Here is a 72,089-nt window from a genome sequence, read left to right as displayed (position 1 = left end):
GGTAAACGGTCAACACACACTGTGCTTGTAAAATTACTAATTTTATATATACATTTTGTATTGTACCACTGAAAGCAAATGCAGTAAAAGTTTTGTTGTTTGGCTCATCACATGGTGTCTGTGTACTGAGGCTGAAATACAAAACCTTCCAAACAAGTTGCAAATAATTCCAAATTAAGCATCACAAACACACATGTATCCCATTTACAGTAAAAACTATCCCCACAGACAGTTCAAACAATCCTTAAACCATTTGTTGGGTGGGGTGTATACTTTCAAGTACTCCAAGTCAGGTTCAGTCAAAATAAACTAACAGACGAAAAGTAAACTGGTCAAATAGATTGTTTGAGGACATAAAATATATTTGTATTTGTCATGGTTTGATTGTCAATAAAACATTAAACCTACAACAAGAGGTATTGCAGTTCTTTAGCACCACAGCTAGCCTTAAATCAATTAATGGTTTGCTAGATAGCATGGAACCAAACTACAAAACAACAACTTTTTATCTGTCTCAGAGATACTGACTGTCATTAGATTTCTACAGTAAGGTCCATGGAGAATCATGTGTATTGTGCTTACAAGCATATACTCAGGATGGGGGTCAGCTTCTAGGGGTCACATTGGTGCATTTGAGTCATATTTTCCAAAGAAGGTCAAATTATTTACTGATTCACCACTACATGATGTGAATTTACTCTCCAGGAAATACAGTGTATCCACGTATGGATAGTGTAACATTATGAACGTTGTTAAAATAAATGCATAAGCATAGGCAAATAATGGAGGTAAAGGGCCTCAGTGAAATGTAGGTTGCAAATGACAACACCAAGAAAGCATGTTGAGGTTACCTCTTTGCCGGTTAATGACAGGGACAGTAGGATTTATTTTGCGCAAGAGGAACAGAAAGATAGACATGAGGTACATACACACAGGACTGGCAAATGGGCAAAATGCGGGATTGGAGTTTGCTGGCTGATTGCAACACAATGTTGTGACTGCTTTGAGACCAGACTTGCTATTTTATTCTAAATGTGAGTGCATTGTTTAGTTTAGTAAGATGCGACTGAGGAAGCATTTGAAAGGAAAAAGCCTAAGTATGCGTTACTGATAACTGGAGGGAACGAAGTTGGCAAGCACACACAAGATCAGTGAAGATAGGTGTTAGTGACTTTGTAGCTAAATCAACCAAACCTCAAATCATCAAACCTTGGTTTTCGATGACGGTTATTCAAAGAAGCTTTAAAGGAGTTGACTGAAGGCTGTTAAAAAAGCGAGCCAGTGGTTTTGGCTGAGGTGCTCACAAACTCCTTGTGGTCCTAACTCTGACCTGAACCTTAACTGAAACTGAAATACCTGAAATCTTGTTAAGATCTATCTTGAGATGTTTCTGTTTTTGTCTCTGGTAGTGGTAAGTATTCTAACTCATCATGAGTATGGAGGGAGTGGGTCTGGGACGCCACACACCACTGTGGAGGCTTCTGGAGGTGTCGTGGGCCTAAGGTAACGAAATACTGATGAAGGACGGTGCCTGCCTGAAAACCCAGTGAAATGCTCACAGTGGCAGCTTTGTTGCTGTTGTAATTGTATCCCCTTACTCAGGTTCTATGGTTGGGCAGTCATGTGTTGTACTGTGAAGGAGGGTCCTGTGTGTGTGTGTTTGAGTGTGCGTGTCTGTGTGTGCCGGTGTGTGTGTGTGTGTGTTTACAGGCTCTAGAAACAGATTACAGATGTTCTGTATCAAAAATCATACCAGAAGTGTAAATACACACAGACATGAACAAACACAGACACAAATGACATGCATAAAACCAACAAAGAAGTGCATCATCCATTTGGCATGTTTATTTATCGTTGATTTGAAAGTCCATATCACTTCAAGGTGTTCAAGGTGGTTTATCATTCCTTGGGGTGGTGAGGGTCTCTGCAGCCTCCGTGTCCTTGGAGAAGGCTGTTGTAATGTTCTGTTCTGTTCCATGGGAGGAGATTTGGGATGCGTCAGTCTTAGGCACAGCAGGGATAGGGAGTGTGGCTTGATTTTGGCTGTTTGAGGTACTCAAGAGCGCGTGGCTGATGTTTGCTGTAAGTAATCCAGACCCTCTACGGTTTGGGTGGAGTCCATCAGCTTGAAAACGGTCTGCCCAATTCCAATAAATCTCTGTTTGTGTGCAAGACAGCAGTGGCGGCTCCTGAAAAAATTCTCAGGGGGGGCAATTTTTTTGATAATGATTAAGGCGACCCATTCAGTAGGTACATTAAGTTAGCCGATTTACTCATACAGCAATACCTTTGTGTCTACTTTTGGCAGCAACCAACAGTACCTAGAGTAGAAAGTTACAGGTGGAACGCTATGGAAGAAAGTTACATTCAGGACCCTTCATAAGCAAACATGATGTGGCTCCACATTAAATTATCCCACTTTTTCAATATCCACACGTCTCAAATGTTGTATGATGTTACATAGATGAACAGGACACATGATATGTCCTCTAACAACATAAAGAAGGGGGCAACATACGTCAAAACCAACAGTATTTATTGACTGATCTTGTTAGTATTGGCTTACAAAAGCAAAATAAGTCATTACATAAAAAACTATTCATAGTTACTTCACACTGTGAAACCTATGAAAAGTGACAGTGGTATATAGAAATACAGACTGCGTTAGCCACTTCACGACCGCGATTTTCTTTCGTTCCAATTTCCCTCCCTTGGGGAGGCAACCTTCTCAATCAATTTTTCCAGCTGAAAATGTTGTCAATTATCCAGAAAAAGAGGAGAGACTGAATGAGACACCTTTTTGTGTTTGCCTGAGTAACCCTGACTCACACATCTCGCATTTCCTCTGATTACTTTTGTTAACACTAGTCAAGCTCTAGGTAACCTGTCTGTCATCTACATTGTTTAACATGAAAACGAGTTTATAATTAGAGGTGGCTAAACTTATAATTAATTCATATAAAAAAAATGTTAGACATATAACTATACTATTTGGAAGCTTTCATCCACATTACTTCATCAAATAATAAAAAATGAAAAATTACAATTTTCTTTTTTTTCCCATTCATTTTGTATTACCATATCAAACATATAATCAAACACAGCAGGACAATAATAAACAATTTTCAATTCAATTTTCATTCACAAAACAGCCAGCAGAGAGAGCCCTACATCACAAGTGTGTGTGGAGAGTCGACACATGATCCCTGCAATGAATTATTTCAAATACATGCAATTTGTTAAATGTGTACTGTATTTCCTGTTCTTTTAAAGTGTTTGGTTGACAAAACTGTTAGTTCGATCAGAGCTTTTTTCTCCAAAAAACAGGCTCGACTGCACCACATTGCCAGCAGAGGAACATGAAGAAAATAGGTCAAATCTCCATTTTATTCACCTGTCACATTGGGAAAAGCAGGTGGCCACTAAAGGTGTTAAAATTATTTCCATTATCAAATATCCATGCACCAGGATAGAGTTGTACAAAGACCACTTCTCCCACCTCTAGCAGCTGGGACACTCCCAGCTGTTTGGTGAACATAAGCAATGAGAACATGCTGTCCATTTCTCTGTAGTCTCACTCCTGATGGGTTGGAGCTGCTACCAGGACCATACACCTTGAAGTCGAACTGATAGACTCCTCTTACTGGTGCTGTGAAGATGCCTGAATACCAGGAGAAAAAAACAGACGTGATTGAAACCTATACATGAATAAGATCAAGATAATGTGCTCAAATGTAGAGCTCTATGAACAACTTGAGTGTCTACCTGTGCTTAGGTTGTAAGCATTGCCAATGTTTGTAAAGACATGTCTATAAACCAAAGTGACTCCAGTGTTAAAGGGTCCCGTGCCCGACTCCAAACTGGCAGCTGAAAAAGCCACCTTCCTCCCTGTGAATCATGCAGAGTGAACATAAATCATAACTTTGTCAAAAGAATAATAACATCTATGGCATTACTCATTAGGTTCTTCATGAAAGCATGCAATAATAGAGGATGGTAGAGGTATGTTTAATTTTCCAAGGGGGAAACTGTTAAAGTTTGTATGGGCTTAATATAATTCACAGCAAATTATATTTACATCCAAATATATCTGAAAAGTACGGAGCCCCTAAAGGGACATGAAAAAAAAAAACTTTCTCGTGCCCACCAGAAAGTTTCTCGACGAGAGACCCGTGCTATCAGAAAGGAATAGAATAATAAACCGATTTTCCCCAATCCACTCCTTTTTCCACCGTCACATTATACCATGCCTAGGAAACTAGGACAGCAGTGAGGATGAATTTAAATAAATAAAAGCCGTGTTTTGGCTTGGCTATTCTGGGTAGGCCTATATGGCCTATGTGGTTAAATTATGGGTAATTCTGGGTCAATTCTGGTTAAGCTTTGGCTGGTATGGGATATTATGGCTTTCTTATGGCATTTCTATTTTTATTTGGCATAGATAGTGTTTGGCCCAATTGAGGGCCATGCCGTCCCTAAAGTTTCTGGTGCGCACGAGAAAGTTTCTGGTGCGCACAAGAAAGTTTCTGGTGCGCACGAGATAGTTTCTGGTGCGCACGAGAAAGTTTCTGGTGCGCATGAGATAGTTTCTGGTGCGCACAAGAAAGTTTCTGGTGCGCACAAGAAAGTTTCTGGTGGGCACGAGATAGTTTCTGGTGCGCACGAGAAAGGTTTTTTTTTTTTCATGTCCCTTTAGGGGCTCCGTAGAAAAGGTCATGAAGACCATGAACTTTCCGAACAAATGTAAACAGGCAAATATTAATATGGTTAATAACAACAAAACACTCCAGCACATCAACATTCATTGCATAATAAAACTGTGGTCTATGCTTTGTTGCAACATTTTTTTTGTGCCCTTAATACCTGATGAAGTGATCATATAGTGTTAATAAAGTGCTTGTGAGGAAGACACATACATTTTCAATCACAGTTTTGGAAGGCGTGTTACCTTGATTCTCTCTCTCCAGTCCTGTGACTTTCATCTCAGTGGTGTTGAGCTGAGCAGCTTGTTCTAAAATTGCAATCGGGTCATAAATCACAGATCAATGAGAGGAATACCATGCTATCATTTTACCTTTATTTTTCTCGTTTCAGTTCTCCCACAGCTGCATTTAGATGTGTGGACTGAGCTGAAAGGAAATCAGGCTGAAGTTTAAAAAAAGAAAAATCAATTTAGCAATTTTTACAATGAAGAGCAAACCACGTGAAGAAACCTTGCAGATTAATTTAATATTTGTTGTGAATCACAGAACAACTGTATTGATGTTGACCATGTTTTTCTTTAGGACTATAATTTCACACAGATGTTTACCTGTATTTTCTTGTTTCAGTTATTCCATAGCTGCATTTAGATGGATAGACTGAGCTGAAAAGGAAATTAGGTTGAATAAAAAAAAATTAAAAACTATTTTGCATTTTGCAATTTTTGGTGCAATGAAGAGCAATCCCTTATACCCTCATATGTTGTCCTCAGCTTCTCGAGGTCTCTCATTGTGTTCCTGAGATCAACCCTCTGTTCACCCAGCACTGCACTCATCTCCCTCAACACGGCATGGATGTCAGGTTGGCAGATACATTTGGTAGTGGATGATGGTGTTGCCTCCTTTAATCTGTTTTCCTGGGTCTGGTTCCCTGTGCTGTAATTTCTGTTGTGCAGACCTTAATGATTAACGTCATTCTCACTTAGATTGTTGTCTCCGTTGATTCCAGATGAACCACAGCACATCAAAAACAAAACAGCAACAATCTTCATTCTGTGTTTGTGTATTCACATGACAAGTAACAACTCAGAGAAATTGGCATCCTTAAGTATGGTGTCTAGGTTAAAGGCACCCAGTGCAACTTTCGAGGCTTAAAAATAAACATTCAATTTCTAGTCTTTTTTACACGTAGTAAGTTTCAATAACTCCATACCATTACATATCGACATTCAAGGAGCAAAGATGAGACGTCGTTGTGTGGTGAGAACTGATAGAAAATCGTAAAGAACAACAATCGCCGCCATTTTTCCCCCAAATCTTTATTTATTGGTGCCACCAATAAATAAAGCAGGATTCCAGTCAATGGAAAAATGGCCTCTCCCCACCGGCGATTGTTGTTGTTTACGATTTTATATCAGTTCTCACCACTCAACGACGTCTCATCTTTGCTCCTTGAATGCCGATATGTAATGGTATGGAGTTATTGAAACTTACTACGTGTAAAAAAGACTAGAATTGAATGTTTATTTTTCGAGTCTCAAGCCTATAAAGTTGCACTGGGTGCCTTTAATGATTGCAAGAAATTGCTACCTGGAGATAATATGATACAGTGATGTGCTGTTAAACCTCATGATTTCACTGGTGAAAGGTACAAGGACACTGGCAATATTCATCATTCATTAACTTCTTTGTTACCTGCTTTATCAGTTTAATTTACCTTACGGTGGAAATAACAGCACAACATGGTAATGAATGTCCCTCTATGTTTGAGTGCCTCGGCCTGATGCTCTGACATCTTATTTGCTTTGTGCAGAATACCCTGTCATTGTCCTTATTAGACTAGAAAATCACAGTATCAACATGTACACATGTAAAACTAAAGCAAAGCATAATTGGTGTGTTGATGTCAATTTGCTATGAGAAAGATCACATGACCTTGTTCCCAGTTCCTCATTCCTGTAAGCACGTGCATTTTACCTATAAGCACGTGCAACTCCATGGTAAAAATATTACAATGGCTCAATCAATGCCTCTCAAAAAGCTGTTCACTACTTATGTAAAGACATGAATGTAAGCATGTCCTTACTATCACGTTTTGGTGCCATGTTTTTATCCTTCAGTGTTTGGGTGGACAAGATGTTTTCTTTGGAGTTCTAAACATGTCTTCTTGTAGAGCACTCTGCACTTCCAGTTAATCCTTGAGCAGTGTTATGCCAGCTTATAATCACACACACACACACACACACACACACACACACACACACACACACACACACACACACACACACACACACACACACACACACACACACACACACACACACACACACACACACACACATTAAGTTAATTAGTTAGTACACAGTAGAGAACTACATTTAAAGTATCCAGTCGGACATACATTTTACATTTGCTAATAATCCTCATTAAAAAAATAAGGCTTTATTTACTGTTAGGGTTGAGAAATTAGTATTTATTCAGTTAGTATTATCCACTTGTCTTTTGAACAGTGTGTTTTAATAAAATGTTCTTTGTGTTGTATGTACATTCACAAATATGAGGTATTTCCAACTGTGCTACTTATTTACCACCACTTATCTTATATTTGTGTTGTGAACTTTTTTGACAAATGTGACCTTTCTCAGTGCTGCCACTGCCATTTACCCACACGGTGGTCTTTTGTCGTGCCAGGACAATAATAGTTATGACATACAAACACAACCTCTTTGTTGTCAATGCAGTGCCTTCACTTCATCGTGGCCTTAGACTGGAGTACATTGGAAGTTTCTATAGTAACACCAGATAGGTCTTATGGAGTGGTGTAGTGGCACAAGAGAATGTGGAGATTTTTCTCTAATTCATTTTAAAGCCAAAGCAGACGTATAGAAACACTGATGACTGTGGAATTACCGAGCGTGGATAATAAGCAGGGGTTATATCTTTAGACTGGTTTATTAAGGATAAGCATCAAATCATATAAGAGCACCAACTTGCGGCTTGTTCATTAACTTGTCAACTCATCAACTGACGTAGGTCACACATACTACGTTATCAGTATTCATCAATGTATCAATGCGCGCTGCACGCCGCACATCAACTAGTGCCATTACATTACATCTCCCTTTCTTTGAGTCTGTTAAGACATGCAGAACATTAATGATTCTAAAACAGTTTAAATTCAACCTGGTCAGTATTCTTACTCTACTGTAACATATTACTTTAAACATGGAATTCATAACATTTCTATTCTAATAGCACACACTGCATATTCAATATCACATATGGTATTTTACTCCATAAAACATTTTTGCATTGTCAATCTCATAACACTTGCAACAAAACACTTTTAATGATGATATTGTAGAATACTACACATATTCCCCGTATCTGTCTGGCGGTTTCACCGCTCTGCCACTGCTTCTCTGAGTCTGTGGAAACATGGGTGCAGTGAGACTGGGAGTGACTGGACCTTGATCCCCGTGGGTAGGTGTCTGTGTGTCATTCTCCTTGTTTGTGTTGTGTATGTGTTCTTGTTGAGGAGTCTGTGGAGCTCCCAGGATGGGTCTGAGGTGGTGCCTGTTTCTCTGCAACTGTCCTTGCTCGGTCTGTATGATGTAAGACCGTGGAGTGTGGCTCTTCTGCACCACTGTAGCAGATTTTGTCCATCCCCTCTCGTTGTCCAGCTTTACTGAAACAAGGGTTCCAGGCTGAAGTTCAGGTAACGGTCTGGCCTTGTACCTGGAGTTGTAGTTGTGACTGTAGCGCAGCTTGGCGCGACCATAGATATCTTAGATAAAGGCTAGATGGATTATGACAGACTCTTGAATGTCCCCCCAGGAGGCCATTTTAATGACGGTATAGCTTCCGGGAGGGATCAGTGGTACGTTAGGTAACGTCAGTGATCTTCACAATCGTTTACACTCTTATCTCAGATCTACAAATGACTTGATTTACAATCGTCATTACCTTGGTAATAATTCTGGATGCTTGAACATGTTGAAATGTGCAGCTTAATTGTGTATCAAGGCTATTGTGTATCAGTCATTTTACATCAATTGGCGAGGCATTATTATTTTTTTTTCTTACATTATGATTTCGACAGGAAATTGCTGACTTTATTGCCAATGAAGATGCCAGAATTTTGTGCAGTCTGCTCTATTGAACGTTCCCTTGAAACGAGACCCCGTGCTTTTATAAAGGTGAAAGTAATAGTATTTATCTCCTGTTGCCATTATGTATGCTGAGTTTTAGTAGCCTATTGATTTTACATACATAGCTTGTGCATGTGTATTTATGGCACCTATCTGTTTTGTTCAATGTTATTTTCATATGAAAACCCATGTTTATAATTCTTCATAAGTATGCAGTGCCATACGAAATATCTTTTATAACAAAACAACCCGTTTGAAAATCGGTTGAAAATTGATCACGTTCTGGTTATTTAAAAAGTAGCCTACCACTCCCAACACAATGTTAAGGGGGGGCGACAAAGACATAGAAAAATAATAAGAATCTATTCTTATGTCTATGGTGAGCGAGCTATACTGTCCTCAAAATGGCCGAAATGTGCGGACATTCGACTCTGTCGGCCAGAAACGCAGACAGGCTATCTAGCCTTTATCTAAGATATCTATGTGCGCGACCGTCATTCTGCTGCACTGCAGATCTGGCCAAGCAGGCTGCAAGTTCGCCTCCAAGGTAGGAAGTGTAGTGCGAATTTGTCTGCCCAGCATCAGCTGTGCAGGGCTTGCTCCTGTTGCCTGCAGTGGCGTGGCTCTGTAGGATAACAAAGCTAAGGCCGGGTCAGCTTGTCCAAGGATCTGCTTGGCTGTCTGCACAGCCCTTTCTGCTTCCCCGTTGGCCTGTGCATAGTGAGGGCTTGAAGTTGTGTGCCTGAAATCAAACATTTTGGCAAACTCTGCAAAAACAGTCCCTGTGAATTGTCAGTAATCAGTTCATTTGGACAGCCCCACCTGGCAAACATGTTCTTCAGGATGGCAATGGTTGTAACGGCAGACATGTTAGTAAGGTGAGCAATTTCAATGTACCTTGCAAAGTAATCTACCACTACCAGAAAGTTCTCCTTTTTCCACTGGCAGATGTCTGCTGCCACCTTCTCCCATGGTCGGCTCAGAGTGGCGTGCAGATGAGAGGCTCTCTCCTCTGAGTAGGTTTGATCTCCTGACATACACGGCAGGTGCTGACTGCCTCTTGGATGCGTTTGCTTATGCCAGGCCACCACACACTACATTTAGCTCGCTTACAGCACTTCACAATGCCTTGGTGGCCATCGTGTATGCGTTGCAGTATCTCGGCTCTCATGTCCTGGGGTATCACTATTCTGTTGTTGTACAACACTAGCCCTTGTGTGAGAGTCAGATGGTCACGGTGTGCATAGAAATCTTTTACCTTTAGTGGCACGTCTGCTGAATACTGCGGCCACCTACCAAGCACGTAGCTTTTCACTAGCTGCAGCTCTTCATCCTGGAGAGTGTGCTGTGTGACAATTTCAAGTTTGCTGGGAGAGATAGGCCATGACTCTCGAACAGCCTCTTCGTACATCTCCAGCTCACTGGTCAGCTCGGCGATGTCCTGCGTCATCTCTGGTTGAGGATGTCTGGAAAGGGTGTCTGCTACAAGCAACTGCTTCCCTGGAACATACTCAGCTGTTGGGTTATACCGCATCATGCGCATCAACAGTCTCTGACATCTCATAGGCACTGTGTCTAGGTCTTTACAATTAATCAGTGGAACTAGTGGTTTGTGGTCACTCTGCAAAGTGAATGTGTTCAGGCCATACAAGTACCTTGTACATTTCTCACATGTCCAAAACTGCAGCAAGGCATTCTTTTTCAATTTGCGCATAGCACTTTAATTGGTGTGATAACAATATGGTGAGTGGAGATGGGACTACCTAAAGCACGACTACACCACCCTGGGAATTTCGCCCAGGGAAATAGCTAAACTAAACTAGCACACTAGAGGCACACAGGTTCGTCAACTGAGGAAGCTGGAGACATGTTTCCATAAATAATAAATATGTTTTATTTAATAACAACAATAAAAACACAGTAGGGGACAAAGCACAACGCATATACAACAGATAAATGGACACAACACAGACACTGGACTGAGGCTTACCAGTCAGGCAGGGGTATTTAAATAGCAGGGAATTACCTCCAGGAGGTCACAGCAAACGTGCACTGCTCACACCAAATGCACACACAAACCTAGTGAAAGGCAAATACACATCAAAAATGTTCTCAAAGCATCCACACAAAGAGATAGTAACACCACTAGGGGAGGTTAGGATGGACTATTAGCCTTGGGCACCTAGCACAGCCAACAGAACATTGAACACAAAACAAACAGAACCAAAACACAAACAGACACGAACACGCGCGCAGCAGCTGCTTTTAAGAACAAGACGTGAAGCACGAGGACGAACAGCAAACAGTACTCTAAGCAAACAACAGAAAACAACAAACTTAAATCCTATCTGCTAATGAAAATAATCAAAGCACTGGTTATGTTTTCTGACCTAGGCTGACCTAATAAGGTGTCTAATGAAAAAACCTTATTCACTTTCTCCACTTCCCTCTTTACTTTTTCTCTTTGTCTGGAACATTTTGAACACCATAAAAGAACATGTTCAACATCTTCTGTGACTGCACAAAACTCACATTTTCCGGGTGGATGTTTATGTATTGTCTGCAAGTTGCTATTTAAACCAGTATGGCCTATTCTCATCCTTGTAAACCAAACCTCCTCCTGTCTGTTCGAGTAGCTGGATTTACTATTTGAAATAACTTTTTGAATTTTGTACAGGTGTCTACCCTTTACCTCCTTATCCCATTCTGTTTGCCATATGATTTTAATTTTGTGTTGAATGAGTACCTTGATTTCTGACTTACTGAGTGGAATATTAAACTGAATAACCTCTTCTTTTGTTGCCTCTTTTGCCAGCTTATCGGCTTTCTCGTTTCCATCTATTCCTTTATGGGCAGGGACCCACACAAACTGAATTGATATTCCCTGTTCATTGGTTTTAAAAATTATGTTGTTTATTTAATTTAATAAGTCCTGTCTGCATGATGATTCTCCACTTTGAATGGATGTGAGAGATGATAGAGAGTCAGAACAAACAACTGCCTTAGGGGGCCTGATTTCTTCTATCCACTGTAATGCAATTATAATTGCCATCATTTCAGCTGCAACTATGGACAAGTGATCTGATGTTCTATTTTTTATACAAATTTCATGATCAGGGATTTATACTCCTATACCCGTTTTACCTTCTGAATCTTTAGATGCATCTGTATAAATCTGTGTCACGTCATTGTATCTCCTTTCCAGATATTGCTCTACATTCTGGTACACTCCTCCAGATTTAGCTATTTCTTTAGTTTCCATGTCTACCATAGGGGAGCAAAACAACCCAGGTGGAATTGTTACCAGGGGCAAAGTCTTGCTACAGCCAATTTCACTAATTTCCAAATCATTTGCTATTTTGTTGCCATCCCAACCAAAGCTACACTTCTGGAATATTCCATACTCCCATCAATCATTTAGAATATTCTTGGTAGGGTGTGACATATCATGCCCTTTTAAATTAACCCAGTAAGCCATACTCAACTTGATGCGTCTTAGACTTAATGGCATTTCTCCTGACTCTATTTGTAAAGCTGGTATGGGAGAAGTTCTAAATGCCCCACAACATATCCTCAGACCTTTTGCCTGCACTCTATTGAGCTCATTAAGCAATGTTTTAGATGCTGAACGGTACACTATACACCCATAATCTAAAACTTATAGGGGCTGGGCAGACTGACAGAGTGCCACCTAATTACATGAAATTAGACGGACGGGGAGAAGTCAGACGGTGCAGTGACGTCAGCTATTATCCGTCCTGCTACATCAGCATCAGTCATTGTTCTTGAGCAGTAAGCTACTGGCTTTAATTGTCCATCATGTGACTCCAATAGGACCCCACCCAGCCCATAACTGCTTGCATCTGCACTGACTACAGTCTCTTTTCTAACATCAAAGAATGCTAGAACAGGGGCCTCTGTAACTAGCTGTTTCACTCTCCTAAAGGCCTCCGCTTGTGCAGCACCCCAGCCCCACATTACCTCAGTCTTGAGCAGGTCTGTTAGTGGCTTGGTGACATTACAATGACTATTTCAAATGAACCCTTACAACCCTTTACAAACAAGGCTTTGAGCTGTTTTTGGTTGGTGACAATGTACACAAGTAGAAAATAAAGATGTCCTGCAAAAACCCTAATGAGCGAGTGGTGATCCCGCTGCTGCTTCCTCTACCGTGATTGCATCTGGTGCGTCAGTTGAAATTGGCCTTATGAAGTGTCACCCTAACCTCTCTCCGGAAAGTAATGTGTAGCGTCGTCTCGGACATGGCAAGGAATGAGAACAGTGCGTGTATACGTATGCAATGTAAAAGACAGGATCTGTAATAAGTTGGATACATATGCAATGTTTTCTACAATATTTTCTGTCATTTGTTTATACAACGTGATAAAGATGCGCAAGGTGTGCCTGTCGCACTATACAATGAAGCGTGCACGTGTTCTAAGTCTCGGGTGCCATTAAAGTAAATGCTTTCTGTGTCGCTGTAGGAGCAGGTGGAAAGTCTCTCGTTGACGACCTCGCCATCAAATATGCCGAAAAACCTTGGAAAGAAACATTTCAACTTGTCCGAACGTGCATGGTAACTATCCAGTAGAAATAACCAGTAGGCCTGCGTATAATTATTAGTTCCACGCCGGGAAAACGCCTTCCAAAACTGACAATGCCAGAAGGTGCTCACCACTGTCTTCCAACATATTTTCCTTTCCCAGGGTAGGAGCAACCCGGATCCCAAATCTTCCAAACTTCTCAGTGGTTGTCTCCAGAGACTGCAGAAGGCTCTGAATGGTAAGAAATGCACTTTTGTGTGTGCACAAGACATTAAGTTATAACAACTACAGGAAGAGCTTTGACTACATTTGTTTGCACCTTCTTTAACCTTCTTTTTTCATCATCTCAGTGTCTTCTCTGAGTACCATGGTGTCCAGGTTGGAAATAATTGCCAAACATAGAGGGTGGGTCCTGGATTTTGTTCAGTACTTTTTTCAGGTCTTTTCAATTTGAAAGTAGCTACGCTATAATCCCCATTCTTCGCTCCAGTAGCTGTATTAGTCCTGTTCCATTTCACATCTGCCCACGATATGGATTTATCAATTGGGTGGCCACCATCTACCTCTACGTGTCATGGCAGTTGCGGAGCTCATTTTGAAATGTTTTGTCAATTACCTTAGAATTGTCCATTATCATTTTAATTTTGCAGTACTGTCACTTGATATAAAAAAGAAGCTATACAATGTATGTTCTGGCCAAATGTCAACGTGTTCTGTAAACACCTCAGAGGGCACACCAGAGAATTTATTCTGTTTGACCTCCACAGACTGGGGTCACACCTGAGCCCCACAGAGACGGCCTGTTACCTCACAGCTGACCTGTTCTACCTGGAGGTGCTGCTCAAGCCTGACGGTGGTGTGGAGGACGTCAAAGTCGCCCTGCATGGTGAACCCCCGCTGGTGTGTTCCACTCTCTTGTGCTTTATGGTTACGCCTGCCCACCAAACAAATCAGTTGAGATGTGGGTTCATGTTTGCCTATTTATGCATCTTGTCTACATTCTGAGATTAGTGTTTGTTTTGTGCTGCAGTCCAGTGCGTTGTTTCTTCAGCTCTTGAGGTAAGTAAAACGCATCCATTTACTGTATATATGTGTAATATATATGCTGTGAAAGATGAGTGATTGTGTAATCTATGGCACTAGGTTTGACGGTTTGGCTTGGCATTTAACTGTTTACAGGCTACCTCATAACAATGCTCAAGTATAAGTTTTCCTATTGTGCTAAATATAGCATGACGTGTATCTGCTTGTCCAGACAGAAGAAGTTTGAGGACTTCTCCGCAAAGCTGAATGACCTGTCATCCCTTTATAATATCCCTGGTGACAAGTACAGCATCTTAACGGCCATTAACTAATAGAATGTAATCTGAATGTATCGATGCGTGGGTATAATCAATTTAAACATCTCTTGTAGTGATGCAAAGATTAAGGTATGTACTGCCCTACAGTTCATGGAGAAGGACTTGGTTACCATATCACATCTGCCCAGGTGGGGGAACACTTGAGTCAAATGGAATTTTAAGAGGATGAATGTCTAAATATCACATGTTCTCTTTTTAATCGGATGGCAGGTATTTATAATCTTGTGTTTTAGATCTTTAAGAGAAAATGATGTCTACATTGACACAGTTCTGAACGGGAGAGTTGGGAAAATCATGCCAAGTGGACCAGGTACCTTTTTAGTGGCCTCTTCTCATTGGTTTAGAGTTAAAGCAGCACTAAGGAGTTTTTGGCTTGGAGCTTCCCTAGCGGCGAAACCTGTTGGAATTTGCTTTCCTCGTTTATGACAAACTAGCGAGTCAACAACTTTGCTTACACAGTCAAACATCAAGCAAGTGCAAGACAAGACATATCAGGACAGCAAATAAACAATTTACTAATCCAGCAGAAAGATGGCTAGCTCTGAATCGAAATCGCTACCCAATCCTATTTGCGCGTGCTCAGACACAAAGGACCGGGAGTCTCCAGAAATCTTACATGCCACAGTATTTTCCCTACAGACCCCCAATTGCAATGACGGACAGGCCATACTCGATATTAAAAGTAATTGTAGCGGGACAATTTTTTTCAAGCTTTTATTTTAAGGTAAAATTGTTACATATTGTTACTTTAAGACTATTCATATTGAGCGCACAGGAGTTCAAACAGGCCCAGGAGGTTTAGAAGAGTGTCTCAGTATCTAAGTGTGGAAATATTCCATTTCTCTTTCTTGCTCATTTTTACAGGAACCCCTATGAAGATCCAGTATTCCATCAGTCCCTCTGACATGCTCTTACAGAGACATGGTGCGGGTATGTTGTGCTCATCTTTCTATGCTTAGACTGAACTGCCCTCCCAAGTTTATTCTCCATTGAGTGTGTGAAAAATATGTATAAGGTGTATCTTTAAGCCTGTGTGCTCGCAGGGCATGTTTACTTTCCCTGGTCTCTTGTCCTGTCACGTCACGTCAGATCTTTAAGATTGTGTGCTTGCAGTAGACAGCGTGTTTACTTTGAATAGGATCACCTGAAACTGTCCTTGTGCATGCAGATATGGATGGACTCACTCAGGATGCCTTTGTGATGCTGTGCTCAAGGGAGAGCACACATCGACTCCAGCTGGCCTCTCTTATTCCTTCTCCCCCACAGATTGATGCCCTGGGGTAAGTGGATGGGTCCGTCTCTGCCACGGTCACTCAAACCTGGAACAGTCATAGGGCCACATGTATCAACAGTACCTGCTGAGCACTCTTGCTGCTGAGCGCTCATCTACACATAAAGTGATATTTATGTATAGATACTTAGATCTAGTGTACTAGATATGAATAAAAACCTGCGTAATCCTGTGCATGGTCTACAGGTAGCGTACGCATTATATTTATAATTAAAGGTTGGCAACACTAAGAGGAACTAATCGTAATTTAAGTAGGCCTAGGCTAAATTATCTGCGTTTCACTAGTTTTAGCATTTCTTGTGCACATGGGCCTATTGTAAATGACCCGGTTGACCTTGAGCTATATTTATCAGTACGGAGGACTATATTTCAAATACTTTCTGCAGCAGGGTCAGGTTTTCACAATGTAATCTGCGTATTTCACTGTACTTGTATTGAAATGCAAACAATGTGAGGCGCGTTCGGCTGCACATGATTTGATTAATGTTCAGATTTATTAAGAGAATGGGCATATGTTGTGCACACGTTGTGTTTGATAACTCTGATTACAAGCCTCTGAACACAACTCATGGAAGTGTGCGTACACATGGTCCTAGAGCAATATGTACACAAAGGTTGATACATTTGGCCCATAGTCATATAATGCTCCGCTGTGCCTTATGGTTGATATCATTCACTTTAGTTTGCTTGTTTTAGCTTCCCACTGTTTAGTCCAATCACAGAAGTGGCCTCTGAGTCTCTGCAAGCCTGCTTCATACTCAAGCTGAAGCCCCCTTTAGCTCTCTGCTCATCGGTCATTCTCCACATGGAGCAAATCACAGGTAACCCCTGCTCTAGGAAAACACTTATAAGCAAGTCATTTGGTGCAAAGTATTGCATGACTCAGGAATATAGTTACGCTTTTCCAAGTTCAGGAGGTGTTTTTCTTTTGTGTTTTTTTTTTTTTTTTTTTTTTCCTTGTGCTTTGCATTGAAGATGTCAAACCTGAGGCTGATCAGCAGAGGGAGCCACTGTTGCAGCTGCTAATGAGAACTACATTAGGAAAGCAGGGCTTCCAGGAATCATGGAATCATGGCAAAGAGGCCAACTTTACAGTGGTTAGTGGATTGTTGACAAGTCTCAGTATTTTAGCATTACAGTTCATCCCATGTTGTGTATTCTGATTATCATTTTTTGGGGTCAAGTTTTCTCCCTTTGTACATACTGCTGTGGAAATACCTTAGTTTCATTGAATGTAATGGCACCTTTGAAGGCTCAAGTGGCCCTCTTAATCAATCCTACATCTCTCGCTTACAGGCTCTACCAGGTAATCAGGTACATGGGTATGTTCTGTCTGGACCTGCATGGAGTGGAAGATCATGGGAAGGGGCCCTTATTGACACCATTCCCTTCACTCATCCTGCTCATGTGCCTTCGCTCCTGGAGCTTCTTCGACATCAGTCAGCTCTCAATATCCTCTTGGCAAGCTGCATCACAGGTCCCAAACACTGCCCAGGTCGGTTGCATCACGCATGCACCTGCTCTTGACTGATTACATATAGCTGATCCTAGGAGTCACTGCTGCTGGCTCATCATTGTGTGCAAAAGTTGACTGAAGTTAAGTAGAGGAGTAAAGCTTTGTGTGCACAGAATTTCTCTCAGAAAAAACACTTTCGGATAGGCTGTCAGGTGTCCCAGTATTTTAATCTAATAAAAGATGGTGTTAATAGATCCACTTTAAAAATCTCTTCACCATTCAGTAAGCAGGATAGTGGTAACTACAGCAACAACTGGTGATGGGCAATTGATACTATGGCAAGGAACAGAACAGCGCATTTCCATAGAAATGAACACCCAACACAACGACAACGTAAATGATGGGGCTGGACTAGAATGAAGTTTTCTGTCTCTGCTGACATTATTTTCTGGACAACTCTGCTGCATGGTTATGAGTCATGAGTCTTTTGAAGGACATTGATTCTGTGGAACACAAGTGTTTCTGATTGGTCTACAGGAGCATCGTATGACCTGTACTGTGAGGTTCTCCCAGTCTCAGACTCCAGCGTCTCCGTAACCTTCTTCCTTCCTGGCACCAGCTCTCTGGCGGTTTGTAAGTATGGAACCAAATATACTGAAGTGGGGGCATGGAGCTATTTTTATGTACTGCAATGTGCATGTGTCTTTTGGTTATGTGTATGATAGGTGAAAAACTCACCCTAGTTACCTCAGGACTGCATGTAAGTATATTTATTAGACAAACAACAACAACAATTGCAATCGGGCTCCCCTCCCAGCACAAGGCTGAAAGTGAAGGCAAAGATAAACCTATCGCACAAGGTTTATATAGTCAGAAGTTTAGCTTTCAGCAGGGATTTCTCACGTCCGAAGCTCCCTGTCTTGCAAGGATGGCAGTTTTGCACAAGGTCGGAAGAAGCACAGTTCCCTTATCTCCTCTGGTCTAAACATGCTCTTGTACATATGCAGACTAAATGGCACCTGATATTCTAGTTACACACACAGAGAGAAAAGCCATGCTCCTGCTTTCATAAGTACATGATTCGTACAAGGAATATATTAATACAAGGCACTTTATTATTATATTCTTAAGTCATTAACAGTGTTTGGAAATAATCTCTATCAGTGTATATAAACAGAAGTCTTAATCTGTGAAATCCCTAATCTCTCAGTGCTAGTGACTGTGATGGACCTCTGCCAAGTGCGTTGCCAGCTGTTTGCACCTCTGCTAGTGGATGATGCCATGAATGACTACATCTCCAGGGTTACGACTAGGTACGATCATTTTTGTTTTACTTTTTTCATCAAATATATGCATTATCATCCAAGCATGAAAGAATCTATATAGTCAAGGGTCAAGATGGGTAGCACATTTTTCAATCTTTACTTGAATTTACCAAATCCATAATCAATGGCTTATGTAAAAAGTGTTCAAAATTGTCCTTTGCCATTAGAATTTATGGAATAAAATACAATACCACATGCACCGCACATTTGAGTGGGTGTGTTGCTATGGTACAATGCACTAAATGAATTTGGCTTGGCTTGTTTTGCAGATGCATGTCAATTCCTATAACCATGCGGGCAATATACAAGAGTTTAACCAATCCCATCTTCTCTGAGGCATCTGGCACCACAACTGCCCCAGAAGTCAGTACTTCTCCACATGAGGTTAACCCTGCAGTCTCTGCCATGGTAGACCAATCCTTACATCCAGCACCCGATCTTCATACTGGGTCATCGGAAATGGAGAGCCCAACAGGGGAGTTTCTGGGACCCTCACCCCAGAATTCAGACGAGGAGGAGGATTGTGCTATGTACACCTCTCCCAGTTGTTATGTCATGTCTGTATCTTCAACTCAAGAAGTGAGTGATGTGAATACAGAAGCTGCTGCTAACCATTATCCCTTGTCCTCTGTGTGTGTGTTTCCACACTGGCCAGCCAGTGGTCATCTAGCTGAGCCTGTCTAGCACAGGGCTGAGTGAGAGGAATTATCAGATGAGTGCAAAATTTCAGTGTAATAGATGTTTTAGAGAAAATCATTAATAAAGATAGCAGTTTGGTAATAAATTGGTGTACTATAGTATATTCCTAAAATAAGTGTCTTTGGTCTCTAAATGCATGCTTGAAAGAAAATGGTCAATGGCTTTGTATTTTATCTTTCATTTCTTCCTTTCCTTGAAGACAATAATCAAGGTTTGTAATGAGAAGGACAGACTGCATACACTGAGCCTCACATAAAGCCAAACTAAAATAGTATTGAGCACAAATTCTCATGGGAACCCTTTACTGGCAGAAAATATGGCTGTGGTGGTTAGCCGTCTTCTGGAGTCACTCTTTCAGGGTCTGTGTTTTGTTGCTGAAGAATCAGACATGTTGTGCTTGTGCACTGGCACAGCAAATGTTCTCAGTACATTCAGCTTTTAGAGCTACCTGTACACAAATATGGTGTCTATCGAAGTTAGTGTGGTCCAGTAAGTATAAATATAATTTTCCGTTAAAGGTTTGTATCCTCTTGTGATTTATCACTACTTGGACCAGTTTCTGATCGTCTCTTCTCCAAAAACCTGCATAGTCTGAGCTTTCGTGAATTTGTTTGTTTATTTACCTCTCTGAAGATTGCGTGCACATCAACATAAGTAGGGCTCTTTAAGGCGGGAAGTAAATTGCATTCTTGGTGCGTGCATACCACAGAGACAGAACACTTGGCTGTAAAAGGACTGTGGGGCTTGGCATTTGACCCCTCTGGAGACAGCCAGAAACGTCCACTGATTAGTACCATGCGAGCCAAATGAAGACTGTAAAAATCAGAGGCTGCTTCAACACATGCATATCTCCCAAGAAAATGTCCAATTCTGACATTAAACAGTTACACAAGCACTCCCTCAATAGAACTGGTGATTTAATTATTATTTTTTAAGCAAAACAACAAGGAGGAGGGAGGTGAAGGATTGGAGTGAGCAGGAAAAGAGAAAGGCCCAGCAGGAATATTCTGATTTATTGTAGTAGGAATGCCTATATCAGTAGGAATAGTGTGACCATCTGCCAGTATTATCCTGACACTGGCAGCACAACAAGTAATTCCATGAAATATGGCAAAGAAAAGAATGGAGATTTTGAACTGCCACTAGGCTGGTTAACTCTAATCAGATTTGGGGTAGAGAGTTTTCGGTTCGACCGTGTAAACAAGTCCGTGTCTCTCCTTTTTCTTGTGTCAAGACAAGCTGGGTAAGCACTGACACACCTTAGTCCATTGTGTGAGCTGCTTAAAGGCCACAGGATGTTACTGATATGAAGATCGGGGAAGTAATAGAACGATAAAAATATCTTGGCTATTTGTTTCACAGTTCCTGTTGTTTCAACATTTACAAGAGAATGTTTCCGTTAATAGTGTTCTGGGGCCACTTTATTTTATTATTTATTTTTTATTCTTGACTGGACAAACAACAGTGGTTTGGGACAAACAAGTTGAGCAGTCCACAAATATGCAAGCTGCCCAACGGTTACGCAGTCTGCTAATATAAGACATTCATTATGTCAGATCACCACACTAGGCTGATATATACTCTGGTTGAGAATGTTAATTGTTGTCCTCTTCCCCATAGACTAAATCAAGAAGTGTTTCCCCAAGGGTAGACTACCTCTGGAACATGGGAAAGAAATATAGAAGCATGTTTCTTCTGTTGTTAAGCAACTAAAGGCCAACCAATGAAAACCACAGGTCGTTCAGTTTCACAACCTGAACTCATTGACTCCTCCACAATTTGATTTTTTTTTTTTTTTTTTTTTTACAAAGATGTTAATTTAACTCTTTGTAATGACTAACTGCATATTCTAAATTGGCTAATGGACCTCGCTGAATGGAGCTCATCTATAGATTCTTTTTAAGTCTAATGTAGAAATGCTTTTGATGATAAGAATAGTAGATCTTCATTTACATGTCAATTAGGCATTTCATGGAAGCTCACATTTAGCAAATACTTCCAATAAAGGAACGTAGTTTGTATTGCTCACTGTTAGTGTAGAATAAAGATATGCGCGTTTATACACTTGGTATGCATTCGTTGTGGTTAAGGTAGGTCTGTTATGTATTTCTATCCTTGTGAAGGGATATCTGGAGGACGTTCGCGGTCTCTTTAAGTGTAGTCCTGCCCCTATCTTCTCGCAAATTGTCATCTCACTTGTGAAAAGCAGACTTCGGCAAAAGTTAGTCCACTTGCTCAGTTAACGGATGTGGTCAGTGCGCCGTATTTGCGTTGCCTATTACATTTCTTCCAGATATTCTTGGATTGTGCTTATTTTTCTCATCTGTACAGACCTACATTAAAAACAATTTGCATGACGATGTGCGTTTGTCCCTGCTAATCGGAGTATTCAGTGATATGCGCAATGTAACTGCGTCTCTCCTGTTATGTGCTTTTATGGACTTCAAACGAACGTCAAGTACGTTTCCTAATGGATGCATATGTTTTTGTATTGTTATTTTGACTGTGCCTATGTCGTTGGATGACCGCCTCATGGATACCCCTGAGTTTTAAGTGAAGTTTGGGCTATGTATTCATCAGGATGGGTGCGAACAATGGGAAGCACAGTGAGAGTGAGGGTAAGTATAGTTCTGTAAACCCTAAGGAATTGAATCCTTTGATTTCGCCAACCTGCCCTAAAGTGTTGATCACATTATTTGAACGGGAGTGAATTTGCTTGTCATGCAAGCTCAGCCAAAAGGATGTACCTGTCAAATCCATCGCAGTTTAAACTAAAGAATGGAAAGAAAGCCGTAGCAAAGCAACACTAATATGGGGTGCTTTTTCTGATATATGAATATGTTGAGACGTCTGTTTACTGCTATCACTTCCCCATTTGTCTTCAAATAAGAGACATAGCGAAACAATATCCCAGGTGCTTAAAATATTGTTTGCAAATGTTTGCACACCTTGTCTGTCCTACATGTTGCCAGAGGTTACTCAACAAAGCAGGTAAATGCTAGGGTCATTTTGTTCCCTTGAAAATTATAATTCAGTTTTCCTGCTGAAACATTGGAACCTTGTGTCAGTCACACTGAATTAATTTGTACCTTGATGCATACCTTAAAGGCGCAGTGTCTAGAGTTTAGTGGCACATAGTGGTTAGGTTGCAGATTGCAACAAGCTGTGCATACCTTCCCTTTCCAAGGTGTAGGAGAAGTTACGACGGTCGCCAGGCAGCAGGAAAATGTAGAAGGCCCTCTCTAGTGCCAGTGTTTTGGCAGTGTAATATATGGCTTCCTATGTAGATACAAAGGACTGGCAAGGCAAAGCAGCTCTTTTCTCACAAGATAAAAATTGATCCATTAGGCCTATACCTCTAAAATATGCTTCAAACAGCTAACTGAATGGACTCTAAAGCAAGTCTCTTAGCTAATGAGTCACCAAATTCACAAGGTGAAGCAGAAGCTAACCATTTGATTAACTGATAGGGGATCACAAGTGTTTCATGACCTTGAGGATAGCCATAATTTTCAATGATACCGAGATCACAAATTATAATAAAACAATAAATAACATAATACAATTATTTTGCGGCTCTGTAGGAGATAAACCAACCCACTTTATGACTTGAGGATTACCTGAGGATTTTATTGACTCAATCTAATGCAAAGTATAAATCAGACGTTTTAGGTGCAAGAGCTGTAACATTAAGTTTCATAACAGACCACATGTTGTAATGTAGTTTTTTTTTCTGATTTAGCATATTGGCATCTTTATTTTTACTAGACAAGACAAGTTGGCCACCTCATGATTGAGAGTTCCTTACCACGAGTAGAATAGTTGATAGATGATGGTGGTGTCTTACTTCATGTATGCCTAAATGTCTTTAACTAATTACCATCAGCAGAAAATGTGCCTGGCTGTCTATTTTGGGCAACAGGTTGGATCTAATAGAGTGGCCCATGATTTGATTGATTGTGCTGCGATGAATTACGGAAAGGCAGGATAAATGGAATAGCAATCTTAAGTTTTATTTCACAATCAATAGTGTTATTTGATTACCATGTCAATCTGACATGGGTAGGTTGTGTCTCCCTCCCTGTATGTGAGTGCATGAGTAGCACACCTGGATACCTCTGATTTGAATGCATGGTATTCCTGGTCCTTCACAGGCCACCAGTGACCCTGCACAAGTCCTCAGAGCGTTAGACTAGAAAATGACAGCTCCAACTCTGAGCTCAGTGGCCACACATCCATCTTTACCAAGGGAAAAATGACAGAAGTTCTCAAAGTATATTGGTGATTTGAGGGTAATCAAATAGGCTTAATACCAACACTTAAATGTGATTGTGCAGAGGTTTGAGCATAACAAGAGGGCAATATGGTCAGAAATTATATGAACACTCCACACAAGCCAAGGTTTATTTTATAGGTGGTCAGGGTCTTATTTCTCTTATTTAAGCCAGATTCTACAGATTTGACACCTGTTTCGCCAGGCCGAACATGCAGTTGGACACGATGGGTATGAAAATCATTGTTTCCTCAGAACCACCCCAACCTGAAAGACTACTACAGTTCCCCTTTGCCTCAAGACTCCCAGGCCCTGAGCGGAGCAGATCCTCCATATCTTCCTCAGCTCGTACAGTTCCAGCTGAATCCAAAGGCGGTCCTGCTGCTTTGGAAAACTCTACTATCAATCCCATCTCTGGATAAGGCGCAGAAAACAGGCCTTACATCACTGATCATAAGGGTCCTGAGGAAGCAGGCAAATGAAATTCTACAACTAGTACTGGCACTGGCCTGAAAAAAGTGGATTATGAATATTAAAAAAATATTGATTTTTTTATTTGAACCTTAGGTTGTTCTGTCACCATAACATCCAGTTAAATGGATTTCATTGATATCTGAAAAAACAAATGCATAAAAAACATTCACATTTCAGACTTTTATAACCTCATTTTAGCATCCAGCAGGACGGCGTTCAAAGATTGACCAGGGCTGCATTAGCTTTCCTTAGCAACGCAAAAAATAACAAAATGCTCCTCTCTGCCCCGAACTCTGGGTGTTTGGAGGACATTTGGGGTCCAGCGAAGTGGTGACTCACATACTGTGGAGTGGAGGCACAAGCATTAGCAGATGTTCTGCCTCAATGATGTCACCGCAACATGTCATCAGTATGGTGATACTGAGGAAGACTGAGACCATGTGTTATTCGGTTGCTCAAACTATGGCCTTTTGAGGAGGGCAGAAATGGGAACAAAACGACTGCTGTGGTAATCTGGGTTTGAGGAATTGTGGTTTTGAATGAGCCTATTGGTAGTGCATATCTGGTCCATCTTAGCACAGCAAGCTGAATAGCGGAAGATATCTAGTAGTGCCATCAAGTGCTTTGTACGGGATCTGAATAGTCATAAGTACGGTGTTTCAAAAGTGTTATCCTAAGTCTAGACCTGTTTGTGTGTGTGTGAGAGAGAGAGATAGAGAGAGAGAGAGAGAGAGAGAGAGAGAAAGAGAGAGGGAGGGAGGAAGTTAAAATGCATTTTCAGAGTAGTGTGCTCTTGACCTGACTAGAATAGACGAGCAATGGACTATATGCAGATACTTCTCTCAGATAAGACAACAACTATGTAAGTTACTTGTGTTCCTTTTTCCAGGAGTTTATCATGTAATTATGTCACAGTCCAGTTCGAAAATGGATTTGGGATGATCATGTGTTCGAAACAATCTCCCTAATCATCTGTAACTACTAATTATTTCCTCATTCCAAATTGTTTAATCACTGCACTCTTTGAGGAAGGAGGGACAGTGACTCAAGTTTGGGGAGTTTAAAGAAGAACGAACTTGGCAGTCTCACAGTAGCTGTACACGGCTCCTTGAGAAGGAGCGAGGTAGATGTTTTTACAACACCTGTTCAAATACTGTGTCTTGGCCAGCCCGCCCCGGATCGCTTAACCCTGATGTGTTGATGCAGGTGCAGGTTTCACTGTGATCCTTCAATGACTGCCACACTATGTTAGAAGTGATGTTGTTGCACCGATCATTTCTGTGGTCCTCTGAACGCGTCCCTCCGTCTCACAGGTAAGGGAAGTTCCAGCGTCTCCTCCGACGTGAGCTCAAGCACAGATCACACACCAACCAAACCTCCCAAGAATGCAGCTACCAGCGAAGGTAAGGCAGCATCTGCTCCTCATTATTGACAAACTGCCCACATTCCCCTCCCTGTCTCCTTTTTTTATGTAACACAGACTATTTTTGGAGGAACTTGTGTGTTCCTGGGATAACCATAAATTGAAAACAAACTCAACGCTCGCTCCCATCAGAAATAAACACCCGAAGGCTTTTCTTGTTGGACAAGAGAATATTAGCCCCCCCCCCCCGTGTTTGTCCAACATGGAGGGATCTCTGAGGCCAGAGAGTAGCTTGAGAGAGAGTCTGTGTCTAACTGTGTGTGGATGAAAGAGAGAGAGAGAGTCTGTGTCTTACTGTGTGTGGATGAAAGAGAGAGAGAGAGTCTGTGTCTAACTGTGTGTGACTGAGAGAGGGAGAGAGAGAGAGTCTGTGTCTAACTGTGTGTGGATGAAAGATGGAGAGAGAGAGTCTGTGTCTAACTGTGTGTGGCTGAGAGAGAGAGAGAGAGAGAGTCTGCGTCTTACTGTGTCTGGCTGAAAGAGGGAGAGAGAGAGAGTCTGTGTCTAACTGTGTGGCTGAGAGAGGGAGAGAGAGAGAGTCTGTGTCTTACTGTGTGTGGATGAAAGAGAGAGAGAGAGAGAGAGTCTGTGTCTTACTGTGTGTGGATGAAAGAGAGAGAGAGAGAGAGAGTCTGTGTCTTACTGTGTGTGGATGAAAGAGAGAGAGAGAGAGAGAGTCTGTGTCTTACTGTGTCTGGCTGAAAGAAGGAGAGAGAGATAGTCTGTGTCTATCTGTGTGTGGCTGAGAGAGGGTGAGAGAGAGAGAGTCTGTGTCTAACTGTGTGGCTGAGAGAGGGAGAGAGAGAGAGTCTGTGTCTTACTGTGTGTGGATGAAAGAGAGAGAGAGAGAGAGAGTCTGTGTCTTACTGTGTGTGGATGAAAGAGAGAGAGAGAGAGAGAGTCTGTGTCTTACTGTGTCTGGCTGAAAGAAGGAGAGAGAGATAGTCTGTGTCTATCTGTGTGTGGCTGAGAGAGGGTGAGAGAGAGAGAGTCTGTGTCTAACTGTGTGTGGCTGAGAGAGGGAGAGAGAGCAAGAGTCTGTGTCTAACTTTGTGTGGATGAAAGAGGGAGAGAGAGAGTCTGTGTCTAACTGTGTGGATGAAAGAGGGAGTGTAACTGCCCCTAAACTTTTCTCCTGGTTAAGATGAACCACGCGCCTCCAACTGATGGTTGATGAGTTTTTATTTGCTTTCATACTCTCTTTCATACTCCAAACCACCGTGAAAAACTGAAATCAAATGTATCACATTAACATCAGCATATATCACGTAAATTATTATGAATTAACTCCGAAATGATCTTTTAACACATTACTAATCAAATAAAACATACAAACATACCGTGTGCGCACTCCAACCAGAAAGTTAAGGTCAGCTAAATCTCTTGGTATTCACGCACGTCCTTCTTCGTGCATATCTTAGCTCCAAAAGAACGAAACTTACATTTTCCCTGCTATTAGTTGATAAGTGGATCACATGACTATGGTAGCCTATTTGACTCAATTAACGTACAGTACAGGTGTCCTTACGATGTAATATCAAAATTCCACATCAGCAAAATACAATTAAGTATGCACAAGCACACAAACAAATAAACAAACAAACATATTTTAATAAATAAATAAAGAAAATATGCATATATTTCAGCGACAGCTACAGGGAGAGAGATAGAGTCTGTGTCTTACTGTGTCTGGCTGAAAGAGGGAGAGAGAGAGAGTCTGTGTCTAACTGTGTCTGGCTGAAAGAGGGAGAGAGAGAGAGTCTGTGTCTTACTGTGTCTGGCTGAAAGAGGGAGAGAGAGAGAGTCTGTGTCTAACTGTGTCTGGCTGAAAGAGGGAGAGAGAGAGAGAGAGAGAGAGTCTGTGTCTTACTGTTTGTGGCTGAAAGAGGGAGAGAGAGAGAGTCTGTGTCTAACTGTGTGTGGATGAAAGAGGGAGCGAGAGAGAGAGAGAGTCTGTGTCTATCTGTGTGTGGCTGAAAGAGGGAGCGAGAGAGAGAGAGAGTCTGTGTCTATCTGTGTGTGGCTGAAAGAGGGAGAGAGAGTCTGTGTCTAACTGTGTGTGGATGAAAGAGGGAGAGAGAGAGAATGCCATGGTTTTTCTTTGCCTATTCTCTATGGAATTTGTTTTCATATCGTACGTAATAATAATAATTATTATTAATATAATGCTATATTTGACCGTTCCATTCCTTTACCATGGAGGAGATTTGTGAAAAATCTAGGTTTTCGTGTGTGTTATTTTAGCTTGATTTACCCTCAGCGTTGTTCTCAACGTGTGTCTTAATAAGTAGGGCATGATGGACCACACAAGACTGACAAGTTAAGCACATTCCATGTTCCTGTTTTCAACATAATAATTCCATGCTGTTTAAACATAATAGTTCTGTCTGCAAACCCATAAGCAGTGTTATCACAGAGGAGCAGTGATTTCCTGTCAGGGTGGGTGGGAAGTTTCTTTATCAGTCTTGTGTGTGGTACAATACGCTATGATTTTCACTCCAACAATAATATCTGGGTGGACCGTGATTCCAAAATAACAGTAAAATAACATTGCCACCCCCTGGCAGAGAAACAGATCATTCGCTTTGGCTTTGGCATCAATAACATATTTTAGACAACAAAATGACATTTTTTCACTGCTTAAGCAGTTGGTCAAGATATGTTCAACTTCTGGGAAATGTAATTTTATTCACCTTCTGAGAAACTGTGGATGTTAACAGGAATAAAATATCTGTCATTATCATCAGAATCAGAATCAGAATCAGAATCAGAATCAGAATCAGAATCAGAATCAGAATCAGAATCAGAAAGTTTTTTACTGCCAAGTAGGTTTTCACCTACCAGGAATTTTTTGTGGGACGTTGGTGCAAACAATAAACATACACAATAAACAATACACATATTAGTTATTACACATATTAAGTTATTAATCATAGGAAAAACTAAATATAAAATATATTTAAAAATGTACAGAATATATTAAATGGAAAATGCAGGACTAGTGTGCAATTAAGAGTTCAGGACTAGTCCGTGTTGGGGGGCTGGGGTCCAGGGCCTTGTTAATGAGGCCAGCCGCAGACGGGAAGAAGCTGCTCTGGTGGCGTGAGGTTTTGGTGTGCTTTTTTGGTGAGGGAGATGATGTTTAGCTCCCACTTGAGGTCCTGGGAGATGATGGTGCCCAGGAAGCGAATGGACTCAACACTGTCAACTGGCGCGTCTCTCAGGGTGATGGGGGTGGGTGAGGCTGGGTTCTTCCTGAAATCTACTATCATCTCCACTGTTTTCAGCGCATTGAGCTCCAGATTGTTCTGTCCACACCAGGTCACCAGATGGTCAATCTCCCACCTGTAGGCAGACTCAACCCCACCAGAGATGAGCCCAATGAGGGTGGTGTCGTCCGCGAACTTGAGGAGCTTGACGGACTGGTGACTGGAGGTGCAGCTGTTGGTGTACAGGGAGAAAAGTAGAGGGGAAAGAACGCAGCCTTGAGGGGAACCGGTGCTGATGGTTCAGGGGTCAGAGACATGTTTTCCCAGCCGCACGTGCTGCCTCCGGTCAGAGAGGAAGTCAGTAATCCACCTGCAGATGGAGTCAGGTACACTCAGCCGGAGAAGCTTGTCCTGTAGCAGAGCCGGGATGATGGTATTAAAGGCAGAGCTAAAGTCCACAAACAGGATCCTGGCATATGTTCCTGAGGTGTCCAGGTGCTGGAGGATGGAGTGAAGGGCCATATTTACTGCATCGTCTACAGACCTGCTAGCTCTGTAGGCAAACTGCAGGGGATCCAGTAGAGGGTCAGTGATGGTTTTGAGATGCCGCAACACAAGCCGCTCGAATCACAACAGAGGTCAGAGCTACGGGTCTGTAGTCATTAAGTCCTGTGACCTTTGTTTTTTTGGGGACAGGGATGATGGTTGAGGTCTTAAAACAGGCTGGTACGTAACATGACTTCAGTGAGGTGTTAAAAATGTCTGTAAACACCGGTGACAGCTGTTCAGCACAGTGCTTTAGGATAGATGGAGAGACAGAGGCTGGCCCGGTTGCTTTGCGGGGGTTCTGTCTCCTAAAGATTCTGGAGACGTCCCTTTCCATAATGGATAGAGTCTTCACCGTGGTGGGGGAGAAGGGGGGGTGCTCTGAGGCGGGCAGCTGTGGAGAGGAGCAGGCCTCTGCTGTGGTGGGGAAGGTGTGTCCCAGTGCAGCCCGGGGGACGGCATGATAGGCACTGCTAACTGTGGTGTAGCAGTGATCCAGAATGTTCTCCTCTCTGGTCGGGCATTTAATAAATTGTCTGTATTTGGGGAGTTCACGGGTGAGATTTCCTATGTTAAAGTCTCCGAGGACAATAACTAAGGAGTCCGGGTTAGTCCTCTCCACACACAGTATCTGATCGGCGAGCAGGCGCTGAGCAACCTGCACGTTGGCTTGTGGTGGAATGTAAACACCAACCAGAATGAATGAAACGAACTCACAGGGGGAGTAGAAGGGTTTACAATTTATAAAAAATGATTCAAGATCAGGTGAACAGAACTCTTGAATCACTGTCACATCCTTGCACCAGCCACTGTTAGTGTAGAAACAGATTCCCCCACCTTTCAACTTGACATAGTTCAACTTACACTGATATGGAGTGGGTATGTGCAAACACAATGCATTCTGTATACGCTGTGGACTGTAAAAGGTTGGTCTCTGTCTCCCTGTCTTGAAACAAATGTTCATTGTAGGGACTCTTGATGCCTTTTGGAAGTAGGTGTTGAACAGCCACAGTTACAAAGCGTCACCTGTTACCGTTATTGCATACTGGCAGATTTATGTGGAAACACACCATGTGGATGGTGCAAGGAGATATGTTTCAAAGCAGGCTTTATGGCACGCTTTTAAGGGCAGTGTGTGGTTTGAACCGTCTGTTTTGATTCTTTACCCTGCGGGCAGGCAGGCATTGTTTTCATTACGCCACAGCACTCGCCCTCACTCCCCCAGGCCACTGCCCAGACCCAGAGAGCTCGCCTGGGAAACATGCCAGCCTCACTAAAAATTAATTCATTTCATGTTTGAGTGTGTGTGTGTGCATGTGTGTGAGTGTGATCATGAGTGTGAGCATGTGTGTGCTCATATGAAGAGGAGAGAAAGAGGACGAGGCACCAGGCATATGGTGCTAGAAGTGCTCTGTGTGCCCTCTTCACTTTCAGTGCAACTCTACCACTTAATATGCCTGCAATTTTGGAAGTGCTTAGTAAGCCAATATTGGGGGATGGGGGGGACCGTTTTCACCGGCAATCAATGGTTGCTTGTTCGGTTCTCAAGCTGTGGCTAGCTCCAGTTAACGAAATGGTAGGATATTAAAACTTGACATTTATTTTCCTTGGAGGGCTGAATGTGAATGGATTGAATGCTGGAAATGTCAAGTAAGCAGTCTCTGGCTTCTGTCTTGGCAAAGAAGACTCCATAATGAATGCAAGGCATGAAATCAAAGTGCAAACAATGACAAAAGCAGTGAATACATGTCTGTACAGCTGTGCGAAGGACCTCATTTACATCAGTGAACACAGATACATCCAGATCAATATACGAGGATCTCAGCATTTTAGAGAAAATGATGCAGTGTCTTTAGAAACAGAAGGTTGCGTAGTTTGAATTCTGAAGCATTTTATACATCCTGAAATATGGGCCACCACTAATGACCATACATCATGTTTTGATCTTATAAACGAGACTTATGTGCCTAACATTCATATGAAGATTCGTACTTTCTGAGGTAATTGTTTTTAACATGCTTAGTTTGTGAGCCTGTTTCGCCAGAGATATAATGCATTTAGTGTCTCAGGTAAGAACAGGCTGTCTGAGGCAGATGCTCTTAACATAAGTCAGTATTTCCCTCAGCAGAAAGCCTTTTTGCTGCTAATCTATGGCTCATCCAACACATTTATATTGAATTATGAACACATGCACACACAATCGCTCAGTCACTGAAAGACGAGAAAGAAAGAAAGAAGGGTTAAGAGAGACAAGAGACACTGAATGATTTAGAACCTTCTCAGATTTGTTTCCTAAACGAGAGATGAAATGCTTCTCTGGCTTTAACCAGCCCTAAAAAACAAACACATCCTTAACCAGTATGTCTTAAAGTGTCAGTGACATATGATTTACATGCTGTTGATCAGGAGTCATGACTATGAACAGCATCCCTCATGGTGGAGCAACAAATGTGTGTAAAGGTCGCAAACTGCAAGTAGAGCTCCACAGATGTTGGATTGTGGTCCACTGTCTAATTACTAGCACTAGTTGGTGCAGGCTTTTGTATTGCATATACACAGGGTGCGATTTGTCCAAAAACCAGAGGGGGGGATGTTTTTTTTTTTTTTATCATGAAAAAAAAAACAAGCAATAGGCCTAATTCTCTTCATATACATGCATCATATATGTCTATGATATGATAATCGCTGCTAGACGCTCAATTCTTGTGCTCCCTCTCATTCACGTTGAAATACTGAAACCGAAACTGAAACTTTGAAACTGAAACGCAACTGTTTTGGACAGAACTCGCTAATTCAGTGAACAAATATTTTCATATTCATTGTACAGTAGCCTATACACGGAAATGAGCAAAGCCAGCGAACTCTGAGATGCCGACAGTTCGGGTAAGGTGAACGTTAGTGCCAGCGATGTAAGCAAGTGTAAGAAAACGCTGTCACAACCTGTCTGTTTTTTCATTGTTTTTTTAATAATTGAGGGTTATCCCCCCCATGTATGAAATTCATCCAGCTGAGGTGGGGATGTAAAAACCAGAGGGGGGGTAAATCCCCCCCATCCCCCCCGGCAAATCGCACCCTGCATATACACAAATATGATCACACCAGTGCTTGAACTGAACCTCTCTGTATTTCATAATTTGTGCTGAGAATATGTTTCCTCTTCCATGCAAAGTCGAAGATAGGATCCGCAAAGGAAAGAAGAAACTCCCTGGTGGCTGTCTGGCTGTACCACAGCCAAGTGCTAATGTTTCGAGAGACTCGTTTGAGGGCCTGTTAAGCGCAAAGTAATGACATGTTCTCAAAGAGCCACAACCAATGCAGCCACCATCCCTACTTAACTAATCAAAATGCAGTCTGTACCTCAGGGCACATGGTGGGCACACAGCACCTCCGATCCAGGAACCATTATATGTATATGAGGATCCCATATACGTATATGAGGATATACCTTTGGATTTACCGTATAGGAAATGGTACTGACCCATTGCTTTTAACTGTACACCTACATTCTTTTTCTTCATAAAACCCTAAATGAATTTGAACGTGGCATATTTAAAACCGCTTCTTTCTAAACAGCTGATCTGCTGTGCGACTCAGCATTACACATTCTTCACCTGGGTTGCAGTTCAGGTTCAGCCCTGGGCCTGTGCCGCCCGCCTGCCTGGGTCAGGTTTGCTTTGGCAGCACTGAGCTCCAGACGCACGTTCCCCTGCTCAGCCACACTTTCTCCAAGAGAAGCACTCTTAAACTGGGACACATTCCACCCAGCACGAGGCCAATCATGTCCAGTCTCTCCATACGTCTTTAGATTCTAAAGTATCATGAAGTGATAAAGACTTCAGTGGTGGAGGTTTTTCTATTTGGCTATTTGCTTTGGAAGAAATTGGCAAGGCCTGTTTCAGGTAACTGATGCAAATGCTTAGTTGAGAAACAGCTCCTTCATGGAATGGAATGTGATATTTAAGGAGCAAAATGTAGTTTGGACACCACACGTTTAAAATCTGCACTCCTTTCCAAATTCAAGATATTAGAGACCCCCCCCCCCCTCTCCCCAGCCTCTAAGCCCACGCAGGTTGCTAGGTTGAGGACACTGAATCTACACGAACAAGCACACAAACAGCTCAACATTGAACTTTGACAATGGCAAGTGACGACGAGTCCTACGCTATAAATAGATCAGCTAATGTAAACGTTTGCATTGTTTCTATCATTTGCCAATTATAAACCAGCTCATATGATGTTTTTGCACTCTTGACAGTGTTAGCTAGATGCATGTCTGTCTGTGTAGGGTTATGGTTTATTGTACTCTTGTCAGTGTTAGCTAGATGCATGGCTGGCTGTGTACAGTGATGGTTTATTCGCTGTGTTACTTAGTAGTCCATGGAGGGTCCTGGCTGGCATGGTGCGTTGCGTTTCCTGGAAATGTCAGAACTGGGATTGGATGTCATCCATGTTTTATGGATTTGTTTATTTATTTAGTCACTGGCATATCCCCACGATGACCCTCATGATCCTTTCTCCTCCTATTAGTAAACTTAGAAACAGCTCACACTCTTATCATTTTGTGTAATGAGGTTCAGTCAGCGTTGAAAAACCCCAAAGTGGTTTTGTGGCACAGTGATGGCCGGGGGTCATTTAAAACCCTGGACTGGGCAGCTGGACAAGGCTAGTATATGATTTGTAAAACACTGTCCTCCTCCTTTTTTGGTGCGTTGAGGTCAACAGAGGAGAAATCATGTGGGCAGTCTAAACAGTGAACCCTGGAATGATCTGGCTGGCTCCAGAATGTTAACACTCTGACCTATCTTTCGGGCGTCTAATCCCCCCAGATTCCCTTGTGTTTATAAATAGTTTGCATTACTCCCATCTTCCATTTATTTTTCTCTTCCATTTATATCCCCACTCAGATGTATATGCACCGTGTCAATATTGATCTTTGCCATTCCAGAGAACGAGAGGCAGGGGAGACATTACTCACCGAACAGTCCAAGATGATTATGGATGTGGAACTTTCATTCACAATCGTTTAAAGAAAGGGGCAGTTTTCTTCCAAGCGACTAAAATAAAGTCAGACCAGCTAGGCTACAGCACTTCCCATTTGTGTTGGTGGAGCCATTCTTCATTTGCCGACTTTTTATTAGTTATGTTTAAGTCTAAGAAAAATCTGAATTTTGGCATTACTGGAAATTAAATGACTTAATAATCATTGAATTGTTGTGTTTGGAGAGTTTTAAAGATGTGGTTGATCAAGGTTACACCTTGGCCAATGAGAAAATCACACTAGTGGAAAAACTGATTGTAGTCAGTCTTCTCAGTCAGTCAAGTCTTGTCTAAAGCAAACCCAAAAGTCATCCCTTATACTGCTGGGTTCATTCTGTGATCAGAGGACAGCCGAATCATTTTCACAACACTGGCAGCAGAGCAGGACCATACTATGTGTGCTGTTGTGGTACTGGCTTACTTGCTGAGGTTCCTTGCGTCCCTAGTTGGTTTGTTTGGAGAGTGAATGCGCTGTTCCCTGAGAAAGTCTCCCAGGTGCCAAGGTGATTCTCTGAAACCAGCATTTGGAATCCAGAGCTCATGAAGGCAGCTGTGAGGCCATACGCAGTCTGCTAAGAAGATGGTCAGTGTTGGTACAAGCCATGCAGAATGGGAGGAGCTTAGGCTGCTACGCACAGTGAATTAGAGGAGTTCAGAAGGATGTATGGTGGAAAGATATCATCAACTGCAGGTGCTGGCTGGGAGACATGACATAATTATAGAATTATTTGATGATTTATTGAAGGGGGACACTGTGCATGCTCCATAGAACTCCTTGTTATCATTAACTGTTGTGATATAGTTGACACCAATGTCTTGTGTTGCAGACTGTAAAACTCACTGAGGTAGCCTATGTTGGCTTAGAGGGATGCTATGTAGCTTTTGTTCAATAGAGGACAACATGAGGCTCTGTTCTGTCTGATTGAATTGACTGATACTTGTCTCTAGCAGGTGTCTTAAGCTGTCCAGGAGTGAAGTTCAAATCACTGCAAAGCTCTGTACCTGTTGGATACTATTACACTACCTTAGCTCATGCTGGCTTAATCACGTTAATCAAATGGAGATGCAGGGATTGCTAAATGACTTCTTGTTGTATTACAAGTTGAATTTAAACACTTTAGTTTTCAAAACATTCTATAAATGCCAAAGCAGACAAGTTATCGGGTTCAAACCTAAGGTGACAGATTTAATAGCAATCAAAGCTTTGTTTATTTGTCATCAAAGTTTCATAGGGGATAGAAATGCCTTGGTTATGATTCAAAACTGTTCAGAAGAGAAATAATAAGTAGTTGTTAAAACTTTAGATTCTTGATCGGCTCTCATTCCATCGCAGTCACCACATAGTAAATGATGCACACCAGTGTATCCGTCACACATGGCTGCTCCTTGGGAAAATGGGGTTTATACAGCTCAAACCACAGAGCAATGTTTCTGGAAGGCATAAATCCAGACAGATTTATTGGTTGAAATTTCTCTCAAGAGTGAGCTGAAGCCTCAACTGCTTTGGATTTGTGTGATGAGTATCCTGCTATCCCTGGCATTCTTGCATTCAGTTACTTCATCCTCTTCCCTTATAGTTAGATCTCAGAGCTCAATATGTATTCAATCTCATTGTTTTTTCATATTAAGTTGGTAATGACATACCAGAGCAAAAATGTAGCATCAAGATATAATCTCAGAAATTGGATATCTTCTGTTTTTGGTCTGACAACGGTTCCTGAATGGTCCATGCACTGATCCAGCACTAGGTGCAGAAAAGCTATTTTCAAAGTGTTCCCAACCAGTAGGTAACCATGACGACTTGCTTTCAGAATCACTGCTGGCATGCTCTTCAAATGCATTGTCACTGAGATTGCTCCTAAGACTTTGTGGTCTTGGTTATGCAACCCTAACCACTGTGGATGACATAAAACCGTATGAACCTAACCTCACTCCCCTCAAGCGCGGGGAAGGAAGTGTGCTGTGATCTCCCCAAGAGCCTGTCTGCCTTTGCAATGCCCAGGCCACATGACAAAGTTAACCGCAGTGTGCACCATTCGTCACAACCAAATTAGTGTGGGAGGGGTCCTGGAAACCATTCCTGCCCTCTGAGGGTATGTGAGTGTGTATCTGCTCTGCACATGTGACGATTTACAGTATGGTGGACTTACTAGCACTAGAGCATGGAAGAACCTCCTCACACTAGACAGTATCTCCTTGTTCCTTTTACAGCTTTGTGAATAGTGCTCTCAAATCCCTGATTCACAACCATAAATGCTGACACACAAGCACTCACACACATATAGATCCATTCCCATGCAAAGGCACAGTCTCAATGCTGCAAAAACCAAGATGTTTCTTTCTTTTCTTTCTTCAAACCAGAACCGTACTCTAAATCCCCTCATCTTCCCCTTTATCTTTCAACTTGGTTTTAACAACGTTTGTGGCTTCCCCACTCAATCTCTCTTTCTTTCAGCTGGTTGAAGCACAACGTTCGACATGTCCTTGGATGTCTGTCTGCTGGCCGTGTTGAAGATTGAGAGTGCAGAGAAGAAAGGGGGAGGGGTTCCACTGCTACTAGAGCTGAGGGGCTGAGGCCTTGCTCAAGCCTAAGGGTTGTTGAAAGTGGGGCCTTCAGTCTGGTGTTGGAGGAAGTTGATGGAAGGACGTAGATGGTGATGTTTTTGTCTTGAGATGTGGCTCACAGACAACAGTGTGAAGTTTACACACATTTGGTAGTGTCATTTGGCACACAGCTGTAAAGATTATGAATCAGTATGTGTTCTGTGGTTGCATGTGTTACGTCACTAATCTGCTGTTGTAAAGTAAGTCTTGGATATCGGGGCAAACTGCCAGGGCAATCAAGCTGTCAAAACTTCCGCTGATTAAAACAAGCAGTCATGGCTAGAAGAAAGGCAGTTCCTCACAATCACATCCCTGTGCTTTCAACTGTAGTTTAGTGAGCATTTCTTATATTGTACCAATATAACGTGTGTATTGTAAATGTCAGCACACTTCTTGACCTTGTTAGACAAAACAGCTTTGTGTGAAGCCATGAGAACAGTTTTGCAAAGCTGGGCCAAGAAATAGTTGATAGTCCAAGAAAAAGTCTTTCCCTGGGTTTGGGTTTGGCCATCAGCAATACTTGTTGTTCTGAGTGTGCTGTGGTGCGCTGTTATAAAGTAGAAAATTATCTGATGCTGCATCATTACTCATATATGTTGCGTGTCTCAGACATCAGGCCCTGAAACAGTGCAGCCATTTTTATACAATATCTGAGCCACTCAGGGACGTGCAGTCATAGGAGGCAAAAAAGAAAAAAAGAAAAAAAAAATATGTATATATACAGCCGCGGAAAAAATTAAGAGACCACTTCAAAATTATCAGTTTCTCTGGTTTTACTATTTATTGGTATGTGTTAAAGTAAAATGTACATTTTAGTTTTATTCTATAACCTACTGGCAACATTCCTACCAAATTTCAAATAAAAATATTGTCATTTAGATCATTTATTTGCAGAAAAATGACAATTGGTCAAAATAGCAAAAAAGATGCAGTGTCTTCAGATCTCGAATAATGCAAAGAAAACAAGCTCATATTCATTTTTAAACTACACAATACTAATGCTTTAACTTAGGAAGAGTTCAGAAATCAATATTTGGTGGAATAACCTTGATTTAAAATCACAACTTTCATGTGTCTTGGCATGCTCTCCACCAGTCTTTCACATTGCCATTGGGTGACTTTATGCTACTCCTGGCGCAAGAATTCAAGCAGCTCGGCTTCTTTTCATGGCTTGTGACCATCCATCTTCCTCTTGATCACATTTCAGAGTTTTTTTTATGGGATTCAGGTCTCGAAATTGGGCTGGCCATGACAGGGTCCTGATCTGGTGATACTGAGAAGTGTTTTTTCCAGCAGGGCAATGCTCCATGCCACACAGCCAGGCCAGTAAAGGTGTGGATGGAGTATCACCAGATCAGGACCCTGTCATGGCCAGCCCAATTTCGAGACCTGAATCCCATAAAAAAAACTCTGAAATGTGATCAAGAGGAAGATGGATGGTCACAAGCCATGAAAAGAAGCCGAGCTGCTTGAATTCTTGCGCCAGGAGTAGCATAAAGTCACCCAACGGCAATGTGAAAGACTGGTGGAGAGCATGCCAAGACACATGAAAGTTGTGATTTTAAATCAAGGTTATTCCACCAAATATTGATTTCTGAACTCTTCCTAAGTTAAAGCATTAGTATTGTGTAGTTTAAAAATGAATATGAGCTTGTTTTCTTTGCATTATTCGAGATCTGAAGACACTGCATCTTTTTTGCTATTTTGACCAATTGTCATTTTTCTGCAAATAAATGATCTAAATGACAATATTTTTATTTGAAATTTGGTAGGAATGTTGCCAGTAGGTTATAGAATAAAACTAAAATGTACATTTTACTTTAACACATACCAATAAATAGTAAAACCAGAGAAACTGATAATTTTGAAGTGGTCTCTTAATTTTTTCCGCGGCTGTATATATATTTATATATATTATAAAATAAATATTCATATTTCTCTACTAATCTGTGGTATGGGTGTAATTTCTGCAGGATTCCGATCATTTCAAGCATTTTTAATATCAAAATCGCTGAATTTGCGCATTTCCGCTTCCTGAAAACATGGACGTGCCGTGGACTAAGGGAAATGCATTGGTGTCTATGGGCAGCTGAGCCAGTGCCTCAGTAAAGGCTGATTCATGCTTCCTTACGTAAGCGTAAGCGCAAGCGCAAGAGGCCGCGCAAGCCCCTTGCGCGACCCTTGCGCGACTTCTTCTTCGACTTCTAAGGATTGCGCAATCACTCCAAACTGGGTTTTACGCATGCGTGCGCAAGCGTAGAACCTTTGAGTTGAGCTCAAAACGCATTGAAAAATATTGTTACTGAGGCAGGCAGTACCACTGCTGCTGGAAGGGAGGCGAGCCAGAGCGCAATTGTCGGGTATATGTTGTTTTTAAAGTTGGGCTTCTTCTAGGCTTCTACTTGACGGCAAAAATGGAAGGTTGTATTGCTAAGCTGAAGCAGTTCTCAAAATTGGACTTGCAGTCCAAACGTGAAATGATTAATAATGGGAGACCAATGGTGGAGCTAAAATGTTTGCTTCAAACGACGGGACCGAAGGTATTGACATTTGCATTGGAGTATTTCACGTTTCCCAACTGGACATATTCATGCGCAACATTCGCTAAAGGCTGCTAGGTGCAGGGGAGCCGTGAATGGATTACGAGCTCCAACGAAAGTGCACCAACTTTAAATTATACCGGTCAGTAGAACATTTTGGTATAGTGTGCTATGTCTGTGGTGTTTAACTGTTTGCTTGTTAATACGTTGTGTAAATAAATATGTAAGTGTTTTTTTCTCAACTTCGATGTCCGAGTTGCAGTGTTGGGCAAGCTACTTGATATGTGTAGTGAGCTAAGCTATCAGCTACTCTACAATAAATTCAGCTTCACTTCACCGAAGCTACCACTAAAAAAAAAAGTAGCAAGCTAAGTTACATAAACCTGTCAAAAGTAGTTTGATACATTAGAAGCTACTTTCAGTTAAACAAACTGCATGCCAAGTCAATGCAATTTTAGGGATCAACACAACTGTCAGTCAGATAAAAACGGTTGAATGGATGAAATTCGTGTGTTCTTATGTTTGTGTTGGATGTCATTGACATTGACAGGAACATTTTCTTTGGATTACAAAGAAGGCATCTGAAAACATATTTAGTTTCACTCGTCTCTTGTAAAGTGACGTACTTTTGAAGGTATGGCTGTTGAGTCAGGTATTCAAACGCAGATGAAAACAAATGAGTGCAGAAGACCTCGCCTACCTTCATCTTTCGTCTATTTCGTGCATTTTCGCAATTCGACTCCCTGAGCAGGCAGCACGGACTTTTCACTATTTAACTTTCATCATCTTCAGCTGTATCTAAATATCAACAGCATTCTAGTTATCCGGTTGTCTAGAATCTGCATGCAAACTACCCATTTAAAATTAGGGGAGAATTAATTTTAAATGTATGAGCAGCGTCTGGTGTAGCCTACTTGAAATGACGATATCTATCTATCTATTTTCACTCGTCTCGCCTAAAGTGATGTACTGCTTAATTTTTGTGTTTGATGGCTGCAGGGAAGCCTCAGAAAGGTCCAGGATAAATTAGCTTTCAAGGAGTCTACTGCGGTACTTGATCAATAAAAGAGCTTAGCAACTGAAAAGTTACTTGGTTTTGTAAAAACCGACGCTACTGACAAATGTAGTTAAGCTAGTAGCGTCGCTACAAGTAGTGACGCTACTGCCCATCACTGTCGAGTTGTGTAAAAGGTTATATTTTCCCTAGACAAATTGAAATGAGCCATATCATTGGTGGGAGGGCTACCTTGTAACTATTAATATCTTATTTGACATGGTGACACGTTTAGCTGTAGGCCTATACAGCCTCGTAAAAGTCAGTTGACTATTGAGCCGCATAACTTCTTATAATAATAATCGTTTAAAAGTAATAGTATTAGACAATAAAACATAACGTTTTTTCAGTTATGGTGAGATGACAATTTTTAAACCATAAGCATATATACATGTATGATGTATACATTTCTATTTTTTTTAAACAACTAGAGATCGGAATGACGTATCACTTCCGGTTTCTGTGCCTCACCAGCTGCGAACCTCACCGCACGTCACAGGAGCCACTGTAGACAAAGGTAATCCTGCAGTCATTTTATCATTTGACCTTAGACAGAGGGATTGATCATTCATGAAACATTTACTCACCCCTTTTAGTTATTTGAATAATCTAAAAGAAGCAGGAACATAATCGAATCCTCTACTTTAGGCCTAGCTCTCTACATATTCATTGCTCCCTGCAGCTCTTCGTTTTTCTTGGGACATTTTTTCCATTTCATGGTTTATTTCCCCTGCTTGATTTTGGAGAGGATGCATTAAGCTCTGCCTCAACTCTGCCAGAGAGGATTTGGAGATGACTGTGACTTTCTCACACCACTCCACATCTCTCAATTGGCAGGGAGATGATCTTGGAAGAGTACAATGGGAAGGAGCCTGTCGGGGATAAAAACACTGAAGTAATGGTTTTGTAGCTTTTGGCCAAAGGCTCCGAAGCTGGTTTGTGTGTAGCTATTGCAATTCTGCATCACAAGGATATGAGTCCTTTGGGTGTAACCGTTGATGTAGCACCAGGAGACCACATTGAAAGGCCAGATGAATGGCCTTATCAGTAGAGCTAGAACTAGAGCAATGATCATTTCTGTGGATAGTTCTCTTTATGCAAAGGCCATCTTTCAGAGACAACAGTCACATTTATCAAATTAAAACTATGTTTCTTGGGAGATCAAGCAGGACTGATCTAAATGAGTGGTTTGTAGTTTACCATGGCTGTTCTTTTAAAGGAAACACTTACTCAAGATTGTGGTCCTTGTATGTTGATGATTTTGTCCCTACTGCTCTCTTAGAAGTTTGACGACCCTAGGTTTGTCATCCATGCTAGTTCATAACACTTCTCTGCAAGTCACACATTTGCACGTTAAAGCTGTGTCATGATAAATGAGTATCCACAATAAAGACCCAAGTGCCCCTTTGTTCCTCGCTCAAAGTTTGTCTATCATCAACAAGTGTCTACAGAAAGTGCCCTCTTTGTACAGACGCACTGGAGTCCCATATGTTTTTCCCAATCTTTTGTTTCTTCAAACTTGCTCAGTCACTCTTTCACTCCCTTCCAGCGTGCCTTCTCTTTATCCTTTTTGTCTTTCTGCTGTGCGCTCTCCAAGTTAAAGACCAGATGTTCAACTATTTTCTGCCTGATATCTCAAACTGAAGAAAAAGAAAGAAAAAAACTCCTCCACTGCCAGTTCATGTCAAGTTCATGCAGCTGGAAGAGATATGTTTGTAATTACAGGATCTCAAACCAGACTGATGAAGCATGGTTCAGGGAGGACAAGCAGTTTCTCCAGAGAACTGAGACTTCACACGACAGGGATGGGTTACAGCTCATCTAAATACATCAGAGCATATCCATTTTCAGCCATGTTGTTCACATTCCTAAAAACTTTAATGCTCAGTCTTACTGTCATTTCGTGAAAAAAACACGACACACAACTGATCGATGAGTGTGAATGTTGTAGGACATCAAATGTACTACCAATTATGTCAACGCATTCAGTTTATGAGGACATCTGTAGACACCTGCAGAATTATCTCCAAATGTAAGACCAAAATGTTTACCACAGATATATTTCATTGACCAACTGCTTAAATATTGCCTTAAATGATGTCTTTTCCTATCTCTTCACCTCTCGTTTGGGTAACTGTTACATGCTCCTGTGTGTTTGACAAATTTGTTTTGGCTAGTCTTGAGTGTTTTGTCTGATTGTGTGATTGCGTGATTCCTTATGTGCAGAATGAACTCAAGGGCTGTGTTTGTCCTGTGTGTGAGACTGAATGAAGCATCCTCTTCATTCAGTTTGGGAAGGTCCTGTTTTCAGAGCAGGAACTCGCATCAGTGTAATGTCAGACATTGTAAAGCAAATTAAAACAAACTTCAATTTGAAATGTCTGCTGGCAGTATTTTTGAGTGGGCAGTTATGTACAGTTTCCATTTTGTTATGCTCTCCCCAAAGCATGCATGTACTTTGGGAACCAAGTATCATTTTTCTTCAATTAAAAATATATAGAATATTCACTATTGAGAATTGGCTGATTAGAAAATGTGAGTCATTTGGTTGAATACATATGGTTATCATCATCAATCAAGGATCCAGATGTTTCTCAGATCAACTGAATAAGCCTTGGGTACAACTACTAGAGAAGGATCTTGATGGTTTCATTGGATTATTCAAAGAGAGGACTCAGGTGCTTCATCACTGAGTACAGCAACACTTAAACAATGAGGGCTTATCCTCACTTAGCAACCAAAAGTGTGTCTTCATTCACCAGCTGTGCAGCAGAGAAAATTACGCTAATTAGCAAAACTTTGATTTTGTGTGTAACGGAACATTCAGCTGATCAGTCATGTAGTCATGGCATTGCAGGCTGCTTCTTGGCCAGTGGCTGCTGGCTTATTGTCCTGCCTTAAGCCTCGGTGGGTGGATGAACAGTCAATGAATGTAAACATTGATATGCGCACTTTCAGCTCCATTATTTTTAGATTAACCGCTTAGCTTTTTTACTGAAAAATGACTCCAATATCAAAAGCTTATATAACCTTATTTATGAAGTGCTACCTTTAACTTTACAACCTCGCCTTTAACTTCCTCATGAGGTGTCAAATGGGACATGAGGAGTGCAACAATGACATCAGACAACATAACAGGAGTAAATGCTGCAGTTAATGGAAATAAGTGTTAAACAAAACTTTACAACCTCTTACAGTATTTCAGAACAAGGAAAGATGAGTTCATTGACCAAACAAAGGATAAAGTTCCACACACATAAGGCATTAACCATGGTCTGCTCTTATTTATGAAGTGCTAGATTAAACACTTAGCCACGGGGATACTTTGACCCACCTCTTATAGGCTTTTGTACTGGAATGCAGAGTATGGACTGGATGGGAATCCATGCACTTAAAACAAGGCCTGCTGGATGGATCAAAATCTAACAGGTATTAATAAATGATGTCACATATTTCAGCACGTACACCCTCTGGGACTGTTTCAAGCTGTGTATACCTCAGTTTGGAGGTGTTGAGTGTGTTACATGCTACCTCTACAGAGCATCGCTGGGCAGACAGACCACCCAAGCAGAGCCACTGTTTCCAGTACGGAAGAGGGGATCAGGCTGACCCTAGATCAGGCTTACCCCAGATCCCCTGCTCTTGTTATGCTTTCTTTTTCAGATACTTTTCAGTGAGTCTGCTACTCGGATGAATCATAATACAAACCGTGGTCAGTAGTTTATGTATAGACTTGTCCCATAACTTGAATTTACAAAATATGATTCCACTTTTTGTTATTTATTTTTGTTACTATATTAATCCGTCTTAATTTTTTTTCCCACAAACCATCTGTTGAAACTCTTGCAAATGACTTATTATGGGCTTAAATAATGTGCTGCAGTTGGGGTTTGTTTGACCTGAGAGGAGGTAGTATTAATTTGGATAAGCTGACAAATATTTGAGAGTAATGGCTATCTGAAATGATAAATGATAAATGATACATGATAAATAGTGACTAACTACAAACACAGGCGCTGGAAATAGTTTTCCGACATTTTTTCTTTGAATAGCTTTGACTATATGCAATAATTCTATCTCCACTATGTGGTGGTGATTTCAGGTGATTTCCGGCCCGAAACACAGAACTACATTGTGCATATCCTGGTTGATTAGTTGGAACAACATATGTGTTTACCTGTCCTTCGCATGATCATATACCATCAAACGGAATTTGAAGATGACCAAACAACATACTCCAAAAAATGGCACATTGTTGCTTTAAGTGTGTGCATCAGCATAAAGCATATATCTACATGAGCTCATTGGTGCCTAAACCAATGGTAAACCCATGACAAATGCGATAATTTAAATCATGAGACAAATTATTATTAAAAACAAAGTGTTTCTAACTAGTGCCAAATGTGTGACTATGTATGTATGATTAACTTCCATCATTTCCATCCGCTGACATTGATATTTCAAAAGCAGACCTTTCTCTGTGATGTTTGTGAGGACTACTATTGGCCTATATCAGTATCAAATACAACAGAGAATCTACACAGCATCAGATCCCTTCAAACTGTCAATAGGTGTCATTGTTATCTTTCCCCCCTGCGTTTGTTAATGGGTTCATGAGTGTTGAGCTCTGTCTAGCATTGCTCCTCACCCTGATAGCGGAGTCTAGGCCCATGTCATCTGTGTATGTCATCTTAGCCACGAGGCACTGCGGCCCTCCGTCAGGTCTGGAATACAGATCTGCATGCCAGACTCTCACAGTAGACCTGTCTGCCTGTTTGGGCTCTCACAAATCTACAAGTGACTCAAGATGGATCTCCTATACATGTGACACGAGCCTGAGATACAAAAAGCACCAATGGCTACAGCATGATGAGCTGTGGGTTAACAGCTGTTTCATCATTTTCAGAGAGACTTTGAAACATTTAACTTAGATTCTTCTTCTCCTCATCCTCTTCCTCCTTCTTCTATCGTTCTTCATTACTTGAATCAAACAATTTAAAGTCTTAAACCCATAATGCGAACACTCTCCCAGCTATCCACTATTGTAAATATAGTTTACATTGTGACCACATTTATTGTGAAGATTTGTCATATATTTTGTCTGATGCATTTATTCAATTTAGTTTCACCACAAATTTACATGACACACCACAAATACATGAGCGCAATGTAGCTTGGCTTTGTTTGTCCACCTCCACCTGTTCACAGAAACCCCTGTCTCTCTGCGCGAAAGTGTGGGGGCAGATACTTTGGGCATTAGAGAAATTGCAATAAAACTGCAGGTCTTTTTTCCTCTGCATGCCACATTACCTCTCAAGAGGCTGTAGCATTAGTAGTCCAATAACACTGGCCCCCGCGCCTCACTCTACCTCATAACAGAGGGATTTTGTCCAAATCCAGGGGTGACATCACTCCGCCAGCCTCCCCTTTTCTATAGTCAACTAGATTTCATCCTTGTGTGTGTGTGTGTGTGTGTGTGTGTGTGTGTGTGTGTGTTAGAATGTTTTGGTGCTCTATGAACTCAGAGGCTGATAGTATCTGTGGATGATGTTTGAGGCTCATGCGATGACCTCAGGATCACATCCTTCTGTTGGGAGCTTGGAAGTAGGAGTCCTCTTTCTCCTCGCACGCCACTGTGATGAGAGCCAGCTTACCCTCATCATCCCTGATTTTATCCTTCCCCCCTTTCTCAGCCCACCACGCACAGTTCCCATACAAACTCCTAAGCCCTTTGCAATTAACCACATCTGTGAAGAAGCTTGTTTATGACCAATCACAGAACATCAGCTTGAGGCAACCGCAACAGCTAAATATGAGCTCTTTGAAGGGCAGATGTCCCTCTGATGAGGAGGTGTAGAAGCTGGATACACAAGTGCACTTAAGATAAACTTGACACTTCTTCAACACAAACTCACTATAACAACTTAATGACATCCATGACAACCCAGAGCAAAAGAATACATGCATTTCTTAATGCAGTTGAAGGCTTTCACATTTAAGTATTAGTAATGTGTGTAAGCCCTTGTTGCCTTAAACCCTGACCAAGACATTTTTGACAAAATATTTTTATATAATAAAATAGTGTATAACTATGATGGAAACAATAGTCTTGTATTGGTAGAGACTGCAAATGTTTCAAAGGAAATAGTAGTACAGACTGACAAGACTATTTCTCTCCAATTGCCCCCGCCCCTCTCTCTCCCTCTCTCTCTCTCTCCCTCCCTCCCAGACTCTGACCTCAGCATGCGGACCCTGAGTACCCCCAGTCCTGCTCTGATTCTCGCTCCACAAACCATTATTTCTGGCAACAACTCCAGCTCTTCTGTCTCTGGGGAGACAGTTGCCCTCGTGCACCCTTCTCCAGGACACCATCCCCTTGCCCCTGTCGACCTCCTCCCAGACAACACCCTCCTTCAGATGTTTTCCCACCTGTCCACAAACCAGCTGTGTCGATGTGCTAGAGTCTGTCGCCGCTGGTATAACCTGGCCTGGGACCCACGTCTTTGGAGCAGCGTCCGGCTGGGAGGAGAGCTGCTCCACGTAGACCGCGCCCTGCGAGTACTCACGCACAGACTGTGCCAGGACACGCCCAACGTGTGCCTAACCCTGGAGACGGTGGTGGTCAGCGGCTGCCGTCGGCTCACTGACAGGGGCCTCCACACGGTGGCGCTGTGCTGCCCAGAGCTGAGACACCTAGAGGTGGCTGGCTGCTACAACGTCTCGGATGAGGCTGTGTTCGAGGTCGTATCCCGCTGCCCCAACCTGGAGCACCTTGATGTGTCAGGTAACAACAAACACTTAAGCAGTCATGGTGTATTATTATCTTGCATTAGTTGCCTAACGCACACTTGTTTGGCCAATAGGGGGTGCTCAAATAGAACCTACTCTGCAACCCTCACTTCCACAACTGTGGCCCAATCAAACTGAAACATACCATTAATGGATCACAGAAATGCATTTTTCTCGAAAACTGAATGTTGCTGCCGACATTTATGACATTGTGGCATAAGCATAGAGTCTAAAAAAAAAGAATTTGTGATTCATGGCACTTCTGTTTTCTCTGCCTGTGCAAGCTGGGAAATGCATTAAGAAATGGAGAGAATCACTGCCAGCGTAGTACTCTCTGGAGACAGAGGCGAAGGCCTGGTCGTCTTTGAAAGCTGGACTCCCAACCTTACAGAGATTCAGGCCGTCTGTCTGCTGCTTTCATTAGGGGAGTGACATGCTAAAAAGCAATTCTCATTATTGAAAAGTCCCCATAATTCCATGGTCAAGGAAAGTCCAAGTCATTAAGAAGAGGAAGTCTCTCTCATTGACAAAAAAAGCTTACAATTTGTTACAATTGTTACCGCAAAGAAAAATGGTTTTCCAACAAAGGATAATCAATCAAAGTAAACTTTTGGTTAATATTCTTCTGCCAATGGTTAATGCCTTTAACTTGACTAATCTCTCTTTCACTTAATCTCTCTCTTTCCCCCCGTTTGAATAAAGACTCTGAGAAGTAAGATCATGCTGAAGACCGCATTACGCTGTCATGGATCGCTTCCCTCTCTAATGGTTTTAACCACAATAAGGGCCTTTCCTGCCACAGGTCTTACAGAATCCAAACCATAGAGATATTGATACAGCAGAAAATGCGGAAAATAAACGGTTATAAATAATAATACTCTTAAAGATTATGCAGACCTGATGTAACCTCTGGTTGGCGGTTTTCACTTTAAAGACCTTGGCACTTTTTGGTTTTCTTCAGTGTTGATTTCTCTTAAACACTGTGGGCTGTGTCCTACAACTGGCACAGTAGGGCTGCATACCTAATGTAACAGTTGCTTATGTCTGTCACATCAGTTAATCTGATTTATCTCCCTCTGGAACGAAATACTGTTTTCTGATTGGCTAATGGGGTGTACATTAAGTTCGTATAACCGGACACCTTGGACGTAGTCCCAGTAGAAACGTTAAATCGCCGTTCCATATCAATGCTCTTGAATGGTTACCATTGACAACCAACGTAACGTTTATTTTTTGACAGCTAGGATAATTTGAACCAAGATGGCGGCGTGTTGGGACAAGTTAGTGGGCAATGTTTTATGTCAATTAAGCTATCTACACGACTTTTTATATGTCTAAATTGACTCGGTTAGTTGTTTATGTTCTACACAAATGTTGTAGAGTATTGTAATTCTTAACTGAAAGTCTCGAATATTATTTGTAGGCGGCTGTATTATTTGTAGGCGGCTTGTAGGCGCTTAGAAAAAAAAAACATTGAAACAGATGGTAGCTCACACGGCTAACTAGCCGGCTCGATTGTGAGCCTTCGACCAAAATTACTAAACTTGACCTCCCTGTTGCTCTGTCCAACTTCACCATCAACGGAAACGTGGAGTTCAACTGTAAATAGTAAAACCTTATGAACAATACCTGCTGTGTCCGTGTGTCCGTTTACTTTACAGAGGTGAACTCATGAGTGTCACTTTGCAGCAACGCCCGGGGAAACTAAAGGTCCAGTTCCACTCACTACTTTCTCTAACGGGAGCACTAGGCTTCAAATCAAGAATTCATCAGGTTATTATGCATGTTAAATTTCCTAAAGATAAAGGAAATTCTAAATAATAATAATAATAATAATAAAAATAAAAAACGTTTTGGATGTTGTAAACGGGAGATAAGCGGGATAACGGATAACGGATAACTTCTGCGGAGCAACATCACTCTGCGTCGTGGTGTTCTTTGCCCCGCAGCGTCCATTAACTTCGTAGAACTGGACAGCTCGTCGGCCGTTATCCCTTACATGATAGCATGTGTCTCCACTGTGAATATACGATGGTATGAAGTTGATTTAAAACACAACATAGTATTACACCAAAAGACAGATGGATCTCACCTCAATAGACCTCAAGGCAATTGTATTCCCTCATTTACATTTGTGAATCTGCAATACTGGCCTCCTCTGGCTATTTTTAGTTAAGCATGTCTAAAGTTTGCTAAGCTAGTATGTTGTATTTAATAAGCTATGATTGTACAAATCAGTTTTGTATTTGAAAGGAGAATGTTTTGTCTGATGATAATTCATGTTTGTAGTCATGAATATGTTGTCCAACATTCTTTTTCTCATTTTAGGTTGCACCAAGGTCACCTGTATCAGTCTGGCTCAAGATTCCTCTATGACTCCTCTGTCTCCTCCGTCCTGCCAGCAGATCGCCATCCGTTACCTGGACATGACCGACTGCTTCTCACTGGAGGATGAAGGCGTGCGCACCATCGCCTCCCACTGCCCGCGTCTCACCCACCTCTACCTGCGTCGCTGCCAGCGCCTGACGGATGAGGCCCTCCGTCAGTTGGCACTGCACTGCCCAGCTATCCGCGAGCTCAGCCTTAGCGACTGTCGACTGGTGAGTGACTTTGGACTCCGCGAGGTGGCACGTCTGGAGGGCCGTCTCCGCTACCTGAGCCTGGCACACTGCTGCCGTATCACTGACGTTGGCGTGCGCTATGTGGCCCGCTACTGCCCACGGCTACGCTACCTGAACGCCCGGGGCTGTGAGGGGCTGACCGATCACGGTCTGGGCCACCTGGCACGCAGTTGCCCGAAGCTGCGTTCCCTGGATGTTGGCAAATGCCCACTGGTGTCAGACTTAGGGCTAGAACAGCTGGCGCGGAGCTGCCCAGGCCTGCGGAGGCTGAGCCTGCGGGCATGTGAGAGTGTGTCCGGGCGAGGGCTGCGCGTACTGGCCACTCACTGCCCCGAGCTGCAGCTGCTCAATGTGCAGGAGTGCGAAGTCCCTGCAGAGGCACTTCGGCTGGTGAGACGCCATTGCCGGCGCTGTGTCATCGAACACACTATCCCTGCCTTCTACTGAGGGTGTAGGAGGGGGGTGGGGGGCAACACAAATTCTCATCATTGACAAATGGAGTCCTTTTTCTCCCTGCATATTTTTATTGATGTTGTTGACTAAGATAAGACAATAATATAAACTAAGGTAAAACTTTATATGGTGCAATATTTGCATTTTAATAAAGTGATTGCTGTCGTTTCCACCTGTAATACAAAGAATATTCAGTGTTGGTGTATTTATGAAGAGGGATATTCTTTTTAATGCCATGAATTCAGATACTTTGTAAGCTGTTATGATATCATATTATAAATATTTACTGCCTCAACATTATGGGGTGAGCATTTGCACTTTATATGCATCACAAACATTTTTCCAGGTGAAGGTATTAAGAGGTTTCTGCCAGATAATCGATCAGTTCATAAATGTGATGCTGCTATGTTTTTTATATATAAAGGGTTGTTTTGTAATGCTCTAATAGATGTGTTTTAGTATTAAGCTCTAAAATGGAAGCACTTTTTTTAATTAAAAACGAAAAGCTACTTTGTTTGATTTTCTTTTTTGTTACAGTTATAGTTGTTTCAATTATTTTAAAGTGGGAAAGAAATATGTTTTGAAAGCTCAGGCTGTACTTTCGAAAAGGGTCCTTAACCACCCTTCCCGATTTAATTCAGTTCACACTGATAACAGTTCAGCAGCAATGCTGTCACCGTGTCTCTTAGGTGACTACTCCAGTGAATCTGTCTCCTTGCTTACAGCTCCAAAGCTTGGGTTTCTCTTTTAAACTAGCCTCATGTATCACTGGCAGCAGCACCTACATATACATCATACATACTAGATATGGTATGGTATTTGACATGAAAACTTGCCTAAATATATAAAAGACAATAATCCCGTAGTCCTACACTCTTCAAGTGGTAGCCATGCTATCGGCATCTGGGTGTAAAACACAATTTAAGCTAGTTAGGACAGTAGTTTGGATTCTTAAGTAAGGATTGTGCCCATTGTGTAATGCCTAATCTGCGTGATTTTGTATCTTTGAAATGTTGTTCCTGTAACTCTTGTACTGCCATGAATCACTTAGAGCACTGGCAAATAGAACCTATGGCTGTGAGCTGAGATTAGTGTTCACCCTGTTTCATGCACTCCTTCCAAGTCTTGCAGGTGCTTCTGATTTTTAGTTCCCACCAGTTCTTAGATTTCTAAATGCCTTTTTATTAAACTATGCGCCATATGGTGTTTAGAGCCAGAGGAGAAATGGCCTAACCACAAATTCCCTGTCTGGCAAACTGTTGTTAGGCTGTTAGATAAATGTCCTATGGCAACATAAATGGAAACTGTGCGGGAATAATTCCATGTAAAGAGGCCCAGGGTATAGCATTTTCAGTGAAAGAGCAATGTGGCTTTATTGGCCTTGGCTCTGAATGAACATATGGCGCATAGTTTAATGTGACACTGTGGCAGGTGGCCACAGACTGCACTGGCAACCAAGTCCTGAAAGCCATTCCGATGGAACCAGCTCAGTAGAGTGACAGAGAAGTGTTTCTACTTACAATACACAAGCTCTCCATGCAGGACCACTTGAGCTGCAACTACTAACACAAACATGGCTGACCCAACAGCTGATACAGATACCACTGGAAGTAATTTGAAAATTATAGTATTATGGTAAATAATCAGAATGTGACTTGTTGTCGCACAGTGTCATCTTGGTATTCAGGCTTTTCGAGGCAAGTTGAGGTTCATTGCATGTTTATCCTCTTTGGGACAAACAAGTGGAACAAGCTACCCTCTGATCTTGCCTGGAAGCTGGTGTCACCCCAGAAATGATTAATTGATCTTGACCTTTTCAATGGGGTCAGCTGTGTGTATTCTACCATCTCAGATGCAAATGCATGTACCACTTTATATTCCAGATCCACCTTAGATATATAAAGAATAGGGAGCCATATTTGTGCAGGAAGGCCACTCAGATGATGTGCTTCATGTGGTTGTTCCTAGGATGCCGGTAATAAAATAAGGGGCCTCATTTATAAAACGTACTTACGCACAGAACTGATCTTAGACTGTGCGTGCGATCAAATCCACGTCTAAGTACAGATTTATAAAAACCGTCTTAGACGTAGAAAAGGACGTATCTCTACGTCTGGTTTCAGTTCGTGTAAGTACATTTCCTTGCGGCAATACTGGAGTACTGCAGGAATTCAGGACTCTCCGAGCGCCGACAGCCGACACGCAGTTTCATTTGGGCTAATGGTGAAAGGCCAAATTAATGTTTCGCTCAATAAAATCAAATAAACTATTAGAATAATTTGCACATGAATGAGATTCACATCTTATAGGTATTCCGTTTTAATTTCACAAGTGTAAAACATTTTGCTCAAACTTATAGCCTATAAGAAGACTAATAGAGGCTTAGTTTTCAGTAGGAGATATGGCTGCATTGGCGTTGTTAGAGCATATTGCCAACTGCGCAATAAGGAGAGAGAGGGTTTTTTTTGTGATCGCGTAGACTTTTTGACACAGGATGATGTATGTCTGAAAAGCAGGTACCGCTTGCCGAGAGCGTTGTGCCCAAATGGCCTCTTGTCTAGAGAGGCACACCAGAGTCAACCAGGTCATACACGTTCAGGTATTGTCCGTTCTTGGATTCCTGGCTACAGGAACGTTCCGATTAGAAATTGGAGACCAGTCGAGCAATCCCCGTCATCATTAGGCAGAATTTTGCCCAATGTTCTTCGCAGTATACTATCCCATATGCCCGCAATTTATTAGATTTCCATACAGTGCCCAGCAAAATGTGAAAGAGGATTTCCTGCGTAAAACAGGGTTCCCAATGTATTCTCATCCAGATTTCGCACACTCAGAACGCCTAGAAAGCCCACTTCAATACAGCACAGGTCGGTAGTGGAGCGCACCAAAGCCTTGGTGCTGCTGCCGCAGATGCGGCTTCTGCTGCTCGTGCCGCAGGTGCTGGTGCTTCGGAGACGTGTCTACTACATGTCACATACTTTGCTTTTGCCATTACGCCACCAGACAGGCTTTCTAACGATGTTTTGGCCCACATCTGCTGTTCCATCAGCAGAACGTCGATGTCAGCTTCACTTTAATTCTTCTGTTTACATGTTTCTTTCTTGCTTGCCACTGTCACAGAGAGTTTGTGCATTGAGGATGCGCTCTGTTTGTGCATTAAAAATATGCTGATGAGATTAAATAGGGGCGTTTTGAGGGCGGAGATTCAGTTGCGCACAATTTCACAACCATTTGTGATTTATAACCGTAACCGAAGGATTGGCGTACACGTGTTTTTTGTGTGTACGTCTGTTTTCTGTGGATCTCACTTAGGGCCTCATTTATAAAACGTTGCGTAGAAACCATCCTACATTTTGTCTAAGACATTTCCTGAAATGAGCGTAAGTGAGATCCACAGTAAACAGACGTACACACAAAAAACACGTGTACGCCAATCCTTCGGTTATAAATCACAAATGGTCGTGAAATTGTGCGCAACTGAATCTCCGCCCTCAAAACGCCCCTATTTAATCTAATCAGCATATTATCAATGCACAAACAGAGCGCATCCTCAATGCACAAACTCTCTGTGACAGTGGCAAGCAGGAAAGAAACATGTAAACAGAAGAATTAAAGTGAGGCTGACATCGACGTTCTGCTGATGGAACAGCAGATGCGGGCCAAAACATCGTTAGAAAAGCCTGTCTGGTGGCGTAATGGCAAAAGCAAAGTATTTGACATGTAGAAGGCACGTCTCCGAAGCACCAGCGGCCGCAACTGTCGCACTGCTGCTCCAGCATCGGAGTCTCGCTGGCCATCGCCACCTTCCCTTAGGCATGCCTTTGCTGTGCTCCACTACCAATCGCGCACGGGCATGTGCTGTATTAAAGTGGTCTTCCTAGGCTGTTTGAGTGTGCGCAATCTGGATGAAAATACATTGGGAACCCTGTTTTACGCAGGAAATCCTCTTACACATATTGCTTTTCCTGGTCACTATATGGAAATATAATACATTACGGGCATATAAAGTGATAATACTGCGAAGAACATCGGGCAAAATTCTGCTAAATGAATTCCAATTTCTCATCGGAACGTTCCTGTAGCCAGGAATCCAAGAACAGACAAAACCTGAACGTGTATGGCCTGGTTGCATCTGGTGCGCCTCTGTAGACGAGAGGCTATTTGGGCACAACGCTCTCGACAAGCTGTAGGCCTACCTGCTTATCAGCCATACATCATCCTGTGTCAAAAAGTGTGCGCGATCACGAAAAAACCCTTTCTCTCCTTATTGCGCAGTTGGCAATATCCTCTAACAACGCCAATGCAGCTATATCTCCTAATGAAAACTAAGCCACTATTAGACTTTCTATAGGCTATAGATTGAGCGAAATGTTTTACACTTGTGAAATAAAAACGGAATACCTATTAGACGTGAATCTCATTCATGTGTGAATTGTTCTAATAGTTTAATTGATTTTATTGAGCGAAACATTCGCCCTAATGGTGACGGTGGTGCACGATGATGATAATGAAACTGCGTGTCGGCGCTTTGAGTTCTAAATTCCTGCAGTACTCCAGTATTGCCACAAGGAAATGTACTTACACGAACTAAAACCAGACGTAGAGATACGTCCTTTTCTACGTCTAAGACGGTTTTTATAAATCTGTACTTAGACGTGGATTTGATCGCACGCACAGTCTAAGATCAATTCTGTGCGTAAGTACGTTTTATAAATGAGGCCCTTAAGCTTATTTCAGGAAATGTCTTAGACAAAATGTAGGATGGTTTCTACGCAACGTTTTATAAATGAGGCCCAAGGTTTTATATAGCATAATCCATGCACATTGGTAATTCAAAGTGCTTTACAAATGAGCAGATAAAAGAACATAGAGAAATAAGAGATTAAAACAGCTAATTTATATAAATTATAAAAGAACAAAGAATTACAATAGATTACAAATCTGCATCAGCATAGCTATGATAAGAAATCTTATTGGCTTTAAAGATTTGTTCAATAGGACAATATAAAGGCTGAATAATAAAGGCTCTAAGATAGACCTCTGGGGGACACCACAGGTCAGAGATGTTGGTGTTGAGGTACAGTTTCCAATGACAACAAAGAAGCTCCTGTCTTGTGAGGATGATCTGAGCCACTTGACAACCGTACCTGAAAATCCAACCCAAGGTTCCAGTCTGTGAAGTGTCAAAGGCTGCACTGAGGTCCAATAAAACTAGGGGCCTCATCTATAAAAAGTTGCGTAGAAACCATCCTACATTTTGTCTACGACATTTTCTGAAATGAGCGTAAGTGAGATCCAGAGAAAACGGACGTACACACAAAAAAACACGTGTACGCCAATCCTTCGGTTATAAATCTCAAATGGTCGTGGAATTGTGCGCAACTGAATCTCCGCCCTCACAACGCCCATATTTAATCGAATTAGCATATTATCATTGCACAAAAAGCAAAAAGAGCACATCCTCAATGCACAAACTCTCGGTGACAATGGCAAGCTAGAAAGAAACATGTAAACAGAAGAATTATAGTGAGGCTGACATCGACGTTCTGCTAATGGAAGAGCATATGTTGGCCAAAACTTTGTTAGAAAACCTTTCAGGTGGCGTAATGGCAAAAGCAAAGTATGTGACATGTAGTAGACACGTCCGGCGGGCGCACCTGCGGCACGAGAAGCTCCAGAAGCCGCATCTGCGTCAGCAGAACCATGGCTTTGGTGCGCTCCACTACCGACTGTGCACGGGTATGTGTTGTATTGAAGTGGGCTTCCTAGGCTGTCTGAGTATGCGCAATCTGGATGAGAATACATAAGGAACCTTGTTTTACGCAGGAAATCCTCTTTCACATTTTGCTGTTCCTTCCTGGGCACTGTATGGAAATCTTATAATTTGCGGGCATATAGAGGGAAAGTAGGCTACTGCGAATAACATCGGGCAAAATTCTGCTTAATGATGACGGGGATTGCTCGACAGGCCTCCAATTTCTCATCGGAACATTCCTGTTGTCAGGAATCCAAGAACGGACCTAACCTGAACGTGTATGGCCTGGTTGCATCTGGTGCGCCTCTGTAGACGAGAGGCCATTTGGAAACAACGCTCTCGGCAAGCGGTACCTGCTTATCAACCATACATCATCCTGTGTCAAAAAGTCTGCTGCTTTTCAAACTGATTAAAAAAAATGGAAGGCAATGTATTTAAGCAGTATGTGGAAGAATTGAGGTTCTGTACTGTTTTTCCCGGAATTTCATTGTGTATCGAACCAGGGGCGGACTGGGGGGAAAAAGTGGCCCGGGAGATACTGTCAGACCGGCCCACACAATACACGCCACGCGGCCCACTAAGTACACGGCGCGCTGCCCACTCAGTACACGCTGCATTGCCCACTCAATGGATCGCACGTATCGACCAGTCAGTGGCCTACTGGGAAAAATACCCATACACTTAACATTATTTTGGATGATTACAAAGAAATTACATCATATATGCATGTTTTTTAATAACATTTGGATCCACCAATTTGCCTGGATGGACACACGGAATAAAATGATACTGGCTATTGTAACACTCCAAGGTAGGTATAGTTTGCTAGATGAATAGTATCAGATCAGATCAGATAGTTATCAGATCAGATGGTTATACATATAACTACAAAGCCTATTGGTTAGTACACTCAAAGCGTATTAGATTAATATACTTGAAATTAGTGCTGTCAAGCAATTAAAATATTTAAACACAATTAATCGCAATTTTTTGTCTATTATCAATGTCTCTTCATTAATTTTTTATCCATTTATCCATTTTTTATTCCAGCAGCAGAATCATCAATCTAGATAACATATTAACATTGTTTATAATGTAAGTGTTGTGAAACGCAAGCTATACTTGGCCAAGTCAACACCATAACATATTAGTAATCTAGGTAACATAATAACATTGTTTATAATGTAAGTGTTGTGTGTAACACAGTGATTTTAGCATAACAAACTAGCTGGTTCACTTTTTTGACACAAGTTAATAGAAATTATAAGATTGCCCTCTTTACAACTACCACCATGGATAGCTTGCTCATCGATTGTAAGCAAGTGACTACGGCTAACATGTTAAAATAGATAATCTCGATGTTGACAATGTAGCACCAGCTTGCTTATTTTACAAGATCATAACGGTCTCAATTTAAGACATACCGTTAGCTAGGCTAGCTGTAGGGAACGTTACCTCATCTGTGAATAGCAAGCTAACATTTGGCAAGGACAACGCCACATCTTACCTTATCACTGTCACCAGTCGGTGGTTTTCCAAATAAAATGTAGGCTAGAGTGATTGACATTTAATAACACCTAAAACAAAATTAGACTGATGGAAGACCTTGACAGAGGCAGCAACGAGCTGTGCCTCATCCATGTTAGAACTAGGGCTAGGGCTGACTGCACACGTCAAGGTTGCGTGCCCTGGCTGGGCGTGTTGCGTGTATGTATGCAAATCCAAATGTAAGAACCCTCTACCTCAGTCGGCACAGCTGAGAACACTTCGGCTGTGTAAGAACCAATTTTCAGGTGTTCATTAATAACGAGATATTTTCTTACGTTGAACATCCGAAGTCTGTAAAACACATTTAAGAAGTAACTTTTAAAAAAAATCGAAAAATAGTCACCATGAGTGTGCAGACAGATCGCGAGTAGGAGTATAAAACTCAGTCAGTGCCTCTTTACAATTGAAATTCTTAGAGAAAGGTAGAGTAGTGTTGTCTTCAAAAGTTAAATTAAATTGAACTTGTGCGCCTGATAGCGGTGGGCCGGTTGATGTTAGTAGTGGGCCGGTGTTTTGGGCCATCGGCCCACCGGGGATATCCCCGGTATTCCCGATGGCCAGTCCGCCCCTGTATCGAACTAAATTCAACCTGAGTTCCTCTCTCTTTGTTGCTGGTAATACCAAATGTCAAGCTGTTTGTAATTGAGAGAATATGTTCTGCCTGATTATATCCATTTTACTCTTGAAAACAATACGCAAACTCAGAGATAAGGTCAGGTGCAAACTGTGGAGGGGGGTTACTTAACCTCTCGAATGTGAACTTCTCGACTGTGAAGGGGGGTTAGTTAACTTCTCGACTATGAAGGGGGGTTAGTTAACTTCTCAACTGTTGTGAATAGCATGCAAGTATTGTTTACATTTTGTAAATGTATGCTTTGTCTATTTCAGCATTACGCATGGAGCATCTCTCTATGGATTTGGTAGTGGATTTGAAGTTTGTATTAGCGCCATTTTTTTCAGTCTTCCTACACTCTTTTTAGGAGTTTAACAGTTGGAAGCTGAAAAATGCTTATTGGTTCTCTCTCTGGCTAGGACAGGTTTAGCTGATGCATAATGCCATGACTTGAATCAGAGTGTTTATATATAAGAGGTTCTTCCTACGCACTTATGCAGTTGCAGCAGTAATTGGGAAAAGACCCTTGTTACATAAGTACGTTCATAAGCCAGTACTTAATTTTAACATGACACTTCAGCGTGTTTGTTTATTAGTTTTAGCCCAAGTGGTAGGTCATAAACTGAGGCATGATAAGGCTTTCTGAGCATCATACCAAAGAAGCTCTCTTTAAATCAGCCAGTCTGTGAGAAGTTTTCCTGGTCTGCCATTTACTGCCCCCTGTTGTTCTAAATGCCTTATGACAACCGCAGCAGCTCACATCAATAAGGTTTAAATGTAATCACAAACCCTTCATACTAACACATAGACATTGTGGTTATTATAAGCAGGAGTAGTAGTATGCTTTCCACCATTATAATTCTTGGTGTCGTTTATTGTAAAACAGCCTCGCCACCAAAACCAAGTTGTCAATAAATGATCTGTATTTAATGGCCCTTCTTGTTGCACCTTAGAAAAGTTTATGTGGAACATTGAGCATTTAGAGCAGTGCCGTTTAAATTCTAAATGAGAACAGACATTGTGACTATTCTCTTCCAAATTAATTTGACTGTTCTCTTTAATAATTAAGACCTTTTTGGTGGTAGCATCTTTAATATAAAGGTACACCTTCTCTTTCTCATTTGTCAAACTTGGTACAAATAACATGAGGCACAGGTCCTGAATGTTATAACTACCAACTTCTTCCTTCATAGATTGTTAGTAACCTTAGAATTACTTTTTTAAATTGACCAAAAATTAAAACACATTTATTGTACAATACAAAACGCAGATGACAGACTGCTACATTACAGAGCTCATCATCTACTATGTCTAAGCTATTTACACAATGCTGCAAAAGTCATGAGTATTAAACTCCTAAGTATTAAAAGGTGACATGGTCATAGAGAACTTGGGCTCTAAAGGGAGACAGAGGTGAAACAGGGAGGGCCTTATTCCTCTATGAAGTTGGTACTGCAAATCAATCACGTATTGGTTCACTTCACACAGACCTCCCAAGGACCGTGCACAAGGCTAGATGACTGACAAGGATTGCATTCCTCTGTAATGTTCTAATCTATACAGATATCCTCCGATGCTTGAATTGTGCTAAAGTTGGCCGACTGAGGAAATGTCACTGCCTTGTAGGGTGTAGGTGTAACTAATCTGTATCCTTAGTGAAGTAGCTGATATGTTGAAACTTGAGAGCTTCATTTCCCCAACTGGTCCAGCCTGAGTGAAGACTGCGTGCAAACATCTCCAGACATTTGGCATTTGGTCTAATATAAGGTTTAAGCACAGCTATGAAAAAAAACAGAAGAAACCATTACCACATACAGTATAGTACACTATGAAAATGTTGCATACTGATATAATTTCCAGACCCATACCACTATGTGATGTCAATTAGCATGCCATGTTTGCATGAGTGTGCTTGCTTTACACCCCTTTCCAAGTCTGTTTGTTTGATGTGCAGCTTTTACTTTTCAGTGTTAGGTCCCTCACGTTATACTCCATATCTCCCTATCTCACTCTCTCATATATATATATATAGAGAGAGAGAGATAGAGAAACATACATTTTGTAAATCTAAAAGATAATAGACAATAGGCAATAAAACGCCTGATAACCAGATGAACACCATGTGCTTACATGTCCCAAAGAATGGGAATGCCCAGTAAAGTACCTGAGAAAGAGGGTTTGTGGGAATGCCCAGTAAAGTACCTGAGAAAGAGGGTTTGTGGGAATGCCCAGTAAAGTACCTGAGAAAGAGGGTTTGTGGGAATGCCCAGTAAAGTACCTGAGAGAGAGGGTTTGTGGGAATGCAGAGCTGAAGGAACGCTGACAATCAGTCGCTGATCTGGAAGAGGAGCCTCACATTTGCTCAAGGTACTGCAATCAAGAGGTGCACACAAACACAAATGAAGACAAGCATTCATAGACATGGGGAGAAAGCATTCCTTAAAACCCACTTTCTGTACCTGGTTGTGACATTTTGATCACAGTGGTATCTCCCCAGCAGCAAAACTTCATAGGGCTTCTTATGTGGAGAGTCTAAAGGAAGCACAAACTCGCCAGCCTGAGTAACCTACAGTAACGGACAACATTTATTTAGTGTGACCACAGGAACACAAAAGCATTAGTAAAAAAGGAATCTGAGACAAACCATAAAATGGCCCAAAGGTAATTCCTTACTGGGACATGTTCATTTGACTATTTAATTACCTTCACCCAAAGCCACTCTGCAAGAAGTTCTACTCCCCAATGAGGGTACAGCTCCTCTCTGACAAAACGCAGGTGTCTGGGGCGGTTTGTTACCCAGGTAACCACCAAACACTCAGGTGAACTTATGAGACGGATTGGAAGTTGTTTGAGCTGAGAGGAAGGGAGGAAGCTGTATCTGTCAACCATAGAAAATACATCTGAAAGTTGTTGTGTGTTAACTTTTATGATACAGTTATTTCAGTAATACAAGAAGTGAAAAAACATTCCATAATTAAAACATCAATCCTTCTATCAGCTAGAGGTGTATCTTATACCTTAAATAAATGATCAGTGCTACTTACCGACTGCTTCTTTTCACAGACTTATTCTCCCAGGGTGGATCCAGAACAATAAGGTCAAACTTCTCCCCACCTGAATCCCGCATACCAGTTTTTACTATTTTGTATCACTTTATCCTCTAACTTTAATGACTGCTATAAAGAATATTTCACACCAAGTTTTATTAACTAATTTACACTGTGTAGCCTACATACTCACAGTTCACGAGGGGCTGCGTGCGTGTAATATCAGAGAGAAGGAAACGGCTACGGCCAGGAAGGAGGTAGCGTTCTCCCATCAGTGGCACCTCACAACTGTGGTCAAATCGATTCTCTGTTACTCTAGAAAACAAGTCCAGTGCTTCTTCTCCGGAGATCGACTGGAGGGCCACGGAACCATCGACAGGCAATGACTTGGCCATATCACACATGGCCGCCAGGTGACATTCCTGAGGTGTAATTGTCTTTGTTGCCCCCTCAGGAGCTTTACCTGTCAGGTATCCAAGAGATTGCCCAACCTCCACTAAAGATCGAGTGCCCTCTTGAACCAGCGGTCTAATCTAAAATCAATTTAAAATGTATTTTAAATTATAAGCAGGCAGGTAAAGCCGACAGATATAAGTTCACATATTCAGGTGCACCTTACCTTTTCATGGTAGACTTGGGAATCAAGCTCACCCTGATTCAGATCTCGTTTGCGTTTTCTTCCTTTCCTCTGAAGGGGGTATAGAATAACTGTGATGTCACGTTATACTCATCAAAGCGTAATAAAGAATGGTTAATGTCCCAAATAGCACTAACGTGATCGTTAATGCCTTAGTTCAATATGCAGTCAATTGGTACAAAGGCTATTAAAACAATTACCTAAAGTTTGAGAATTTGCTGATCCGACTAATCAAATCAAAAGATATTGATAATGCATTCTGAACTCTCATTAGTTTCAGCAAATCTCACCTTCTTGTCACCACAAAGGATTTTCAGGTCATCCTCCGGTGTTTTCGTTCCCACATTCTCTGGCGTGGTTTTAGAAGTAATATATGGCTTAAAAATGTGAAAATACTCTTTTTTAAAACGATACGTTGCACCCCGTTGCATGCAACTATCACTTGCGAGGTTACAGTAATTCACATTAATGAAAGACTGCGAGTCCAAGAGCCAGCCGCGAGAATCGGACGCTATCACAGACATTGACAGGATTGAAGTAGATAATCGATTTGACAAGAACTTAACGTAAATATTTTAAAGTAAACCTTTATGTCTGTGAGAAACGAATTGGTAACTTGAATACATTGATAGCATGTTAGCTAGCTAGTGCTACTACCATGTTTCAAGGCGCTTAAATGACGTAGCTAGCCCAAGGAGGGTGTGTCTGACAAACATCTGCGCGTAGTCAACTTTACCAGTTTACCAGACTGTCACTGTTAACTACACTGTTGGCCAACTTTAGCTAGTAGAGAAGTTATTGGGTTCAACCAATCTGGCAGAACTTCTTCACACTCTTGGCTCAAGCTCCTGTGGTAGCTTTATGGTACTTACAAAACGAGACCATATCTGAACTACCACTATAATTAGAAGTTATTGTATAATGTAACGTTAAACTCCCTTATAATGTCTCTATAAACATGTAGCATCAGGACCCTTGCATGTCTTCGAGGGCTGTTGTGGCTGGTGGCTTACTTATCAAATAATGTAAATATATCGCTAACCTAGCTAATAAAGCTAATTTCCCCCCCCTAAACTGTTACCATTCTGCGTTGTACCGTTGAAAGTTATCTCCTGCACTAACGTTGCCTAACTAACTAACTAGCTAGCGAAGAGAGCCATGGCTAGCCAGCTAACTTAGCAAACGTCAGCGAGACTCCTCACCATTCGCGCAGCAGAAAGAGAGGGAAGAATCATGGCGGAGATGCGGTCACATACCCAAACGACGGGTTTGAAACTATGTCAGAAAAACATTTCCTCTGAGTTATTAGCGAGTTCCCACAGAAAAATGAGAGTGCTTGATTGTCGTCCTGAGAGCAAACAAGTCACCGAGCATGTCGTGGATGCGACAGGGAAGGATTTTGAAGGGTTCCTTCAAGATGTATCGAAGGTATGTTATCCTAGGTTAGCTTGTTACTAGCCAGCTATCTAGCTTACTAGTTAACATGGAAATAAAATGTCTTGCTCATGTTATGTAATTCATAGCTATGCATAATGATAAACAACATGGGAAGCTATTTGACCACTTGTAAAACCGTAAACGATAGGTAAATGGATTGATGGGAGAGGGGGCAATGCAATGCGAGTTAATGTTAGGTAGAAAGTTAACGTTACTTAGCCTATGTAACGTAAAGCTTTGTCATGCCGAGGTAAGGTGAAGTTTCCTTAGGAAAACTTTCCTTAGGTGACCTTATTTATACAGAACTAAGTAAACCCCACTTTACCAATTAACGTTAGCAATCATAGGTAATGTTATTGACCTGTCTAATGTTGCCAAAACAGCTAACGTTAGCTAGCTGCAGTTTAACTCTGCATTAATTATAACCAGATAATGTAACAGATGTGACTGCTGACTACTAATTCATATTTGTATAAGCTGCGGAAGTGAACTTGTTGTGCTGTGAAAATGCATTTAATTAGGCTAGGGGTCTCGAAGTACCGTCCCACGAGACAGTTTGGAGCGGTCCCTTGATTGTTGTACATTTGTAATGAGATTCAGCTCGCATATCACTTCTACGTTTCGTTGTAGACTACATTAATTGCGAAGCATTTAAGGCTGCCCTGGGTCAGCCCATCAAAATAGCTAACCGTTACCAGGCAAACATTAGAGTAATTCCTCGCAAGCACCTTAAGCTAGCTAGATAGCTGTCACTTAACTGCAAATGTAAGCAAACATGTCTCTTTAGAAAGCAAACAAGAAAAGTTGTCTAGGACCATCGGCAGTTTCAAGAAAAATCCACATGCGAAACCCGAGATGGGCTGAATGACAATGCGCAGCTATGTTTGTCAGGGGTATTAATGACAGTTTTGATGCCACAGAAGAAATGCATTATACATTTTAGCTCATCCCCTATTGCACTGGGCCCCTTTTAAGAAGACCATCTCGTAAGTGGCCTGCAGGTCATTTGTGTTTGAGACCCCTGGGTTAGGCCACCATAATTCAAAAAGATGTACCCCAATACAGAGAAAGGTATACAGATGTGCAGCTCCAATCCCACTCAAACCTTGAGTGAAATGCTGAAACAGCCCTTGAGAGTTACACTCCATGGTTAATCAAGAGCAACTTGAGCATCCAAAGTCCTGATGACCACCAAACTGTCCTCATGTCCATCAGCAGAATGACATGAAGATGAATGTACAATTAGGGCAGCCCTTTGTTAATTATAATGGATGTATTGAATAGCTTTTTGGATTACTATTTCATATCATAAAGAGCACAAGGAACTCCCTGGAACCAAAAGGGGGTTTCCACTAAAGCGCCACAGGCTGAGTTTAGAAGAGTCAGGATGTGCCAGACTTGACTCAGATAAAGGGCAACCTTGAGCAGAGGAGAGGGAGAGCCAGAATACAGAAAACAGAAATAGTTTATTGACACCAATGGTTGGGACTCTTGCACTCCTCCATGCACCTCCCTACAGGGGGAATTAAATTGAAGTCAATAAGAGTGGCTGAACTCTTTCTGTACCAACCTATTTTGTAGAAAACAATGACTGCCTACTTATCAACATATATCCCATTATGTTTAGCCACAAAGCACAATTTGAGGCATTAGACTTAAAGTGCTATACTCATGTTACTCTTGATATTTCACAATTCAATTTGTCAATACATTTAATTTGTTGAGACTTCTGTTTCTTCGCTGCTCAAATGTTTCTAGTGAAGATTAGTCTAATATATCACAGTTGGAACTCCGCTAGCAAGAATGCATGACCTCAATACTGATCAGAACATTCCTTATGATTCTGTGGTGGCCCTTTGTGCTACAGCTTCATCTCAAATACATTAGTTAACCTTACATCTGTAGTCTTTCTGTATTGTGGTATAAATTATTATTTGATTTGATATGATTTGATATATCATTATCCTTGGTGTTTTAAAAGAAGCCTTGACCTCAGTTGACCTCCCTGGTGGTTAAAACTGTATATTACTCAGATGGTTGCTTAATTTCAAAGTTTTGCTAACAAAGTCTGTCTTGTGCACTAATTGAAATAACTGTCTTGCAGACATTTTCTGTTGCTGAAAAGGAAACCTTTATTTTGACTACAACAGACCGCAGAGTAATTGATGACCACATATTTGGTGAGTATTATGTAAAAGTTTAGGTCTGTCCAACTTGCTACCTTTTAAAATGATATTCATCATGGAAGCAACTTGTTATTTGTGCTATAAATTATCCATAACATAATGCCTTCCCTTTGTAAATTCAAATATATAGTGCTTGATTAGTGGATTTCAATTTTAAGACCTTCCCCCACCTCCTGGGTGGAAGGCTTTTGTCTATTTGTTTCTCCACTTTCAGTGGTGTAGGATCACGAGAGGCTTCTGCAAGACAGGAGCTATTGCATATTATTTCAGATGTTACAGATGGCATTCATCTGGTGCTATGGTTCATTGTGATTCACAATATATAATATTACTCTTTAATGACAATAGTGAATGAATGTGTTTTGCAAATATGACATTGATCATTTAAATCTGTCAATAATGCAATATATGCCATTTCAGATGAACTGGATGATGAAATCACACTGCAGCTTTTGCGCACTGCAGACCAGGAGTTGCCAGCAGCAACCCAAGAGCATATCTCATACGTGCCCCACTACTACACGCTGGTGCAGAGTGGCATGTATGAGTACTACGCCAGCGAGGGCCAGAAGTCACTCCGTAAGAATGCACAGATTCCACTGTCTAGCTATAATGATCGGTCGTTGATTTCGTTGTCGTTGAACATTTTTGTCAATTTAAGTTGATATCAGTGCTGTACAGAAGCAGATGTAAAAAGATAACCCTGTATTGGCCTTCTGGTGATTCTTTGTCTTTGTAGCCTATGCTTTTGCCGAGCTTGTCGACAATTCTCTCTCAGCTACTGCCAACAAAGAAGGACCCCGAAACATTGATATCCGGCTGGTGAGTGGGTGTTAAACATCCTATTATTGTACTAGTATTTTGTCTGGTCTATTTTTCACATTCCTTTTCTTGTGTATGTCTGTGTCAGTTGTTTGATGAAAGCCAGGGTAAACATGCAGTGGTGGTACGTGATAATGGCTGTGGGATGACCTCAAAGCAGCTGAATAACTGGGCTGTGTACAGACTGTCCAAGTTCAATCGGGACAACAGCACCTTCCACAGGTAACACCAGCACATCAGGTCCTGCACTATGTAAATGCAGAGGCAAGGACTAGAAGTGTGTTTGATGTATTGATGTATTTGATGTTTTTTATTGTGTGTTTATGTGTGGAACTAGTGATCACTCAGGATATGTGCGGCCTGCTCCAGTCCCTCGGAGTCTCAACAGTGACATCTCGTTTTTTGGTGTGGGAGGGAAGCAGGCAGTGTTCTACATAGGCGAGTCTGCACGGGTGAGCCTTCGTCACAGAGAAGATCATTGAACAAACCTGCGCTGAATAGACATTTGTGTTGATGTTCTCATTCATATTTACTCAGCAACAATCTTTTGACATTTGTGTAGTGTAATTCACCGTATCATATGAGTTTTATGATATTTATTTTGTGTCTTTTAATGTTAACCTTTGTAAAGGCATGTCAATTTCCATTCTAAACTAACTTTGCTGTTTCAGATAATAACCAAGCCAGCATCTTCCCCCGATGTGCACGAGTTTGTCATGTCCAAAGAAGACTTTGAGCGGAAGGAAAAAAACAAGGAGGACATATACTGCGGCGTAATCAGGAACAGGAAGGTGTGTCTAAGAATTTCCAGATGAATCAATCAACCTGTTAAAGGCACCCAGTGCAACTTTCGAGGCTTAAAAATAAACATTCAATTTCTAGTCTTTTTTGCACAAGTTTCAATAACTCCATACGATTACATATCGACATTCAAGGAGCAAAGATAAGATCTCGTTGTGTGGTGAGAACTGATAGAAAATCGATAACAACAACAATCGCCGCCATTTTCTTTATTTTTTGTTACCTACAATAAATAAAGTAGGATTCCAGTCAATGGAAAAATGGCCTCTCCCCACCGGCGATTGTTGTTGTTTACGATTTTCTATCAGTTCTCACCACACAACGACGTCTCATCTTTGCTCCTTGAATGTCGATATGTAATGGTATGGAGTTATTGAAACTTACTATGTGTAAAAAAGACTAGAAATTGAATGTTTATTTTTCATTGAATGTTTACATAAAGTTGCACTGGGTGCCTTTAAGATATAAGATAAGATATAAAGATATATAAAATCTTAATGAATCTAAGAAACAAGGGATCTTTTTAAAAGCAGAAGTGAGACCTCAGAGATGGCTAAAGAGCAGAAGGACTGCAAGAGTAATTACACTAGGAAACCCCAGTTTCATTATGATGTCATCATGTTCTCTTGATCCACCAAACAGAACATAAAACAAGTAATTCCCCAAAAACAAGGGGACTAAAATAAACATGGCAAGATTTGAAAATGTGGATTTTCATTCATGTTCATTCAGAGAGGATGTGGCAAAGAGGGTACACCAACTGCAGGACCCATAGATTCATCTTTGATAGTGTAAACTAGTGGCATGTTGGATGTGACTGTCAGTCATACTGAGACACCCTCCTGAAGCAGCCCACTACATATTAATTAGGAATATTAGGAGTAATACTACATGTTTATTTAAAAGTTTGAATCCATCTGGAAGAAAGCATATTGGATACCAGACAAATTAAACAGCAGAACTCTGAAGTCAAAGTGACCTCAACTTAGCAAAGAAGGGGTTGGACATAACCTTGGCACAAGGCACAAACACACACACACACACACACACACACACACACACACACACACACACACACACATAATCATTTACTCAATCACGGTTTCCATGATATTTCCCGTTTGACTTTTCACAGTCAATTCCACATTTGACACCATCTGACCGGGCTTGCCAACCTGTTGAGAATGTTGTCATGTATTGTCCACTCAGTGCTGCTCCTGTCTGAACGTCCTTTCATGAGTCTGTTTGTGTTTGCCCCCCTTTCAGCCCGGGGACCATGCCCATATTGTGGCCGAGGAAGAGCTCTATCTGCAGGCACTTATCACTGAGGAGGAAGGCAAAGAGAGTTTCACTGCCGTGGTCATCACTGGTATCCAGTCAGACCACATCACCTACCTCAAACAGCAGTTTCATTTGTGGACGAGAGAATTGGCGTGAGTCACAGTCACACAACCACACATACGCACACTGAATCATACACACGTGTAAGCGTCTATGCTGATTATACACCACCAGATACACAGACTCAAGTGAGTCCTGACTCGTTGTGTCGTACTTCTTTTGAAGAGTTCTTGTCTTTTGTGTGAAGCTGATGCCTTTGTTCTTGTTTCTCACAGGCACATCTATCATTATTATGTACATGGTATCCATGGGAATGATGTGAGACAATCCAGAGAGTCCGATGTTGACATTCAGGTACTGCGTGTGTGGTTTTGATAGTGTCACTTCTAGTTCAATTTAGTGGGAATATTTGTGCAGTATGTTACAGATGTAGTCATTCAGTGAGGCTCTTTCGCTCTGTCACATATCAAGCCATGTGAGCACATAGTGACGTTCACAATTCATCACATCATATGTGTCTTGGAGGTCTTGTGTAAAATGAGTTGCTCTCATCACCACAACATTCCAACACATTTTTTTAATTTAAGGGGACATTTCCCCCTCCAAGTAGGCCTAATCATAGGGGATTGTAGGAGCAGTTCAGCTCAGGATTGGCAACATCTCTGAATTGCATTGTGCAGTTTTCAAATCCTTCAGTGTGACTGTCCCAGATTTTTGTACATATATTATGAACATTTTAAATGATTTCCCTTCCTAACAAGTTGTTGAGTTTACTTCAAAGTGTACCTGATCCATTGAATAAGTACAGTATCAGAGCTTTGTGTGTGTGTGTGTGTGTGTGTGTGTGTGTGTGTGGTGTGTGTGTGTGTGTGTGTGTGTGTGTCTGTGTGTGTCTGTGTGTGTGCGCTATAGTCACTCACTTGTTTATTTATCAGTCCATTTGTTTCTTTCTTCTTAGATCTCCCTGGTGGAGAAGTCTGGTAAACAGCCACGTCTTGTGAACCTGCGCGACATAGACAACGACATGCAGACACTCTACATAAACTCCAGCTCGGCATCCTTTGAGTTCCGGGCCCAGGCCCAGGGAGACGCCGTCGTAGAGGGGCTCATTAGGTACCACCCGTTCCTGTACGACCGTGAGACCTACCCCCAGGACCCCTACGCCAGCCCAGGTGACAGACACACTTTAACAGGCACGAAGCAGACGCAACAGGGGAATGTGCTGTTTGTGAGGGTGTTGGTATAGGGAGTTGTCAGATAACAGTTAATGGTTAATATTGTGTAGTTCTGTTAATAGCATTAATTTGTCACGCACATAGTATTCCTTGCGCCTGTTTTTCCTCACAGAAGGTTTATTGAGAATGCATGATGATGTAAGTAATGGCAATGAAAAGCCAGAACTACAAAACAACGAAAGCACTTCAGCAGGTAATACATGACTATCTCATACTTGGATATGGCACAAGTGCATACTATATTGTAACAGTCTATTGTGTGTGTGTGTTTGTAGGACCTCCCGATGAAGAAGATGATGAGTCTTTAGTGTTGAACCCAGAGGGTCGGGGCAAGAGGCCTGTCTTTGAGTGCTTCTGGAATGGCAGGCTGATTCCTTACACCACTGTATCTGAGTAAGCGTTCAATCAGAGTCTGATATTAATATAGACAACCTCATACAGCCTGAACATGACTGTGAGAGTCTGATATTAATATAGTGTGTGTGTAAATGTGTGGTTACTTGAAACAGGTTTGAGTGGTGTGCCTGCCCTAAGAAAGCCGGCGCGGTGCCAGCAGAGTGTTATAATCGGATGTCAGGTGTTCTGTTCACCAATGACTGCTTCCCCGTCAGCACCAACAAGCTCACCTTCATGGACCTGGAGCTGCAGCTGCGCGACAGAGAGACCATCTTCACACGTGTCATCAATGGCCAGGTAATATACCCACGTAAACACTCTGGCACACATAACTGACACAATTCGCGTTCCTTATCATGCTGTCAGTGGACACTGCTTATTGCTAGAACAAAGCTGTCATTTATAGAAGCAGTCATGATTCCTGTCGCTCTGGTGTAGTTGCTATGCCTTCTTTTGTGTCTACTCTTTTCCTCAGGACCAGAGAGTTAAGATTCAACGGGAGTTCACTGCTTGGCTGAAGGAATGTCATGAGCGCTACGATAAGCAGGTGTGTCTGTGTGTTTAGACAAAATAAATGTACAGCATGATGTAGTTTAAACTCATGGGAGAATGTTTCTCAATATGTGTTCTATTCATTACTTCTGTAGAGTTAGTCAGTTTTGTACATATTGACCTGTTTTTAATTTGTACATTTGTTTTATTTTTTTATAAAATAAAGCTGTATATTTGTCCTGGAAGTAGATTTGATCATATCTATTGAGAAATGCCCTGAACTAATTTTGTGTGTGTGTGTGTGTGTGTGTGTGTGTGTGTGTGTGTCTGTGTGTGTGTGTGTGTGTGTGTGTGTGTGTGCAGATCAAATTCATGGGATTCCAGGGTGTGACCACCCGCTTAGATGTCAGCACCAAAAAGCTCCAGCATCCCTGGGCGCGATTCAGCTCCATCAAATGGGATGGCAAGATGTACAAAGCTGGCCAACATGTGAGCCTCCTGCGTCCTGAAGGGACTCAGCAATGTAGTACACTTGAGGAGACTGTCACAACACTAACACCACTACAAAAATGCCTCAGTACACACAAGCACACTCAAACAATCGGTCTCAGACCAGAACTAATCAGATAGTGTGCCAAGACGAAATGTTGTTAGAACCAAATGTTTGGCTTCGGGGCTGTGCTGTGCTAATGTTTTATTTGGTACAGCAGAGTTTTCAACCATTTAACACGATATGATGATTAAGAACAACATGGCGACTTCCCATGAATGGCACTTCTTGTGTCTTCCTATTTTATTGCTTCTGGTCTCAGATTGCTGCAGGATTGGAGGGTGTCCTTGCTGGGTAAGAAGGATGTGTTTGGGTGCTAGTCTAAAACCAGATGGGCCATAAATCTAGGGTCTTTGCAGCAGACAGCATTGCTTTTAAAAAATGGTAGATGATGGGAGACATCCAGAACATCTTGCATTATATTTTCCTAAAACACCTTAAGTACTTTGACAAGTATTTAGCTGACAAGTATGTTCTGATCTATTCTTGTGAGACAAAAAAAATAAGCTTTTTGACTTTTTTTTTAATATGGTTCTTTTTTAAAGGCCATGCTTACCATAAATCAGAAGTCAGTAGTCACACCAAACATAATTTTTCTTTGAACATTGGAATGTGTTTGCTCACTGGCCATCATGTCCTGGTTTCCTCAGGTAAAGTCTGTGAAGACACTTCCTGTGCT

The 72,089-nt window shown here is 41.6% G+C and overlaps 3 protein-coding genes across 3 annotated transcripts in view; 2 read left to right on the top strand and 1 right to left on the bottom strand.

Annotated features, from left to right (window-relative positions):
- Window positions 1–22,010: 22,010 nt before the first annotated feature.
- Window positions 22,011–50,608, top strand: LOC308378698 (F-box/LRR-repeat protein 7-like). The gene is made up of 4 exons (XM_080855663.1): window positions 22,011–22,145; window positions 25,588–25,677; window positions 46,917–47,471; window positions 49,805–50,608. Exons 1-4 carry the CDS (start codon window positions 22,109–22,111, stop codon window positions 50,542–50,544), a joined length of 1,422 nt encoding a protein of 473 aa, XP_080711789.1. The 5' UTR covers window positions 22,011–22,108; the 3' UTR covers window positions 50,545–50,608.
- A 9,196-nt stretch (window positions 50,609–59,804) lies between these two features.
- Window positions 59,805–62,674, bottom strand: mettl4 (methyltransferase 4, N6-adenosine; the record flags this gene model as incomplete). The annotated part of the gene is made up of 8 exons (XM_080854873.1): window positions 59,805–60,245; window positions 60,745–60,836; window positions 60,926–61,032; window positions 61,170–61,344; window positions 61,511–61,580; window positions 61,707–62,046; window positions 62,133–62,201; window positions 62,441–62,674. The coding sequence occupies 8 exons, from the start codon at window positions 62,672–62,674 to the stop codon at window positions 60,106–60,108; spliced, it is 1,227 nt and encodes a 408-aa protein (XP_080710999.1). The 3' UTR covers window positions 59,805–60,105.
- A 709-nt stretch (window positions 62,675–63,383) lies between these two features.
- smchd1 (structural maintenance of chromosomes flexible hinge domain containing 1) overlaps window positions 63,384–72,089 on the top strand; it is a gene marked incomplete at its 5' end in the record, with an annotated part of 31,351 nt that continues 22,645 nt past the window's right edge. The window contains 15 exons of the mRNA XM_080854988.1: window positions 63,384–63,578; window positions 65,692–65,767; window positions 66,194–66,352; window positions 66,513–66,595; window positions 66,684–66,817; window positions 66,933–67,047; window positions 67,267–67,386; window positions 68,663–68,829; window positions 69,013–69,091; window positions 69,696–69,909; window positions 70,248–70,365; window positions 70,482–70,665; window positions 70,844–70,915; window positions 71,224–71,349; window positions 72,061–72,089. The exon at window positions 72,061–72,089 is cut by the window's right edge and continues 85 nt beyond it. Of these exons, the coding sequence (XP_080711114.1) occupies window positions 63,384–63,578; window positions 65,692–65,767; window positions 66,194–66,352; window positions 66,513–66,595; window positions 66,684–66,817; window positions 66,933–67,047; window positions 67,267–67,386; window positions 68,663–68,829; window positions 69,013–69,091; window positions 69,696–69,909; window positions 70,248–70,365; window positions 70,482–70,665; window positions 70,844–70,915; window positions 71,224–71,349; window positions 72,061–72,089 (1,871 nt within the window). The remainder of the gene's footprint in view (window positions 63,579–65,691; window positions 65,768–66,193; window positions 66,353–66,512; window positions 66,596–66,683; window positions 66,818–66,932; window positions 67,048–67,266; window positions 67,387–68,662; window positions 68,830–69,012; window positions 69,092–69,695; window positions 69,910–70,247; window positions 70,366–70,481; window positions 70,666–70,843; window positions 70,916–71,223; window positions 71,350–72,060) is intronic.

Source organism: Sprattus sprattus (genome assembly GCF_963457725.1).
Source record: "Sprattus sprattus genome assembly, chromosome: 17".
NCBI lineage: Eukaryota > Metazoa > Chordata > Actinopteri > Clupeiformes > Clupeidae > Sprattus > Sprattus sprattus.
Note: the sequence above shows the minus strand (reverse complement) of the source record. Positions and strands in the feature narration are given on the sequence as shown.

Bases quoted from the DNA above. Each gene is read 5' to 3' on its own strand.
- LOC308378698 (XM_080855663.1), top strand. From the start codon at position 22,109: ATGGGTGCGAACAATGGGAAGCACAGTGAGAGTGAGG. The intron at 25,678-46,916 runs GTAAGGCAGCAT...CCTCCCTCCCAG, and splicing joins GAATGCAGCTACCAGCGAAG to ACTCTGACCTCAGCATGCGG. The intron at 47,472-49,804 runs GTAACAACAAAC...TTCTCATTTTAG, and splicing joins GGAGCACCTTGATGTGTCAG to GTTGCACCAAGGTCACCTGT.